We start from the raw sequence: 72,089 nt of genomic DNA, 5'->3' as shown, positions 1-72,089 counted from the left end.
CCGCACCCCCACCGCTCCCCTGTCAGCTCTGCGTTTCTCATCCAGCCTCACTCACGCTGCTCCCGTCGTGGGGTTGACCTCTTTGCTGTGTGTTAATGCACCAAACACGTTCATTCCCACCTCGGAAACTTAGCACTCTTTGTTCCCTCTGTTCTGGCATCTCGTCCCCTGTTAATCCATGTGATTCAGTCCCTCATCTCTGATCTATAATCAAATGCTGCCTGGCAAGTAGAAAACGCTCACTGAAATGTTTGTTGACTGTATGAATGGGAGAACTGAGTTTTGACACTGGGGAGTGATATTGTCTAGTTAGAGTTCAGTAACATTGCTGCTTGCATTGTAGGTATTTTTACCTGCACTTTCTGTTTAGGGCAAGTGATACCAGCATCTGGGCCCACAATTCCTGGCCCAGAATTCCTTTAAAATTACACCTTCTGATGCCTCAATCATCCATCAAGGCTCTGAGTTTGTGGCAATATTCAACACACTCCTGGGATCACTTACAGTGCAAATGAAATATGTATCTCATTGGGCTCTGAAATGAATATTTTGAGTCCCTGTATCAACTTATGTCTTTGTTTTTTTTCCTGAGTTTCTCATATACAGGCCACATTTTTCAAGATCCTAGAGAATGAAATTTATTGACAAGAAGTCTGTGTGCTTTTTAAAGGGGGGCGGATCTTTCCTCAAATGTAACTGAAGAATTTACCAGTGGCATTTAGATTTGAACTGCACCCCAAGTACCATGTTGGAAGTAGCGCAAGGGGCTTGTCTGAGACCAAGCATGTGAGACACGTCCAGAAACACAGGGGATTTTGTCTAATGAAACATTCTCATCAGAGAAATGACAAATGGTGGAAAAAAATCTTTAGGGAGGCAAAAACTTTAGGGTCTGAGCTAGACAGTGATTTGGGGGCAGAAATTTGTGACTCTGAACCAATTCAGGTGGATCTGAACACTCCATCCTCAACTGGGTGCAGTGACCCAATTAATTCATTATGCAACAAACTTATCAAGTTTCTGCTATATTCCAAGCACTGTCTAAGAACTGGCTGCCCAGTGATGAGTAGATGGATAAGACCCTTTGATCCTGGTGCCTAACCTCTAGCAGACGAGATGACGCACAAGCCAACGCTCCCAGATGTTGGTCTGGTTACAGCAGCGGGATGGAGGCCCTGGCTTAGGCTGGGGGTGAGGGCACTGAGGACGCAAGCCGTAGGTCTGATGAGGCCCCCCGTGAGGCCCAACCTCTGCCCTCTCCTTTCTTCACCTGGAAGTCCTTCCTGCCTTTCTCTTCCTCACTTTTTTTTAAATCTGAGGCCACTGGTCATTAAGCTGGTGATTGCCATCTTTTAAAGGAGATGACAAACGACCCTGGGGCCCTTCACAAACAAAGGGACTCTGGGTCTCCAGGGATGGGTCCAGGGAATCTGCGTTTTGAAAGATTCTGTGGCTGGCTCAGGTTTGGGAGCTCTGTTTAATCATCCAGGGGAGCTTCTGAGGTCCCCCTACTTCTCCCACCAGATTACTCCCTGAAACAGTTTGGTTTAAATGCCAGCCTCTGCCTTCTCTCCTTCATTTTTACCATCATTGTTCTGGAGCCCAACCATAGTGGACGATGTGATTGACTCACCTGTCCAGAGGCTGTATAGACTTTTCCTGAAACTCTAAAGTGACCAGAACCCTCTTCTCTTGCATCTTGTCACAGGTACATAAGATACAGTTGTCAATCACGTAACACTCCTGCATGCCAGACCCTGCACAGGTACTATACCTGCCCAGGTACTATACCTGCCCAGGTATTATACCACTTAGCTCTTAGGGGCACCTCTGTTGAATGCTCAACCCACCTACACTGATAGGCACGCTTTGGTCATGTCAAAGTCACTTGAAGATCCTCGCAAACGTACAGACCCAGCTGCTGCCATGCTTCAAGGACCCTGGACCCTGGCCGTTGTTGTTCAGTGGCTTTCCCGGCGACTCTGATGCACATGTTTGAGTTCCTCTGCACCACGGCAGTGGTCCTCACGCTTTAGAAAGAACACCTCAGAATTGCCTGGGCGAGCTTTCCAGTGCCAAGACAGCTGGTGCTCATGTGATCATAGGATTCAGGATCGCATCTTGGGCTTCATTCTCATCTGCAGCTGCCTGCAGTCTGGGAAGGCAGAAAGTTGATTGCTTCTCCTGAGTCTTAAACATTCCAGCTCTCTCTTTGGTGCCATGCTCTTCAGTCTTCTGTGGGAAGTCTGGGTGCCTGACATCCTGTGAGCAAAACCCTGGGAAGGAGGCCTCTGCCTTTTATTTTGAACACAGTGCTTTTTCTCGAGGTAACTTTTGGGTTGGGTTGTTTTTTGAATCCCAGGTTAACGTGATTTACTAAAATTTGTAAAGCCCAACACTCAGGTTTTATCCACGTGGGTTAAGTTTAAGGTAGATTCTGTCTCTGGTGAAGCCTGTTACTCTGTTGCATTCTCCTAAACCTGTTCAGACCCAGCCTCTCTTTCAATAAGTTCAACAAGATTTGAGGGGTTGATTTTACAAGAGGGGAGACTGAAGCACAGGAGAGATGATGTGACCGGCTTAGTGGCTCCCGGTAAATGGATCACGTGGCTGGGGCAATAACCGAGGACCTGTGGCTCCCAAGCAGTGCTTGAATAGGCGGTCCTGGTCCCTTCACGCTGGCTCCCACCACATCAGTGATCCCTGATGCCTGGAGCTGAAGGTGTGGGTTGGGGTAAATCTCCAAAAACGACTCTTAACAAGGCATTCATAAAGCTTCAGCTTTTACCACAAGCCACAGCGACACTAGCTAGACTTAGGGCTCTAGTGATAAATTGGTAGTAATGAAATCTCAATATCTATCCACGAAGAGAAAAACCAAAAATCCATAATGGGCCCTGATGGACCATTAGGTGTTAATGGGAATAATACGAATACCCAACAGAGTACATTACTGAACTGAGTGAGCCTCGCCTAGCCCGTCACAATCTGTAATGTCTCAATATTTTAACTATACACATATATATGTTGGATTGAGAATAACAATAGCTGAGATTAGGGAGTCTGGGCAGTAAGAGTTAAGATAGCGCATCGTCACTGTAACTGAAGGACCTGTTTTTGCAGCTCTCTAAGCTTCTGCTTCTATCTGTAAAATGGGTACAATCACGCTGTCTTACAGGGTTGTTGGGAGGACGAAAAGAGGTCACAAGATCTCATTGTTTTAGCTTGCCTCTCCCTGATTTCTGGATGAATTGAGCACCTTTTCCTGTGCGGCTTTCAGAAGTTGTTTTGTGAATTGCCTGTTTATCTGCTTAGTTCAGTCTTCTTTTGAGATGTTGACCTGTATGTCTCGATATTAATCTTTCTGTCAGATGTGTTGCAAGTTGTCTTCCCATCTCTTTTTTTAAACAGCTGTGTTGAGATGTAATTTATATACTACAAATTGAGTCATTACAAGGGTGCAATTCAAGGATTTTTTGTAAATGTATAGAGCTGTGCAGCCATTACTGCAGTCCATTTTAAGACCTTTTCTACCAACCCAGAAGCTCCCCTGTGCCCATTTCAGTTTACCCTTGCTCCCACTCTGCAGCCCGAGGTAGCCACCAATCTGCTTTCTGTGTCAATAAGTTTCCCTTCTCTGGATGTTTCATCGCAATGGACTGATGCAGAGTGAGGCTTTTCACATCAGGTTTCTTTCACTTGGCACCGTGGTTTTTAGGTTTGTCTATTCTGTAGCCTGTGACCCCACGGACTGCAGCCTACCAGGCTCCTCTGTCCATGGGATTTTCCAGGCAAGAGTACTGGAGTGGGGTGCCATTGCCTTCTCCATTCTGTAGCATGTGTCAGGACTTCATTCCTTTTTGTTGTTGAGCAGTATTCCACTGGAGGAATATATCAAGTTTGTGTCCTCTCCAGTCCCTGCTCTGTGTGTGTGTGTGTACACAAACCCAGGAATATAGTGTCTTACACCATGACCACAGCTCAGACAACTAGAGCCGTTGGCCCTCCCTGCCTCCAGGATCATCGTCTCTGCTGATAATACCCTTGGGCTTGTACGTTCCCCTGGCAGGTGTGTGAAGCTGCCGCTCCTCACTGTTACCTATCCTGGTAGAGCCTCTCCTGACCTAGCTGGTGATGATGGTGGTGGCGATGGTGGGAGGGTGATGGTCATAGCGATGGTGATGGTGGTGGTGGTGGGAGGGTGATGGTCATAGCGATGGTGATGGTGGTGGTGGTGGGAGGGTGATGGTCATAGCGATGGTGGTGGTGATGGTGGGAGGGTGATGGTCATAGCGATGGTGATGGTGGTGGTGGTGGGAGGGTGATGGTCATAGTGATGGTGGTGGTGGTGGTGGTGGGAGGGTGATGGTCATAGCGACGGTGGTGGTGGCGATGGCGATGGTGGGAGGGTGATGGTCATAGTGATGGTGATGGTGGTGGTGGTGGGAGGGTGATGGTCATAGCGATGATGGTGGTGGTGATGGTGGGAGGGTGATGGTCATAGCGATGGTGGTGGTGGCGATGGCGATGGTGGGAGGGTGATGGTCATAGCGATGGTGGCGATGGCGATGGTGGGAGGGTGATGGTCATAGCGATGGTGGTGGTGGCGATGGCGATGGTGGGAGGGTGATGGTCATAGCGATGGTGGCGATGGCGATGGTGGGAGGGTGATGGTCATAGCGATGGTGGTGATGGTGATGGCGATGGTGGGAGGGTGATGGTCATAGCGATGGTGGTGGTGGCGATGGTGGGAGGGTGATGGTCATAGCGATGGTGGTGGTGGCGATGGCGATGGTGGGAGGGTGATGGTCATAGCGATGGTGATGGTGGTGATGGTGGGAGGGTGATGGTCATAGCGATGGTGGTGGTGGTGATGGCGATGGTGGGAGGGTGATGGTCATAGCGATGGTGGTGGTGGCGGTGGTGGTAATCATGATGGTAATGCTGGTGGTGACTGAGCTGGTGGGGACTGGGGGGTGCCATCCCGAGACAGAATGCCAGAGTCCCACTGCTCTTACCTTAAAGTCCAGCAGTTTTATAAGCATAAACACTTTTCAGATTGTTGTTTAACTTTGGTGATTTCCAGGGTATTAAAATGGTAATTTCTGTCAATTTTTTCCGGCTTTAGAGTTACTTTTGGGGAACTGATTGGCCAGTCTCCTTAGCTGGCCATAGCTGGAAGGCTCCTCTTGCTTCTCAGTCTCTCCATTGTCTTTTAACTGAGCTGTGAGTTCTATTGTCATATAATGATTTCAGATTTTTTTTTTAATACTATAGCTGTCCTCCATGTATCCTCCCCTCTATTTCAACATTTATCATTACACTGTCATTTTTGTTTCTATTAGCCCCTTCTCTTTTTTTCTTTCTTAATTCATTTGTTTTTAATTGAAGGATAATCACAATATCGTGTTGGTTTCTGCCATACATCAACACAGATCGACCACAGGACGACATATGGCACCCCCCCCTCTGGAGCCTCCCTCCCACCTCCCACCCCACCACACCCCCGAGGTTGTCACCGAGCCCTGGTTCAGCTCCTGAGTCACACGCACATTCCCACTGACTATTCCACATGGTAGTGTGCATGCTTCCATGCTACCCTCTCCATCCACCCCACCCTCGCCTTCCTGCTCCGCCTGAACGTCCATGAGTGTGTTCTCTATGTCTGTGCCTCCATCGCTGCCCTGCAGATAGGTACATCAGTACCATGGTTCTAAATTCCATACGTATGTGTTAAAATACGATACTTGTTTTTCTCTTTCTAATTCACCCTGTATAATAGGCTATAGGTTCACTCATCTCATTAGCACTGGCTCAAATGCGTTCCTTTTTATGGCTGAGCAATATTCCATTGTGTGTATGTAGCATAGCTTCTTTACCCATTCATATGTCAATAGACATCTAGGTTATTTCCATGTCCCAGCTATTGTAATTAGTGCTGCAATGAACATTGGGAGACATGTCTTTTTCAATTATGGTTTTCTCAGAGTATGTGCCTAGTAGTGGGATTGTTGGGTCATATGGTTGTTTTATTCCTAGTTTTTTCAGGAATCTCCATACTGTCTTCCATACGACTGTATCAATTTACATTCCTGCGAACAGTGCAAGAGAGTTCCCTTTTCCCAGCACCTTCTCCAGCATTTCCTGTTTGTAGACTTTTGATAATGGCCCTTTTGACCAGTGTGAGGTGATATTGCATTCAATTTTTGTGTAGACATGCGTGTCAGTATTTCTATTTTGGCGTCTGTGTTTTTTGGTTTATTTAGGGAGCCTTTCTCCATCCTGAGATCATTAACAAATCCTCTTATCCTTTCCTGTAATATTTTTTGCAGCTCTGTGACTCACATTTAAAGACTCTTGATTCATGTGAATTTGCTCTCTATAAGAATTGTACCCATGTATATTTATGCCAGAAAAATATCAGAATTTTTAAAAACTATATCTTAGCTAGCATTAAAATTTGTGTATATTCTCTCACCATTAAAGTTTATTGTTTAATTAGTTGTTTATCTTGTTTTATGAGTTTATCTTATTTTCCAAATATTTCTTATGAAGTCTTTATATACAGAAGATATTGAGCCCTTGTCTATCATACTGCTGTGAACATTCACCAATATGCTATTTGACTATTAATTAGTTAATTTTTTATAATATCAATGCAAAATCATTTTAGAAAAGTGAGAAAATAAGCATGGCTTCATTAAGACCTTATTGTATTTACTCTTCCTGGTTGGTGTATGTTTAACTACATGTTTACCCAAAAAGGCCACGTGGCATGTAGTACTTTCTCAATTGTTGTATCATAAACCTTTCTCACGGGCACTTTATCCTCAGCATAATTTTAATGTTGAGTTTTTTTTTAATTTATTTTTTATTGAGGGATAACTGCTTTACAGAATTTTATTGTTTTCTGTCAAACCTCAACATGAATCAGCCATAGGTATACATATATCCTCTCCCTTTTGTATCCTCAGCATAATTTTAATGATTGAAAAGTATTCTATTATATGGGTATATGGAAATTTAATTCATTTCCTTCAGTTAGTCATTCAGATTCTTTGCATTTTTTGTCTCTTACATATAACACTCTGAAGAACAAAAGTAGCTAAATTGTTGTGAGTATTCTAGGCAGCTTTGTCAGAGAACATACCAATTTCTGAAGTTTCTGATACCTATTAACAAATTGGCTTCTAGAAAAGTTATTTCAGTTTACATTCTCACTGGTGATATATGGGTAGCTTTATTCCTAGGACAGCAGGAATTAACATTTTAAGAAAATCTCTGCAAATTTGGTAACTAAAATTTTATCCTTCCAATGTATTTAGAATACAGTCATAAATTTATATATTTTGTAATAAGTAAATGTGTAAATATGTATTTTTATATATGTATTTATATGCATATATATGTTTTGATTGCAGTTATTTAGTTACAAAAAGGTTAGACATTTTTCAGTTTAACAATCACATTTCTTTTGTGAGTGGCCTCATCATGTCACTTATCCAGTTTTTTAAATGAGTATCGATCTTTTTCTTAATTACTTACGATCTTTACATGTAATTTCATTTTACAATATAAGACTACAGTATTTTGTAGGGTGCCATTCTTAGACTATGTAGTTACTATAATTCCATATCAATAGTATAATTTAAGCAGATTGGTACCATTTTACCTTCTCTCATTATTCTCTCCCCAGCTATGGTAGATTGATTACACAAATCAATCAGAAAGTCCCCAGTTCTCTAGCCTTTCTGCTGTCTGTGCCCTTTGCAATGTGACTTTGCAACTCCTCCAGAGATGGAGCTTTGAGTCCATGATACCTGGAAGACCTGCTTTGGCCAACAGCATGGGGTGAAGGTGACGAAGCCCCACCGTGCGAGGTTTCGCTTGCTCGTGCTGTCTCTCCTGGAACTCTGTCGCCGTCACGTGAGCAAGCTAGCCTGCTGGGTTATGGGAGACATGTAGCTGTATCATCCTATGTCCTTGGCAGACAGCAGCCCAACTGCCAGACTGGTAAATGAGGCTCTCCCTGACCACCGGACCCCGCTGTGCTGTGCTATGTGTAGTCGCTCAGTCGTGTCCGCCTCTTTGCGACCCCCTGGACTGTAGCCCACCAGGCTCTTCTGTCCATGGGGAGTCTCCAGGCAAGAATACTGGAGTGGGTTGCCATGCCTTCCTCTAGGGCATCTTTCTGACCCCAGGGATCAAACCAAGGTCTCCTGCAGTGCAGGTGGATACTTTACCAGCTGAGCTACCAGGGAAGGCCCCAGACCCTGCTAGCTAATCACAGATGCATGAGAAAGTCAGGCTGAGATCACTTAGGCAGTCCAGATCAACAGAACCATCCAACCATCCCCGAATGTGTGAGTAGAAATACACAGTGGTGGTTTTGAACCACTAAGTATTGGAGTCATTTGTTGTATAGGAACTGATATATTTCTTTTTAAGAAAGTGAGATGGTACAAAATATGGAATTTCTTTTATTCTGCAGATGATTGTTATTTCTATGTATTATATCTTTCAATGGTTCAGTTCAGTTCAGTCACTCAGTCGTGTCCAACTCTTTGCGACCCCATGAATTGCAGCACCCCAGGCCTCCCTGTCCATCACCAACTCCCGGAGTTCACTCAGACTCATGTCCATTGAGTCAGTGATGCCATCTAGCCATCTCATCCTCTGTCGTCCCCTTCTCCTCCTGCCCCCAATCCCTCCCAGCATCAGACTCTTTTCCAATGAGTCAGCTCTTCGCATGAGGTGGTCAAAGTACTGGACTTTCAGCTTTAGCATCATTCCTTCCAAAGAAATCCCAGGGCTGATCTCCTTTAGAATGGACTGGTTGGATCTCCTTGCAGTCCAAGGGACTCTCAAGAGTCTTCTCCAGCACCACAGTTCAAAAGCATCAATTCTTTGGCGCTCAGCCTTCTTCACAGTCCAACTCTCACATCCATACATAGTTAATTTTATTTCATTTGTACTTTATAAGGATATGGAGGTTTTCAATGTTAACTGCCAATCATTTTATACAAAATGCTAACATTTCAGTTCTTCATTTTGATTTATCTTTTGTTCTATTGTTCTGCACACTGATGAGTCAAGATGCAGTACTTGACTTAAAATGTTTTTGTTATAGTCACCATTTATTCTTGAAAGAAAAAGTAACTTTTCATGAAATATAGTCTTGAAAAAGTCACCATTTATTCTTACTTATTCATAATTTGTACCAGGTAGAAGAAAGATATTTTCTGTTGGTTTGTTTCATAGCTCCACGATGATATGAACTGTTTTTATGTTGGTTAAAATACTTACAACAACTTCAGTACAGTCATGATTGTTCTGTTTGTGAGTAAACTAAACCAAAAAACACAAAGAGCAAATAAAAATTCACCATTGTGAAAAATTAACTGTTTAGAATTTTAACATTATATAACAACAAACGACCAAAGTTTAAGAAGAATTGTACATCAGTGCTTCAAATGAAAAATATCACTCAGTTTTTTAATGATAAAAACATACTTCTAACAAAAAGGGACTTTTACCGTGCAGAGGCTGATATTCATATTCTCGCTATTTTAAGGCATCTGACTTTTCTCCAGCTTTTACCTTCATCTATATTTTAGGGTGTAATTGTTTGTACAGTACATCATATTCTCACAGATTTGTATCAATAATAAAAATTTATAATCTCTCAAGGTTCTCTGTCATCTGTCTTAAATTTGATTTTAATTAAGGCTGAATGAAAAATATGAAGTTTATAGTTTCACCTTTTCCTAATATTTTAGGAATTTCCCCCCCCCCAAAATCGTAAGTAAATGTTAAAATGTATGTATTATTATTTATCTAATGATATCATTTAATTATCTTCATATGCCCCTGTTTGGCTGGGTATAATATTCTTGAAACACTGTTAGGATGGACATTTTTCGGGTTTCTTCCCTCATGGAGTATTGGAAGGCCATGTGATTTCTCTCCCTGAGACTTCTTAATACTCTTCTGTCCTTTTCCTCTAAAGTCAGGAACAAGACAAGGGTGCCCACTTTCACCATTACTATTCAACATAGTTTTGGAAGTTTTGGCCACAGCAATCAGAGCAGAAAAAAAAATAAAAGGAATCCAAATTGGAAAAGAAGAAGTAAAACTCTCACTGTTTGCAGATGACATGATCCTCTACATAGAAAACCCTAAAGACTCCACCAGAAAATTACTAGAACTAATCAGTGACTATAGTAAAGTTGCAGGATATAAAATCAACACACAGAAATCCCTTGCATTCCTATACACTAATAATGAGAAAACAGAAAGAGAAATTAAGGAAACAATTCCATTCACCATTGCAACAGAAAGAATAAAATACCTATAATGTAAAATATATTAGGAATATATCTACCTAAAGAAACTAAAGCCCTATATATAGAAAACTATAAAACACTGGTGAAAGAAATCAAAGAGGACACTAATAGATGGAGAAATATACCATGTTCATGGATTGGAAGAATAAATATAGTGAAAATGAGTATACTACCCAAAGCAATTTATAGATTCAATGCAATCCCTATCAAGCTACCAACAGTATTCTTCACAGAGCTAGAACAAATAATTTCACAATTCGTATGGAAATACAAAAAACCTCGAATAGCCAAAGCGATCTTGAGAAGGAAGAATGGAACTGGAGGAATCAACCTACCTGACTTCAGGCTCTACTACAAAGCCACAGTTATCAAGACAGTATGGTACTGGCACAAAGACAGAAATATAGATCAATGGAACAAAATAGAAAGCCCAGAGATAAATCCACGCACATATGGACACCTTATCTTTGACAAAGGAGGCAAGAATATACAATGGATTAAAGACAATCTCTTTAACAAGTGGTGCTGGGAAATCTGGTCAACCACTTGTAAAAGAATGAAACTAGAGCACTTTCTAACACCATACACAAAAATAAACTCAAAATGGATTAAAGATCTCAACGTAAGACCAGAAACTATAAAACTCCTAGAGGAGAACATAGGCAAAACACTCTCCGACATACATCACAGCAGGATCCTCTATGACCCACCTCCCAGAATATTGGAAATAAAAGCAAAAATAAACAAATGGGACCTAATTAACCTTAAAAGCTTCTGCACATCAAAGGAAACTATTAGCAAGGTGATAAGACAGCCTTCAGAATGGGAGAAAATAATAGCAAATGAAGCAACTGACAAACAACTAATCTCAAAAATATACAAACAACTCCCACAGCTCAACTCCAGAAAAATAAATGACCCAATCAAAAAATGGGCCAAAGAACTAAATAGACATTTCTCCAAAGAAGACATACAGATGGCTAACAAACACATGAAAAGATGCTCAACATCACTCCTTATCAGAGAAATGCAAATCAAAACCACTATGAGGTACCATTTCACACCAGTCAGAATGGCTGCAATCCAAAAGTCTACAAGTAATAAATGCTGGAGAGGGTGTGGAGAAAAGGGAACCCTCTTACACTGTTGGTGGGAATGCAAACTAGTACAGCTACTATGGAGAACAGTGTGGAGATTCCTTAAAAAACTGGAAATAGAACTGCCTTACGATCCAGCAATCCCACCGCTGGGCATACACACTGAGGAAACCAGAAGGGAAAGAGACACGAGTACCCCAATGTTCATCGCAGCACTGTTTATAATAGCCAGGACATGGAAGCAACCTAGATGTCCATCAGCAGATGAATGGATAAGAAAGCAGTAGTACATATACACAATGGAGTATTACTCAGCCATTAAAAAGAATACATTTGAATCAGTTCTAAGGAGGTGGATGAAACTGGAGCCTATTATACAGAGTGAAGTAAGCCAGAAAGAAAAACACCAATACAGTATACTAACACATATATATGGAATTTAGAAAGATGGTAACAATAACCCTGTGTACGAGACAGCAAAAGAGACACTGATGTATAGAACAGTCTTATGGACTCGGTGGGAGAGGGAGAGTGTGGGAAGATTTGGGAGAATGGCATTGAAACATGTAAAATATCATGTATGAAACGAGTTGCCAGTCCAGGTTCGATGCACGATACTGGATGCTTGGGGCTGGTGCACTGAGACGACCCAGAGGGATGGTATGGGGAGGGAGGAGGGAGGAGGGTTCAGGGTGGGGAACACATGTATACCTGTGGCGGATTCATTTTGATATTTGGCAAAACTAATACAATTATGTAAAGTTATAAAATAAAATTTAAAAAAAAAAGACAAAACAAACAAATGACAAGAAAACAGGCTTTGTCAGGTGTTGGTTCCTCCACGTTGATTTTACCTGCCTTTTCACTTACAGAGTAAGTTATGCAGCTTTACTGTGGCTTTGTGTTTGACTTTGGTTTCCTTTGTTTTGGTTTCCTGCAACCTGGATTATCCATCTGTTGGAACTGGAGCTTTGTCGTTTGTTTTTCTTACCTATTACCTTCCCTCTCAACTTCTATTCAGTCTTTCACTTGCTCTTCCGTGAAAAGTACACCAAGCATGTTCTCCACATTTTTTTTTTCCAATGTAAATTTAGTCTTCATGATTATTAATGCTATTTCCTTTTAAATTCAGTTGTGGGGTTGTTTTGTTTTTCTTTACACATGTCAGGAACCATTGTATCTCTCTCTGTTGTCTTATCTACATGTCTTATTTCAGTTCCCCACCCCAGAAGCAGATCCAGTGACTGTTTAGAGAAGCCAGTAAGCAATGAGATGTGAATGGCTGACAAGTGGCTAACTGCAACTAAATCCCAGGTAGAAACACTTGGAAATATTCCAAGTGATCCCATCCGAAGTGTGAGGAATCTGGAGTGTTTATACTGCATACCTGTCAGGGCCATCTCCAGGGACTGGTCAATTTCCTGGGAACTACCATCTCACCACGTCCTTGGCATGTAGGGTTTCTGCAACCTGAAGAGATTACTCCAAAAAACATTCAGGTGTTGGCCCTTCTAAAAGAAGCTAGTATGCAGAGAAATTGTAGGATGGTTTGAGGGACTAGGGAAAGAGTGTAATTTTTGGCTACATCCGGTGAAAAGTCCACAAAACTAGGTGCTGCCCTGAAAAAGCTTTGATGATCAGAATGTGTTCTCCCCTTGTGGCTCAGCTGGTAAAGAATCTGCCTGCAATGCTGAAGACCTGGGTTCGATCCCTGGGTTGGGAAGATCCCCTGGAGAAGAGAACGGCTACCTGCTCCAGTGTTATGGCCTGGAGAATCCCACGGACTGTATAGTTCTGGGGTCGCAAGGAGTCAGACACGACTGCACAACTTTCCCTCACTCACTTGCACTTTGAAGCCTGGATTTAAATTTAGTTCACTTCGGCTGCTTCTTGGCTGTGTCGAACACCGCTAAGACTTCCATTTCCCTGTGTGTAAAGTACGTATTGTCCCAGCGTAGCTTTGAGGATCAAACACTTTAGTGCCAGGTCTCTAACTAAGCACTTACCGTATATATTTTAATTTTAAAAATTCAGCCTGGACTTTACCTTTGAGTGCAGTTTTGATCTCTCTCTTCGTTTTGTGATGTAATTAGTATTCTTCTGTGTGTGATGTTCTAAATGTGTGTTGTGTGTGTGCAAGCTCCTTATCCTACTTAAGGCCATTTTAAAGAGCTGCCCAGTTGCCAGATTCAAAACATACAAACAAAAAACGGAAACAACCAGTTGTTGGCGTTTAGTCGCTCAGTCGTGACCCCATGGACTGTAGCCCACCAGGCTCCTCTGTCCGTGGAATTTCCCAGGCAAAGATACTGGAGTGGGTTGCCATTTCCTCTGCCAAGGGATCTTCCTGACTCAGGAACTGAACCCACATCTCCTACATTGGCAGGCAGATTCTTTACCATTGAGCCACCAAGGAAGCCTGAGACAACCAGGCTTTGCACCTATTTTGTGTTTTGATATTTGAAGTGCTTTCTTCTGAAATGTAAATCTTTTTCTGTCCCAGAGTAGTCCTGTGAGTTTCTATGCATGAAGATTTGTGCTCAAAGAGATTAAGCAATTTATCCAAGGTCACACAGGAGTAAGTGACCAGAATCAGAACGGGCACCCAGCTTCCTCTGACTTCTGTTCCAATGATTTTCCAATAGCCTCACACTCCTTTTGTGTGGTGGACTGATAACGGCCTCTGAAGATGTCCACGTCCTAATCCCCTGAATATCTGATGGTTATTTTGTATGGCAAAAGGGACTTCGCAGATTGAAAAAGGCTCTTGGATGCAGGGATTCTCCTGGATTATGTATGTGTGGAATCCTAAGAGTTGTCATGAGGGGCTGCGGAGTCAGAGGAGGAAGGGTGATGAGGGAGGCAGGTGAGGGGCACTGGGTGAGAGGTTGGGGCGGGGCTGGGTGGATGGATGGAGAGCGAGAAGGGGACTGAGAAACAGAAGGAAGCCGGGCCTCTGGCTTTGAAATGGTCAGGAGGGTCCTGAGCCAAGGGTGGCAGGCAGCCTCTAGAACCTGGAAGGGAAGGAAAACGCTTCTCCTTGGAATCTCCGAGGGACCACAGCTCTGCCACCACTTGGCTTCAGCCCCATCAGAGCCCTTCTGGACTTTCGACCTCAGAATTGTAAGATAATACATTTATGCTGTTTTACGTCATTAAGTTTGTAGTAATTTGTTACAACAGCCACAGGAAACTGATACTTTGTAATGGTAACAGGTTTGCACACCTCTATGTGTGCTGCAATGGCACCCCACTCCAGTATTCTTGCCTGGAAAATCCCATGGACGGAGGAGCCTGGTGGGCTGCAGACCATGGGGTCTCAGAAGAGTCAGACATGACTGAGCGACTTCACTTTCACTTTTCACTTTCATGTATTGGAGAAGGAAATGGCAACCCACTCCAGTGTTCTTGCCTGGAGAATCCCAGGGATGGGGGAGCCCGGTGGGCCGCTGTCTATGGGGTCGCACAGAGTCGGATACGACTGAAGCGACTTAGCAGCAGCAGCATGTGTGCTGCAGGCATTTAGAAATTGTTTATTCATTTTTCATGCAAGGAATTGTACTAGAAAGGCCAGGCAGAGACGAAGGGCCGTCTCCTGCTGGCAAAGACCTCAGACCCAAAGCAGCAACATGGACAGTTGGAAGCCCTTGCTGGTGGGTTACACTAGAGGCAGACTTAGGGCACCACCGGGTGGAGAGCGCAAAGTCAAGGGCCTCTTGATGAAAATGAAAGAGGAGAGTGAAAGAGTTGGCTTAAAGCTCAACCTGCAGAAAACTAAGATCACGGCAGCCAGCCCCATCACTCCATGGCAAATAGATGGGGAAGCAATGGAAACAGTGACAGACTTTATTTTCTTGGGCTCCAAAATCACTGCAGATGGTGACTGCAGCCATGAAATTAAAAGACGCTTGCTCCTTGGAAGGAAAGCTGTGACCAACCTAGACAGCATATTAAAAAGCAGAGACATTACTTTACCAACAAAGGTCCATCTAGTCAAAGCAATGGTTTTTCCAGTGGTCATGTATGGATGTGAGAGTTGGACCATAAAGAAAGCTAAGCACCAAAGAATTGATGCTTTTGAACTGTGGTGTTGGAGAAGACTCTTGAGAGTCCCTTGGACTGCAAGGTAATCCAACCAGTCCATCCTAAAGGAAATCAGTCCTGAATATTCATTGGAAGGACTGATGCTGAAGCTCCAATAGTTTGTCCACCTGATACGAAGAACTGCCTCATTGGAAAAGACTCTGATGCTAGGAGGGATTGGGGGCAGGAGGAAAAGGGGACGACAGAGGATGAGATGGCTGGATGGCATTACTGACTCGATGGACATGAGTTTGAGTGAACTCAGGGAGTTGGTGATGGACAGGGAGGCCTGGCGTGCTTCAGTCCATGGGGTCGCAAAGAGTCAGACACGACTGAGAGACTGAACTGAACTGAGAGTGGAGAATGCGGGCTCAGGAGAGGCAGGGTGCAGTTGGAACAGAGTCTGAGGAATGTTCCTGTTCTATTTACCCTGGGAAGTAGGGACAGCATGGCAGAGCCACAGAAGTTAGTGGGTGCACGTGGGTCAGACGGAGCACAGGCAGCAGCCGGAGCCCTGTTCTGTCCATGCAGGGGAGGGTAGCACATGCCTGGCTGCCTCCCCTGCCTCCTAAGCTCCCTTGTGCTTCCTGAGATGGGCTGGGATCTGTGCCTTCCAGCAAGGTCCCTGTGGGCTTGCCTCGGGCTCTGGGCTGGGATCTGGGTCCTCCTCGCTGGAATAGCAGGTCAGCATCCACCAGCAGTCCTTTGGCCACAGAGGCGCGCTCAGACTGCTGATTCATAAATGGAGAGTGTCAATAGAAACAATCAAAGGAAACCAGCAACTCATAAATAATATCGACTCCAAAACAAGTAAGATGCAAGGGGCTGGAGAATATTGGAGCAACACGCGCTTGAGTACTTGGATGAAGTTCCACGGTATAATGTGTTTTCTGTATCAGTAACCCATGCCGATCAAAAGATCGAAACAGCAATGGGTTGGTTTTCTGTGTGGAGGGGAAGACCACATTCTTGCCCCTTTTCTGTGCGTCTTCTCTTGGAGACTCACCTTCCCAGCAGAGTTGGGCCCTGCACGTTTGCGGGTTTCCCAGGTGAGGCCTCCCGCCCTCCCAGTACCAGGTCTCAGGCTTGGTTGAGCTCACAGACTCCATCCTGTGACTGTTTTATGCCAGAATTCAGATTCCTTTCTATCCTGCCCATGGCCATAAGATTCACGTAGCAAACACGTGGATATCCAGCTCACGTAAAAAATCTGGACTAGTATGTTTTGAAGTGTATCGTGGAGCAGACTGCTTTCAATATTGGGAAGAGGTGGCAAAGATTAGATACTAACTCGGCCTGCTTGGCCTTTCTTTTAGCCCCTCTTGCCTGGTTTAAGTAACCGAGTTAACTAGCAGTGGCTTCCAACTTTCCCCTTGACCTCGTGCTGTGTGGACAGAGCCTGACACCCCAGGGCTGGATGAACCAGGTGATCTATGGTTAATCTCCCCTCCATGTTATTTCACTTCATTATTTATACTTTGTTTATACAGCATGTCCTATGTGCCAGACATTCTGTCAAGCACTTAACAGATAGTAATTCATTTGATCTTTGTAATCATCCTATTCGGCAAGGACTGATGTTATCTTGAGTTTGATGAAAAAACTGAGGCACGGAGAGGGTAGTGAATTTCCTTCCCAGGGTCCCGGGGCTCGTAAGTGGCAGGGTAGGGTTCAGCGCAGACCGTTTGGTTGAGTTGTCATGCTGTCCCATGGGAATGAGAGATTTGGTCCCTCTGGTGTCTTCCTGCTTGCCCACCTCTGCCCTGGGTCAAAACCCACATTCTCATCACTTAGGTCTTCTGGCCTCTGCTATAGCAGCCGCATGCACTTCTGAAGCGGTGGACTCTCTCTGAGGGCCTGGTCTTGGCCTTGGCAGCATCCTGAGGCCAGGAGTGAGGAGTGGGACATGCCCCCCTCTCCCCTCCTTTGCCAGGAGCCACCAGGCCCTGAGCCAGCCACCCCAAGGCAGGAGCTTGAACACCCTGGGCCTGCTGCCGCCCACAAACCTGTCCTTTCCCAGAAACATAACCAGGTCCTTTCTTGGAAACTGACAAGGGGATGACAACAGACAAAAAGCTTAAAGGTCCTGCTATATCCACCCTGATTGCCACCTATACCCACTACAGTCCCAGAGTTTGGGACAGAAATACCCATGTTCTTTTATCAGCTCCTTTGAAGTCCCGTACTTTTTCTGTAGGGCTTAAGGGATGTAGTAATCCCTTGGAGTCATTCTCCTAACACTGTAGACGAGGTAGCTGGAACAAAGGTCTGCAGGATAGGCCTTTGTTGTTAAAGGCATAGCCCTTGCATTGACTGTGTGCCCTGTACACAGAGTGATTTTATTTTCTGAGTTCAGGATGGTGCTTGAGCAATTCCCTTCTGCTGCTTGTTCACTCAGTCAACAGATGTAGACAAGCCAGGCCCCGTGCAAAGCACACAGAAACCAGAAAGAAAGCAGCCCCAGCTCTTGCCTCATTGAGCTCACAGTCTCCTGGGGGGAAAACAAATAAACGAGCAATTGCACCTGAATAGAGAGATGCTTTGATAGTAGCAAACAAAGAGGGAGAGACAGGTAGCCTACTCGAGGGGGGCCTGTCAGGAGCTGATGCCTGCCCGGGGTCCTGGGGTGGGTTACCTGCACAGAGGAGAAACGGAGAAGCTGTCCAAGCATAAGGAATAGCGTATGCAAAGGCACGAACGGGGAGAAAACACTTCTGAGTGATGCACAATGTGACAGTCGATCATAGGATTAAAACTTCTCAACCAGGGAGGTGCTCTTAATGTGAGCAGGTGATGTCTGGCACTGCAGCAGCCACCTTGTGATCACGAGGCCTGAGGCTCAGAGCCAACTCCTTTGGGATGATTGGGAAGTATTAAATACCCTTCGGATCTAAGCAACTTTTTGTGTTGTTGTTACTTTCACCATAAAGGATATTAACTGATATGGTAAGGAATTTGGCCTTTACCTTATGACAATGTGAAGACATATAATGTTAAGCAGTCTGCCTTTATAGATATGTTACATCTGTGGTGGATGTGTGTGTGTGTTTCCCAGCATCACACACTCCAGTTGTATCCCTGCTTTATCAGTCTAAACAAATGGCAGTTTAAATATAGTGATAGAGGCAGACACATTTCTGTCCCATCCCACTTCCCAGAACAGAAGGTTGTGTACAGTCACTCCTCTAACAAGCCACTCTCCTGCAGATGTTCACAAGGAGGACACCAGCTCTTTTCACACCCGCCCCTTGCTTCTGAAAAACTTTTCAAATTCATCATTATTTATAAAGTTAATACTCATAATGCAAAGGTTTCTCTTTGATGTGGGAGTGTTTTCGAAGCCTCGGTAACCTATATTGCCGACATGCTCTGTGCGAGGTGAGGCAGGGACCGGCTGGGGAATTACCCTTGTTTAATGAACACTAAAATTAGAATTTGACTGAAATCCACAGAAATGGCTCGACAGCAAGTTCGAGATGCCCCTGGGGAGCTGTGGGCAGCTCAAATTTACCCACAGGCGTTTTTGAAAAAAATTTTTTTTTTTTTTTGAATCAGCATAGTTGGCTGTTTTGAGCCGAGAATGGTGCTTGCTCTCAAAGCCTCTCCCAGCCCCTCCCCCAGCCCCTGACACGATGCTTCGGGGTAGCTGAGCGCCTCCGCGGGCGTTTGTCATGGTGGTCAGGCCCCAGCGAGCACGGTGCACAGAGCAGGGCGGTGGTCTGTCTGTCCTGTCGCCAGTGGTCACACCCCTCGTGGAAACTTCGCAGCGAAAACTTTCGCTTGCGAAAAATCGCAGCATCAAAAGCGAGTGTAAAAGAACCCTGGATATCCTCCTGTTCCGTGGACCCTACGAAGGGGGACTTGGGGTCGATTCTGGCGTGCTGCGATTCATGGGGTCGCAAAGAGTCGGACACGACTGAGAGACTGATCTGATCTGATATCCTAAAAGAGTTAATAGAAATTCTCCTTTTAGTGAGAACAAAAGCCCTAAGTGAATACATGAGCTTAGTTTGGTGACCATCACTTCAAACCCAGGAGTAATAAAGACGACAAACCACTGAAAAATGAAGTCCTGGTTGGCGATTGGGCGAGAGTTTGAGGTGCAGTTTCAGCGCAGCAGCCTCATTTCCCAGGAGAGGGAGCGTCTAGGAGGTTGGGGCAGAACCAGCGTTTCGAACTCAGACATCTCTGTTCGGAAGCCAGCGTGCTCCGTCTGGGGTTCCTCAGCCCACGGCGCACTCCGATGTTGTACAAAGTGCATGAGAATTCTGGGGGAGTGCTTTTATATACTTGTGTAATTCTAAAACTTTATTTTCTAAGTTATAAGAGCATTTATAAAAATGCTTGTTTGGACACTTTTTAAAATAGAAAAAGTAAATAATGACTTCCAATTCTCCTCCAGTCTCTCCTCACTAGGAAACTGATGGTAACATTCAGTCTTTGATAGTTGATAGTTTTTGATAGGTCTTTGATAGTTTTTTATATTCTTAGATAAACGTACAAATATATAAACTATAGGCATATATGTCTGCATGTTTTTAATAGGATATTATATTCAGCATTTTGCTTTTTTACTTATAAAGTATCAAAAGAAAGATGACAATTAAAAAAACAACACATCAGAAGTATCTTTCCTCATATATCATCTAATTCTCCTGACTACTATAAAATGAATTTATCAAAATTTATTCACCAGCCCTTACTGATCCTTTCATTCACTTTTCCAGAATATAAATTCACGTACCTTCCTCTCTCTTCTGTCATGAGCACCCTGGGTACTCAACTTGAGAGCAAATAAGAACCACCTGGTGATTTCTGGAGTCCCACTTCAACAATTTTGAGTCACCAGGTGTAGGTGGGCCCGGGAATTTGCATTTCTAAAGCAGCCAGGTGTGGTTTGATGCTGATAACTGAAGACTAGGTTTCAAGTGTCTCTGCCCTTCTTCAAAATCCTCAATCAGCTCAGGGGTGTTCGGGAATTTGTCTCTTTACCAAAACAGCTACTGAAATTTCATCTTCCTTTCAGCCTCAAAAACACCTCCCTGTTAGCAGAGGTCCTAGGGCCAATGTCACACGCTCTGTGGTACCCTCTTCCTGTACCAAGGGTGGCTCCTGATGGCTGCAGGCCTCACAGTGGAATTGAATTATCATCATATCCCACATTACATCAGTCATCCACACTCGAACCTCAGACAGTCTGCTCAAATAATGCTAACCTGGGGCCTGTATCCTGTTATTTTAAAAGAGAAAAAATTTATGGCATTACACATCAACCCTAAAGTTTCCAGTTTCTTGCATCGTAAAGCTCACCTGTATATGTAACAAGCTATCAGTCAGAGGGTAAAATGTTTCAACCTTCGGTTCTGAACCCCAACCACCAAATGACCTGGATTGTTATCACTCAGCTGCCTGTCTGCACAGAGGCTGTGGTACTTCTCATCACCAGCTTCTTCTGACACATGTGTCCCTTTTACTGCCCTTCAGGAAAATATATTTAAAAAAAGATAGCTCTTGAAAATATCTACATAGCATTCTGACATTCTTCTGATTTTATTTGCAAGGTCACTCAATTCTTTGTTTTTACATTGTTTTAAAATATGTGTTGCACGGTCTATAGGGGATCTAAATATGTCTCCCTGGATATTTGCAGAAGAGTGTGATGTTGAGAAATAGTTGCTTTCTATGAAGTTCAAATATTAAAAACACAGACATTCTGCTGCTAGAAAAATGTTAACAGAGGAGATGTTATCTTTGGTGGGGCGGTGCAGGAAAAATGCGTTTTCCACTAATCCCAGCCAATCAATAGCACCACCTGGAGAACTTTCTTCTTCAGATGATTCACAGGCTCCTCCCCCAGAGATGGGATCTAGGGATCCGGTCCTGAAATAACTGAAATGAGCAGGTTTAAGGATTGCTGGTTTCCGTTTCAGTCTTTGTCAACTAGATCATGAGTCTTTCGACGGCAGGTACTGCTGTGTGTCTTCTGCCTGGGTGCCTGGAGTGGGGTGGTGTAATAACTGAATAAGCGCTGACGCTGCGCCGCGGGCCTGCCTCACTGCTTTCCTAGACGCGCTTGTGTGCAGCCAGGCAGGCGTTTTGAAGACTGTCCTTCGCTGCTGCTGTAGGACCACGCGTGTAAGCAATCATCTGAGAGTCTTTGTTGTGATAGATCTGGGAGAATATTTTGTGCAAAACATTCCCTCCCCCTCCCCTACAGACTCAAGCAGGTTTTGTTGTTCTGCAAAAGTCAGACTTTCCTGAAGCATCTGTGAGCATGGAGTGAAGCCTGATGTCATCTGGTTCTCGTATCCTTCTGTCTACCCTGGGGCCAGGTCAAACTGCCCCCCTTCCTAGCACTCACCTCCAACCAAACTTCCTGCCCTTGACCGTGGGGTCCATCAGCTTGCCCTTCGCTTTGCCTCTCCAGCAGATTCAGGGTTGCCTCTGGGGTTCTCACCTTTCATTTTATTTCCACTAACTCCTTCTGGGGCTGCTATTTTTATCCTTATGTTTGAGGTGTCGAGACTGTTTAAGATGAGGCCTGTGCCGTGGGCACAGCTCTCTTCCGCAGGCTGGGGGCTGCTGTCCCACTCGGCCAGCTTGCAGCATTTACCTGGACACCCTGGGTGACTCCCATCCTCGTTCCTCCTCCCCTTCACTCCACACAGCTGGAACGCAGGCACACACTGCCGTTTATTTGTTAAGCCGATAAGAGGGGAAAATGTTGGTTTGCAAATTTCTGAAGTCACCTGCTTTTCCTGCACCGGTCACTTCTCTTATCCATAACTCCTCTGCTTCTGACTAGTGTCGGTGACTTGCTTTTTCTCCTGTAATATCCTGCCCCTGCAGTAAGACTCTTAAACTCTTTGAGATTGGGAGTTCATCTCACCGCTCTCCCTGTAACACCCAGGGGGGCCAGGAGAACTAAAAGATGGCTTGTTGAGTGAAATGTTAGGGCCCAGATTTCTGAAGACACAGCCATTGATGCACAGCAAATTAAAATGATCATAAATGAAATTCTAATGGTTTAGTTTTGAAAATGTGCAAAATGTAAGTTTAGTTTATGAAAGCATTTACGAAAATGTTTTAATAAGTAAGAAAGAAAACATAATTAATTTCTCCCCACCTTTCTCCAGTCTCTACAGGTTAGGGTGCTGATGTGAATGTTTTGATGTGTGGCATTCTATATAGCTTTTCCTACTCTTATGTAAACAGTCAAGTATGTAACTATATAGGCATGTGTTATGTTTTTAATGGGATTTTTCACGTGTTACTTGTTTACAATTAGACATAAACACCCCAAAGCTGCACCCTGTGACAGCTGGCTAATTGTCTACCTCAGTGATTGCCAAGGAGATTCTCAGTCACTGTTGACTCCTACTGATATTACATAGCAGTGAGCAAATATGTGTTGGTGTATTTATTGGATGGACAGGTGAATGAATGAGTGAGTGAATTTGGATGACTCCAAAGGAGGCTCAGACCCTAGTTTCCCCTGACTCCGCCAGATGCCCCTCTCTGCCCATCATGCTGGAAGCCGAACCCGACAGGCCCGTCTCCCGGTGGAGAACCGTGCGGTCATTGTGTCTCTTCCCCTTTGTTCTCCACCCTTGTCTGTCCCTGGGAAGGCTGGGCAGGGGCGCTGAGCAGCCAACACCAGACAACCCCTTTTATTCCTTTTGACGGCCCCAGGGAAGTTTGATGGGGATATTTCCATAATCGATGAGGGAGCCCTGTCACCCCAAACATGGAGTCTTTAAAGAGAATAGGTTTATGCAAATTAGATATTGATGGAGTAATGATTAATTGGCTCTGAGCCTTTGTTAATATGCAATTGTAGTAACAGAGATACATTTATAATTATTTTGGTTAATTGTTCAAACAAGCACTCAGGACTTAATTGCACAGAGTAATTGAAGAGCCTTGGTATCAGAATTATTTCTTTCCAGAGAAAAATCAGAGTTCTTTAACTAGTTGGATTCCTGTGCCGAGGAGCTTAGGTGAGTCTTTGAGGTCCTGGTATCGGCAGAGGAGAAGGGATAGCCACATATTCGTAGGTCTTCCTGTGTCTGCAGATGGTTGGGGATGTGGGCTTTGAATTTGGTCAGATAAAGGTTCAGAGTTCCAACTCCACCTGTTCAGTAGCTCTGTGGCTTTCGGCAAGTTATTTAGTTGCTCTGAGCTACAGTTGCCAAATCTGTGAAGTGAGAGGGATAACCCTTCTCTTACGCAATGGTGGGAAAAATACATGAGGCGGTCCGTGTGAAACCCTCTGCTCCTTGGTGCCTCGTCCCCGGTAAGCAGCCCCGATGGGAACCAGCGCAGCCGTATTTACCGGCAGAGCTGCCGGCAGAGGCGAGAGAACGGCAGTGAGTACAGGCTGCCCAACACCTGTGAGCCCACGAAGGCATTCAAGCGCCAGGGGCAGGAGGGGCACCAAAGGCCTGACTTGGATCATTTTTAAAAGCACAGAGGTGGGAACAGATGGGAGGAACATGTGTCCACTCCGGACTGGTCTGTGAAAATGATGACTGTGCTTTGCCAAGGAGCTGGCTTGGCTGCCCACCTCCTGAACACTGCTGTTGGCATATTCCAACTTTTCTCGCAGTTACCTCTGTTCAAAGTCTCTCTCTCTCTCTCTCTGTCTCTCTCTCTCTCTCTCTCTCTCACACACACACACACACACACACACACACACTACAAATCTTGTGGTGGGGAGAAAGAACTTGATGCTGCTTGAAAAGGGGCAGGCCTTCCCACAGCCCTTGTGTTTCTCTCTCCCTCCTCTTGAAAGTGGCCACTCCCAGCCATGCAGGACCAGAGGCTGCAGGATGAGCCAGCTGGAATGGAGGGAGTATGCAGTGGTGTTCGGAGCACGGGCTCTAGAGCTCAACCAGTGTCTGTGCCAGCCCAGGCCTTGCACTTCAAGGCTGCGACAGGCTTTGGAAGCTCTCTCTGGCTCATTTTCCCATCCACAGTTTGGACCTCATCGGACTGAAGGGAGGCATAAATGGGATGGTACATGTAGGGTATTTATTTAGCACAGAGCCTGGCCACTGTAAGCGTCTGACAGCTGTGTGGTGATGAGGATGGAGATCAAGATCCTGGGGAGCTCAGGCAGCACTTCAGGTGCCACCTGAAGGGGGTCACACTCGCCCACATCACCCCATCAACTGCAGCCCCCATAGAGGCACCCAGAAAGGCTGTCCCCTGGTCTTCCTCATCTCTGGGAATTTAGGAGCCTTTTTAGTCTATGGCTCAAGTCATCCCTGTTTATTTAACTCTTTTCCCACCTGAGGTTGAAACCAGGAAGCAAAGAGCTTCTTTCTGTGGTGGGCACCATCCAAGAGTTTCAATCACAGCAGCAGCTCTTCTCCCACCCAGATGTGCTCTTCTCACTGTCTCTGGAAAGATTCTTTGTTTCCAGGTTGACTTTGCACACTGTATCCGCGAGACCTCTCTGTCATGCTTTTTGCATCTGTTTACTTTCAGCCTTTGTCTGTCTTCATGTTTGAGACACATCTCTGGTAGGCAGTAAGAGTTGGGTTTTGATTTTTTTTTTTTACCCATTCTGACAATTTCTCTCTTTTAAATTGAGTGTTTATTCTATTAGTATTGAATGTCATTATTGATGTGACTGGATTTAGGCCTGGTTTACTATTTGCTTTCTATTTGTCCCTCCTTCTATTTTATTTTTGTTCTGTTCCTGTTTTTCCTACTTTCTTTTTGGTGTTTGAAAATATATATATATATATATATATAATTATAAAACATATTAGAGTTCCATATTAATCTATCTATTGGCTTTTTATACTTGAATATTATCCTGAGCCAGGCGCAGTTTCCTGCCGGCTAGTGTTGCCTCACTTCTAGTAGCGTGCGGAAAACCTCCAGCCATATGGGTCCATTCACTCCCCCTGACCCTCTGTGTTACAGTTATATGGAAGTATTATATCTGTAGGTTATAAGCCTCACCTCACAATACAACTTTATAATATTTGTCTTAAACGAAAAATTATAGAGATTGGCAAACTCTGACTTGCAGGTCAAAAATTGACCCATCACCTGCTTTTGCAACTAAAGTTTTATTAGAACACAGCTGTGCTTACAGGTTTATATTGTGTTTGTGGTTATGAGTAGTTGTGACAGAGACCGTATACCTGCAAAACCTAAAATATTTACTATCTTCTGGCTTTTTTCAGAAAATATCTGCGGACCCCTGCTTTAACCATTCATGTGTATTATAAAGAAACTAAAGGGGGGGGGGGTGGTTTAATGCCTTTTACAGTTTCCCAGGTATTTACCACATAGGAAGCCCTTCTTTATCTTAGTTGAAATATAGCCCCCCTGTGCTTCCCTGGGAGCTCAGTGGTCAAGAATCTATGTGCCAATACAGAAGACGTGGGTTTGATCCCTGAGCTGGGAAGCTCCCTTGGAGAAGGAAGTGGCAATCCACTCCAGTATTCTTGTCTGGAGAATCCCATGGACAGAGAGGCCTGGCAGGATACAGTCCATGGAGTTGTTAAGAGTCAGACACAACTTAGCAACTAAACAACAACAACAATCTCCAGCTGTAACAAGGAGTGATACCAGGGAATTTTGAATATCAGATTGCAGAGCTGACTGTAGAAGGGGAGAGCTGCACTCAGTACTATGGGTTTTCTGATATTGTATGAATATTTGAATGTGGCTTAGGCAAGGAATTTCATAAATGTAGCTAGCGTTGTTTTTATGGGATGACTGGGTGCCAGTCACTGGGGTAGATGCTTGCAGTGGACTGTCTCATTGCATCTTTACGAAACCCTCTGACATGGTTGTGGTTAATTCACCTGAAGGTCCAAGGGATGAGCATTACAGTCAAGGTCAGGCACCCTCGTGGAGCCAACAATCAAATCCACGGCGTGTGATGGCCTTATGCCCTTGCCCAGCGCTCTGCTCGGCCTTGTTGCCCTTTGTGGTGTGTCTCTGTCTGGGCAGACTGTCAGCTCCCAGCGTGCATAAGCTAGGGCTTTCTTGCCTGGAGCAATATCCACAGGCCCACAGCATTGCCCAGCCCCTGGTGTGTGCTCATGGGTGTTGAAAGGCAGGGCTAATGTGAACTGTCTGGTGTAGGGCAGATACCAGAAATGGAAAATCAGTGGAGTGTTAGAGAATCAGCAGACTTTGAGGGGGTGGGGGTGGGTGGGGCTAATGCCAAACCTTAAAGCAGGAACTGGGGAGGAGGTGTGGGCAGGGTTCCCGGCAGGGCAATACCAGAGACTTAATAAGGAAAAACAAATTCATCTGAAAGAGGCACAACTGATGGAAGACACACATCCATGCCCCAAAGAGGGAAGGGATACATTTCAGGACCAGGTGGAGAATCAGGCTACCTAGAGAAATCCCTGGATGATGTTCACTTGCTTTTGGAGGGTTCAGAATCTGCCAGCCCTTCCCCAGCCGAATGTAAGAGAATATACCTCTCTGTCTTTCTTTCTAGTTTCAGCTCCTGGAGTCTGGCTCCTAATATCAGGTGCATAATAAATCCTTGCTGAATTAAATTAAAATGTTTAAGGAGCCATTTTCTGAGCCAGGCCTTTCTCTGCTGTCAAGGAAGAATTTATTTAACAAGTCCTACACTTTGGCACACGGATTCTACTTCTCTTGGCTGGTCTGTGGCCATGATTTAAGATGCTGAGGTTGCTGCCCATTGTTGGGAAATAGATTCTTGGTTGGGGAAGGGGTGTGGCTTAAAGGTTTGGGAAGAAGATAATTTAAAGGAGTTTTGAAAAAGACTGTTAGTTTATACGCTGGTCCCCCTAGAGGTCTCTGGATCCTTGAACTGTATACTTGGTCTTCAGAAGTCATAATTCTCTGAGGGCAGTTGGGTTTTGCATCAGCATGAACAACTCCAGGTCATCTGTCTGCAAGATGCAGGGAATATGGTCTGGTGTAAGTTTTCCCCGACCCCCTCCTCCTGCCATGGATGTTGTCCATTGCGAGCATCATCGTAAATACGATGAGTATCTGCAGTACCTGGGAGCAGTGATCAGCACTTAGAAGACATGGCCCCTGGTTATAACTCCATGGTGTGTCTTTCCTCTTATTTCATGACCAGCAGCAAAATCTTTCCTCCCCTGAACTTCCCTGAGCTTGAAAAGGCTATATCCTTTTCGAGACACCCAGAGCTAAGATGGAGTGTCCGTGCCAGGACTTAATGATCACCTGTTTCTCAAGAAGACAGCTCCAGCAGCTCGGATGAGCCTCGTGATTCAGTGAGTTAAGAAGGAAAGGAGACGTTTTAATTTTAGTGGACGAGTGCCGTGTGGCTTCTGGGAATCCAAGCACTCAATCTCCACTCCTGCAAATGCCAGCTCTTGTCCCCACTTCCAAGGGATATGAGAGCCAGACCCTCCTTGCCAGGGAGGCATGGGCAAACCAGCTCTTGCTTCTTCAGCAAGCACCAGGGAGGCAGAGGAACAGAGAAACCCCTTAGGTACTGGTCTGGGCCCATGTATCTCTGGGCAGAATGCTCAGGATGCCATTAAATTCTTCCAGATCTAGTACTTGGGCTCAACACACAAGTTGTAACCTTCTTTATTGGTCTCTTGAGCTGGACCTTCAGATCCTTCCAGGTATAATTATCTGAGAAGTAGACTCTGTCTGCTTAATTATGTAGGATTCTCTACTAAGCCTAAACAGTTCCTTTTGCAGAGGTGACATTAAAGATGGAACAGTATTTCACAGACACCAAACGCTTAGGCAAAAGGGAGAGTTGGTTTTACCTTCTATTAGTGAGTGCTGAAGTTATCCATGAAGTTAGATGCTTCCGTTTAGTTTATCTTGACTGGTTCAGCGTGTAGTGAAGACAGTCTTATTCTGAGCAGAGTTGTCTGTCTGCTTCTGTTTAGTTTTTCTTTGAAGCCCCTTTCAGCAGGTGTTTTTCTTCTTTGGATGCTTCTCCCAAATACTACTCCTGAATATTTTACACTAATGAGCAACACAAAAATATTAGTGACTTTAAAGATGGGAAATCTGTGACCCCACCCTAACTCCTCATGACTTCATTTTTATCTCCATATTCCTATATAATTTACACAAATAAGGTAATACTTAGCCTACTCTTTTGTGTTTTATTTGTACCTCATCACTTTCCTCTGTGGTGCTGCAAAGTCAATTTAATGATTCCTTAGTATTCCATCCTATTGTTTAACAAATACTAAAATTGTCCCCAAGTATTGAGCATATATGTTGTTTTAAGGACTAGCTTTTAGAGAAAATCTGCATTAGATATCTGTGTGCATATTATTTTATTTTCTTATGTTTCTCTTGAATCGTATCATTGGGTAAAATTCACAGAAGCAGGACAGTTACGTTCAGGACTGTTTTCATGAATCTCGTTCCTTCTTATAACAGTTTCCAACATGGCTGTGCCAGTTTACATGGAATGAGTGAATGAATGTAGGGCTCGCTGAAAACTCACCAGGATTGGATGTTATGATTTGTAAAATTTAGGTTTGAGAGATTATGTCACTTTTGCTTAATTTTCATGTATTTGATTTCTCTCCAAGCTTTTGATCTTCTTTCTAGCAAGAGAGACCTGGCTGTTCCCAAACTAATCAAAGGCAGTGTTTACTTGGCTTTAAAGCATACTCAGTCATTTTTCTAAGTGCTGAGAACTCCTCTAGCTTCTTCTAAGAGCCAAACACAAAAGAGAGGGGAATGAGTTATTTAGCAACATGATAACCTGGAGTTACCTTTCCCCAAACAGAAAAAAAAAAAAAAATTCTGCTTAATTATTTGTTTCTTACATTGAAGACCTCAGTTCTGTTATTTGTCATTAATCCAGCGGAAAATTTTCAGCCTTCATCCTGCTTGAACCTCCATGGTGCTTGTCCTGGGCCATTCTCTCCCTGAAATGATTTCCTCGTTTGACCTTGTTTCCCATTTCCTTTCACTTCATCTGCTCTTTGGGATCCTGTTTGGCCTGTCTCCTCCCACCTGGCCTTTGAGTGTGGGATGTTCTGGGACTTAGTCTTAGACTTCTCCTCTTCTGTGCTCCCTGGACAATCTCATCCCCACAGAGTCTTCCATTACCACTTCTCTGCCATCTTTACCTCCCACTGGAGTTCCAGATTTGGAGATGTGAGCATCACCTTAGTACCCCAGTGGCTGCTTGGAGTACAGTGTGGCCTGCTCTAGCTCCTTTGGAGTCCTCCACCCTGGTCTAGGCACGTCTACTCATTGGCAGACCAGAAAACAGAGCAGCGTCCCTGATGCCTTTTACCCCTCGCACCCCTCATCTCTGCCTGCGTCAGACCTCATTAACTTCACCTCTAAAACCTCTCTTGACTCCATTCAATTCTCACTGTCTCCCGGGCCGCCTGCCACCTGCATACACGTGGACTGGTCTTCCCACCTCGGCTCAACCTTGCCTCTCTGCACTTTACTCAATTCTCTTCTTTTCGCTGAAGCAAATTGCTTCTTTTGCTTGAAAAATCTCTGTGGCTTCACATTAGTCTTAGAATGAGGACCAAAACCTTACCATGGTCCACCTGGCCCCATGTGACCTCATCCTGCCTGCTCTCCAGCTTTGTCTCATTGCACACTCATGCCTGCTCTCCACACCCCAGCCCTCCGTGGGCCTTCTCTCCATTGCCCACATGCTCCAGGCTCTCTGCTGCCACAGGGCCTTTGCACATACTGTCCCCACTGTTGGGTGTATCTCCTTCCTCCTTTGTCTCTGGTTCCTTTTAGGGACGCTGGGGTGAGTGTGGGGGGCACTGCTCACTATTCCCACTCAGCTCACAGGACTATTGTCAGCTGATACTCAAGTCTTTCCCCAGGGTTTGTCCTCAACTGAAAGGAGCTGCCTTGCCCAGAGAGTTATGACTGGTTGACGGGGGTACAAAGTCTAAGACTCTGATAAGACTTCAGGCTCTTGGCCAGATCCTCTGTTGCTGCTTTTCCCTCTGCCCCAGGCAGCCTCCCCAACTCCCTTGCAGGCGATGTTTCTGAGAGCACCCCACCATAGACCCTTTGTACTCAGATCTGCATGTCAGAGTCTCTTTTTCTGGGGAGTTGAACTATGGCCCTTCTCTTCATCCTTTAGATCCTGGTTCACACATCACATCCTCAGGACATCTTCCCCAACTCACCTCGGTCTCTGTATTCATTAGTGTTATTCATTAATGCATGACTAGATTTTAAGCTTCCAGAAAGCAGGGAGTTCACCAAATCCCCCACTCCAGGCTATCCCCGCACTATCTCCCCAGGTGACGTTGAGTTAGCTGTCAGACATGGAAATGAGACCACCGTATCCAGCCCAGATGAGTTGGCTCAGATCAGAAGACCTGCTGGTCAACCCACAGAACCATGAGAAATTAAAAAAAGAAAACGTGTGGGAACAAATTGCTGTAACCTATTGAGTTTGGGATGCTTGTTCTTTGTGTCTTCTTGCCAATTAAAAATGTGAACACCTGAGACAACTATAAGAGTTAAAGTGTCTTGAGTGAGTAGATTGGGTTTTGTCAATAGTTGAATGTTCTAAGCTCATCCAACTTTACGGCTCAGCTGGTAAGGAATCTGCCTGCTGTGCGGGAGACCCGGATTCGATCCCTGGGTTGGGAAGATCCCCTGGAGAAAGGAAAGGCTACCCACTCCAGTATTCTGGCCTGGAGAGTTCCATGGACTGTAGAGTCCATGGGGTCGCAAAGAGTTGGACACGACTGAGCTACTTTCATTCATTCATATCCAACCAAGGATTTTTAACTTGGAAATTGCTGTCCTGACCAACTCTACTTCTGACTAAAGATAAGAGAGTAAAACCAGGTGGATGTGGAGGGAGGGGATGTGCTATCCTGGGGGAGCATAAAGGTACCCAGCTACAGAGTTGTTGTTATTTTTTTTTTTTTTTTTTTTTTGCTGAAAGGTCTTAAACCAACTCAACAGTCTCTGTGGAGTACTGAGCCCAGCTTGGCAGTGAGCCATAGAATGACGCTTCTTCCGTGTTTCACATCATTTAGCTCATCTGTAGACGGACAGGTGTCTTCCCAAGGCAGGCTCCTGCAGACACGTTCACCTTTAATGTGTACAGCCTTCATGTTTAGATTCCCTAATACAGTGTTTCAACATACTTTCAAAATCCCCCCAAATCACTTATCTCAGACAGCGGTACATCTTCAGGAAAAAGAAATATTTGCATCAAAAACCAGAATACCAGTATTTCGCAATAAAACTGGGGGAAAAAACCAGAGTAGCAATTAAAAGGCATAGAGGTCTCTGCAGGTGAGTGTAAATTGAATTGGCAATAGGATGTACAACAAACTTTTCAAAAAAAAAACACACCAAGAACTAATCATTCAGTAAGCCAACAAAGTTATTTTTTAAAGCTTATCCTTTCAACGGCTTCCACTTTATTTTTTTTTTTAATGCTTCAGTGACTAAAAATGGCAAAAACATTTTATTTATGTAAAAAGAAATCACTTGTATGCAAAGTTGCAGCTGCTTCTTATAGGTATACAAATGGATAAAAGCCTGGGAACATGCAGTTTTTCTTTTTTTAATGGAAATCTTGATTTGCTCTTTAGTGTTGAGTTGAGAATCCTTCATTCAGTGGTATCTTGGAGTTTGAACTGGATTGACAGCAAAGAATGAAATACTAGAAAGACATTTGTATCCTGGTTATATCTCATTAGATCCACTTGTGCTTTTGAGAACTGTAACTTTCTGGGTTAGAACAGAAAATAAAAATAGTGATGATGCTGATGACTGTAATAATTTGTAAAATGTCTGAAGTTTCTAATTGTTTAATATTACTTGGTCTGCTTTCCCCATCCTCCACTCCCCTGTTTTAAAAATAAAGAATGTTTAAAATAGAATAATAACATGAAAATCATTCAGAGAAAGAACCCCCAAAATGTTGTGTACTCAATTAGCTTGTTTTTGGTGACTTGGAAGAAAAAAGACATTCACTGTATATACTGCAGATAGGAATGATGCTTTTGTAAAGAAAAGCAAATAATCCTTTATCTTTTGGTGCACAATTCGGGCTTGTTTATTTATCTTTTTTTTTTTTTTTAAGCCAGTTAGGTCAACTTCTGAAGGCAAAGGGGGTGGGGTGGGGTTTAAAGGACGTGACCTGGGCAGGACTGAGATGGAGTCATGGTCAGACCTTATGTCTGGGCTCCTGTCCTGCGGAGGAATGGCTGGGCAGAGTGGGTTCAGGAGAAGCTGACCTTGAACTTCCTTGAAAAACCTGTTGATCCTCTGCTCTGACCCATGATCTAGCGGCAACTCTTAACCAGGGGCGACTCCGTCCCCCAGGTAACAATGACAAAGTCTGGAGATGTTGTTGGTCGTCACATTTAGAGAGAAGGTTGCTCCTGGCATCTAGTGCGTGGAGGCCAGGGTGCTGTTGACCACCCTGTGATGCACAGGACAGCTTCCGCCACAGAGAATTGGGGCCCAGATGTTATTGTGCCCAGATGGGAAACCCTAGTGCAGTGGGACTATTTGGAATTGCTTCAGAGGCTCTCACTTTTTTGTGAAGAGGAGTGTGGGTGACTGGTACCCTCCCAGGGTGTGTTGTCAATGAGAAAGCAGAGTCACAGAGATAGTTAGCAGAACCCAAGCAAGAACTCAGGTCCTCAAGTATGAGCAGGTCTAAATTTTCATTTCCTGCATGTGGCTCCCACCGTAACGGACCCTGCTGCACACCTGGCAACAGCAAGGTCTTTGCTTCCACTTCTGACTTTTCTCATCACCAGCCATCCCCAGCCCCCAGGCCTTCAGCCATCAGTAAATGCCCTCTTGTTCCAGCATTTTAAACCTCTCTCACCAAATCTGCACCTCCGTACTCAGCCGTGTGTGAATCAGTTCCATCCCCCAAAGAAAGAAATGAGAAACAAGCCATCAGGAGAGCTTCTCTTGCTCTGCCTCACTGTCTCCCACGTCCCCGTCTAAGTACGACTTCCTCTGTCCCCACTGACTTCCCCCCTTCACTCCGCAGCCACTTCAGGGATGTTCTTCTGTACTTTCCCCTTATTTCCTTACTTAGCGCTGGTCTCCTTATACTAGAACATGAGCTCCTGTGTTAGGGTGCTTTTCCCCTGCTGCCCTGTCTGCCCAGCATAGAACAGGGCAGGCAGCGTAGATTCTTACCAACTGTGTTTGGAACGAACACATGATGAGTGATGTTCAGTTAAATCTCTGACATCATGGTCTTCCCTGGGATGAGGAAAGTGGTATTTCTAGAACCATGGGAAGTTGTGTTTTTCAGCTCCCAGAACAGCCCCACGTTCTGTCTTTCCTTTTTTAAAAACCACCTACACGTAATTGGTGACATACACTGATGGCATGGGATACCTGCACACGTATGTCATGCTTGGTGTTGTCCACGCTCTTAGGCCAATCAGTGCTACTCGAAAACTGTCAGGAAACAGTATCCTTTTCTTCTTCTGGCCTCAGCTTTGCTTCCACTTAGTCTCACTCTGGTGGAGGTCAGTTGTGAATGATGAACTCACAGTGCTGAGGGTTGGATCCTGTCCCTCCCAAAGATACGTGCAAGTCCTAAGCCGCAGCTCCTGTGGATGCGGCCATATTTTATTTGGAAATAGGGTCTTTGTAGATGTAATCAGGTTGAGGCCCTAAGTCCAGTGATTGGTATCCTTATGAGAAGAGGCCTTTGGGACATACAAACATGAAGACATCCAGGGGAAGACCATGTGATAACAGAGGTGAAGAGTGGAGTGATGTGTCTGCAGGCCAAGGGGTGTCAGGGATGGCTGGCAGCCCCCAGAAGCTGGGAGAATGGCCTGGGGCAGATTCTCCCCAAGAGGCTTTGCCGGGAACACGGCCCTGCTGACAGCTTGATCTCAGACTTCCAGCACCTGGGCTCAGGAAACACACTTTTATAGTTTTAAGCCCTCAGTTTGTGGGAATTTGTTGTAGCAGCCCCCGGAAACCCACATGCAAGGCTGCTGCTGCTGCTAAGTCGCTTCATTCGTGTCTGACTCTGTGCGACCCCATAGACGGCAGCCCACCAGGCTCCCCTGTCCGTGGGATTCTCCAGGCAAGAACACTGGAGTGGGTTGCCATTTCCTTCTCCAATGCATGAGAGTGAAAAGTGAAAGTGAAGTCGCTCAGTCGTGTCTGACTCTTTGAGACCCCATGGACTGCAGCCCACCAGGCTCCTCTGTCCATGGGATTTTCCAGGCAAGAGACATGCAAGGCTAACAGTCGCCAAATGTGCAGGTCCCTTCAGCCAGCCCTTGCAGCTGAGAAAAGTTGTGTTGGAAATAAGCCCCGGGCTCTAACTGGCCGGCTCAGCACTGTCAGACAAAGGGCGTCCGTGTGGTGAGGCAGCGAATTCCTCTCTCTACAGATGAGGGAGGCGACAGGAGGTGGCTCTGGGAGCCCTGGGCCTGAGCCCTGTGGGTCTTGCACAGGGTCTCATGATCTGGGGCTGCTGGGGATCCCTGGGTCCCAGAAAAGTAAAATGGGGACCCGAGCGAGGCTCCAGTTTAGAGGAAGTCATCTGAGATCATGGACCAACTCGGGACATGACTCGAGGGAACCAGAACATGGAGGCTCTTTGCTTCGGGGACATGTGTAACGTCAGAGCCGTCATTCTGACCCCTTGGGTAGATTCTTGCAGCTTCTGTGTGTGCCCTTTGGAAGGGGCACTTACTCGTGTTTACTTACCAGATACTCATCTCGAATGGGAAGCCCTCAAGCTTTACGAGGGAAAGGACCATTTCTGTCTACTTCTCTTTCCCCAGCACACCGCCCGGTACCTGATACACTGTAAGCCTCACAGTGTATATGTGATGGGATTGAATTGATCGTACATCCTTAGGTAATTAAAAAATGAGTTCAGTTATTGTTTGTAAACGTGGTTGCTTTAGTACTTTAAAGAAACTTTTAAGGAATCCTTAGGTGCTAAAAGGTGTAGGAAAAAAACAATCTAAATCGAAGCATCTCACAACCCACAGACCTGCACAACACAAAACGTGAACCCTAATATAGACTGTGGACTTGAGTTACTGATGTGTGTCGTATTCGCTTATCAGTTGCGACAAATAACCACACTAATGATGACACTAGTTATCGGGCAAACTGGGTGGAGGAGAGAGAACAGAAGGTAGACGGGGACTCGCATGTTCTGCTCAGTCTTTCTACAGACCTGAAAGTGCCTAAAAAACAAAGTCTATTAATTAAAACCTCTAAACACACACAAAAAATCTAACCTCCTTAGATTTTGAAGACTTGCACGTACTTTGCAGGATTACTATCAAGACTGCACACACACACACACACACACGAGTTAAATAGTTGATATGAAGTTGGCTGTCGAGAGGAGACATGAGGAACGGCTTTGCTCTCTTCACTCCATACACTATTATTGGGAGCCCCTGTGGCAAGAGTTTGTATACAGATTAACTCCATAGATTAATTTTTATGTGCAGAAGCTCAGGAAAGGATCAAATGAAATTGATAACAAATTACGGAGTTAATGCTCCGAATCTTGTATCATCATTTCTGCCACATATACTCTCTGATGCTGGGAACTCCACCTCTTATATGATTCCAAGATCTCCTTGACGCAGCCTCTCATGCAATTTTTATCCAGCTACTCTAAACTTTATTTCAGCTGGAAGGCAGTGTTCTGGCCAGCACCGTGATCTGTATTTTGATCTTTATTTCCTTCTGACTTTTGGAGAAAATCCAGAAACTTCATCTGACAAGCACAATGTGACAGGTATGATATTAGTGACGTGAGAGTGTTCAGAGGCCCCCTCCTCCTCCAAAGTCCATCAAACAGGAATTGGTCAGAAGTGGTCAGTAAGTTGGTCTCAGCTAGAGCCTCTGCCAGGGCCGTTTCTAGAATTTCAAGAAGCAGAACCGCCGCGTTAGGCATTACTGACAGAACGCAGAAGGCCAGAGAGTCTAGTTGTGATGAACCTAGTGAGAAAATCAAACAGCTACTCAAAAGCATAATGAATGGGTTGGAGGAAAGAAAGTAAGGACTGAGCAGGGTAGGGAGGTGAAGGCGGGTTGAGGGCAAGTTTATTACGTGAAAAGTGCTAAAGAACATGGGAAGTGAGCTCTAGGAGGAGAGAGAAGGGACTCAGGACAAGTTTCTGGTCTGACCAAGAAGTTCTCTGGGGGTAACCAGTAAAGGGGAGGATTCATCCAAGTCACTTATTGGCTCTTTAATTGTCGGCATTGTTTGTTTTTTAACATGATACTTCTCTCTGTGTTATGGAAATGCATATCGTGTCTTCAGGACCCCTTGTGAACAATTCTTTGTGGGGCCCTTGTCTATAAGTAATTTCATTATAAAATTTATTATGAGCTATGGTGATTTACTGATGAAACTGTCGGACAGAGGGCAGAGAACATGAGTTTTTTATTGTCCAGTCTCCACATACAAGGGCACCATTACTTCAGGTCCAGAGACCACTTCTTTGTGCTTTTTATGGTCAGTAAGTCATTCCTGGCTGATTTAACATCTTCCATCATAAGCAAAAAGTAGCAACCCCATTATTATTCATAATGCCATGGCTTTTCATAACCAGTTTATACTGAAAACAACACAGATATTCTTGCCTCACAGCTCCCAATACCATTGATTAAGCTCTGGTTCCAATATTACTCATGACGCAGCGTCATCCTTCACTCTACCTGTGAATGCCAGCTCCCACTGATTCAGAGGCTGTGCTTTGTTGATGTTGACCAGAATACAACCTTACCAAGCGCGTGCAGGAAAACAGGCGTGATGATTCACTTTCCGGGCATGTTAAACCTACCATTTGGAATTTTCTCTGTATTGACACGAAATGCAGAACACCCCGTCCTCCGGTGGTGTCTCCTTTGGAGCTGTCGAGGGCCTCATCACTGGGTGCCTCGCATGTGGTCTCTTTCACTGCTGTTGACACCCTGCCACCCACAGAGCGGGACGCGCAGGAGAGGCCAGGCAAGAGGCCTGTGGGCGGAGAAGGGAGAACAGTCCACTTGGCAGGAAGCGTCTCTTTCTCACCCAGCCTGACCTGCCAGGCCATGTTCCTGGAGCCAGGGTCTGGCCATGGGGCCTCAGGATGACCTCACAGTATGAATCCTGGAGCTTTGGGGGCATTGACTCCACGTCCGGGCTAAAGGACCCACGAGTGCTCCAAAAGGGAGGATGAAGACTGTGGTCTGTTTCAAGGGAGGGACTCTCAAGTATGGGGTCAGTGAAGTTTGGGCCTGGAGGGCACACTGCCTGTGTACAGTGAGATTACAAATTGCATGTCTTCACATGGTATCACTGCTCCCTGATTTCCTGATGCACTTCCCTTTGACCCCCATTCAGGTCCTGTGTTCCACCAGCTCTTTGTTCCTTCAATGCAGTTTCCTGTGCCAGGCCTCTGATAAGCAGGTATTACAAGTGAATTTCTGTCTCCAAGAACATCTTTTTCCTTCTTCTTCTTCTTCTGAGTACTTTTTATTCTTCAGATCCAGCTTACTTATTCCCTCTTTCATCAAACCTTCCAGAAGCTTCCCAACTGCCTCATCAGAACATCCATTCTTTCCTTCATCCAGCCAATGAGAACTTTTTGGTGAGCAGCTACTACTCTCTGCCAAGCCCTGTTTCAGGCGCCGTAGCAACAACCGTGACTAAATAGGCCAAGCATCATACAGGCTCCCTCTGGACTCTGTATCTGTTTCCACTTAACTTGTGTTGAAATTGTCTCTGGTGGTGGTTTAGTCACTAAGTCTAGAGCAACTCTCTTGACCTCATGGACTGTAGCCCACCAGGCTCCTCTGTCCATGGAAGTTCCCAGGCAAGAATGCTGGGGTGGGTTGCCATTCCCTTCTCCAGGGAAATTATCTGTATTTGTCAGCAAATGTTTTCTGTAAAGGGTCAGATAGTAAGTGGGCCTTGTGGGATGTATGGGCTCTGGTAAAATTGCTCAGTCCCACCACTGTTGTGGCACAGAAGCAGCCAGAGATAGGAGGCAAATAAGTGGGTGTGGCTGAGTGCCAGTTAAACTTGATTTACAAAACAGGTCACGGGCCTTGTTCTGCCTACCATGCATAGTTTGCTGCAATAGAAGATAAGCTCCATTAGAATAGATCCTGTTTTCTTTACTCTTTCTATTTTATTGTTTTTTACTGTTATCTTAGTGCTGAGAACTTGGTGCTGAGCACTTTGCACACACAAGGTATTTGACATAAATTAAGCAAGAGAAGTAAAGGAATGTCATCCATTAAATTGGGAAGTTTTTGAAAGACGGGGTCCATCTACACAGTGATCAACATGAATAGGTGTTGAATAGATGAGTGAGCTACAGGAACACCTTCCTCCTGAGACTTCCTCCTGGTTGGTGCCTCTGGTGGGTGGGCAGGAACCAGGCAGGTCCAGGCCAGCCTTGTTATCCTGTCCTATTGCAGCTGCCTCCTCGGCAGGCTGAGTCGAGCATGAGGAACCAATAAGAGAATTACAGGCAGGCCCCACGGCCAGCTCGGTGACAGCCTGCTGCAATCTTGCAGAGCAGCAGTCCAGTCCAGGGAACTCGGCAGCGGAAATGGCCATTAAAGTGAAACACGCCTGCCTGTCAGAGAGAAGCAGTGACCACAGAAGCCCGATTGCCACCGTCAAAGCGCCTGTCAGCGCCAGCCCGCTTGTTAAGTTTCTGGGGCCCACCTTCCTGAGCAAGGGTCAGCCAATTGGCTCTGACAAGCAGGGCCCTGGTGTTTGGCGGGGCCTGTCAGCTGAGATCCAGAGGTGAAGCGGGTGCTGCTTTGGAAACGGGGGCCTGACAAGTGCCGCCAGATCAAGATGAGACGGAGAAAGGGTGGGGGTGCTGAGCTGGGGGGCTCCGGGCAGCGGGGCCTCCCCCAGGAAGGAAGCGGCTTTGCTTCTGTGTCGTGTCAACTTTGCTGTCGCTGGACAGTTGGCGAGATTTCAGACAGATCACCGCCCCTTTGGGAAGCCCGAATGCCTTGGCAGACAATTTCAGGCCTTGATTTGATTGATAAATCCTTTGTGACGGGAGGGGATGAAACAGGCCCCCAGTTTGGTACATACAAATAGGAAATTAGCTGGCAAAGTTGTCAAAGATAATTAACTTTCCGATTCTGCGGGTCTATTCAGGTTGACATCCTGAAATTATTTAGAAATGCACATGTCAACGCTCTGACAGAATCTGCGGCTGATCAGATAAACAGATTTGGAGATGTTTGATTGTAAAATGATGTAAGCGCTTAGCCGGTGTTTTATCACTGCGAGTTTCCGATTGCCGCTGTGGCTGATGTTCAGGGAGAGGGTTTGGTGGCTAGGGGTGGGTGGGGGCCAGGGGTGTAGGGGTGGAGAGATTGAACAGGACGCACCAAGTACAACAGACTTGCCTTCTCAGTTTACTCTCGATGAGTCGAGAAACTCCTAACCTTCAATTCAAACACAGTTAACCTTGGACTCAACCCAAGGACTCCTCTCCAGCCCTCAACCCCCAGTACGAAGGAGAGTTTTCCAAAGGATTTGGCAGCAGGCACGTGGTTCCTCTGTCAAACCCAGTCTTGGCCCCACAAGTACAGGGTGCAAAATCACCTAGAATCGCTGCTGTTTCTTATTCATCCCGAGTCTGGGTAGATGACTGGCTTGTCATTGTTGCTGTTAGTTGCTCGGTTGTGTCCAGCTCTTTGTGACCCCGTGCACTGCAGCCCGCCAGGCTCCTCTGTCCATGAGATTCTCCAGACAAGAATACTGGAGCGGGTTGCCATTTCCTTCTCCAGGAGATCTTCCCAACCCCAGGATTGAACTCACACCTGCTGCATTGCAGGCAGATTCTTTAGCGCTGAGTCACCAGGGAAGCCCAGATCACTGGGTCACAGGCTATTAAGAGCAGAGAACACCTTTTCAGCATTTCCATCTTGTTACTGCAAATTGCTTCTTTAAAAGACCAGTTCGGAGCCAAATTCTTTCAATGAAGAAATTCCTTCCTCCAAGTGAGTGAAGATGAATGAGAACTAACATTGACTGAGCACCTACTCTGTGACAGAGGTCAAGGTGGACACTGTATTGTGTCATTTGCTTATTGTAACATTTTTAATTTCCATAGTAGATAAGTCTTTATCGTTTGCCTGGTGAGAAAATAGATACTCAGAGAGGTTAGCTCAGCTACTGAGGTAGGCCAGCTATCTAAGAAGTGAAATTTGGACTTGAGCATGGTTTGGCTACTTCTGCTCTTCCCCCACCATGCTTTTCTGGTTAGTAGAATTGTAGGCTCTCAGATGGATGCCTGCCAGTGCAGGAGATGCAGGAAATGTGTGCTCTATCCCTGGGTTGGGAGGATCCCCTAGAGTAGGAAATGGCAACCCACTCCAGCATTCTTGTCTGGAAAATTGCCTGGACAGAGGAGTCTGGCAGGCTATAGTCTGTGGGGTCGCAAAGAGTAGGACATGACTGAGCAACTGAGAACGCACACATGCAGACTCTCAAATAGAAAGGATTCTGAAGGTCATAGAGATCAGGGTTCAGCAACCCAGAATCCATGGGCCAAATCCAGCACTTGTTTTTGAAAGGCCTACAAGCTAAGAATGTTGTTGTTTTTTGTTTTTGTTTTTTTTTTTTTTGCATTTTTAAATGGTTGGGGAAGAAAGAAAAATAATGTTTCATGACAGGAAAACTACATGAAGTTAAAATTTGAATGTCCATAAATAAATTTTTTTGAACATAGCCTCACTCATTCATTTATGTATGTCTATGACGGCTTTTGTGCTATATTTGCAGAACTCCATAGTTGTAACAGAGACCATATAGCCTTCAAAGCTGAGAATATTTACTGCTTGACCCTTGACAGAATACATTTGCTGACCCCTGGTTCACTGGTGTCTCAGTGAGAGCTTATTGAGCTGGCAAAATTATTTGCACTGGCAAAATTCTCAGCAGGTATTATCTATCTTAACTACTCAAGGGGGGTGCTCATAGGTGAAGAGATGATAGGTTCAGAGAGGTTCAAAAGCTGGTCAGGCTAACTCAGTAGAGCCAGGATTCATGGCCTGAGTTCACACTCAAAGCAATGCACTCAGTTCCCTTATTTTATTGCCATTTCGCTGTAATTCACATTACCTGGATGTAGCTTGAGACACAATGGTGATTACCACTGAGGTGGGCAGAGTAATGGCCCCCAAAGATGTCCTCATCCTAATTCCCAATACTGTGAATACCCTCCATGGCACAAGCGACCTTGCAGGTATTATTAGGGATCTTGAAATGAGAAGGTGGTTCTGGATTATCCAGATGGGTTTAAGGACAAGAAGGAGGCAAGGAGGTCGAAGAAAAGGAAGGAGACAGGGTGATGGAAGCAGAGGCTGGAGTACTGTGGGGCCACGAGCCAAGGGATACAGGTGATCCTAGAAGCCGAAGAACAGAGGAGGTGTATTCCCCTCTGACCTGAACGGCACGAGGATATGTTTGTGTTGCTCTAAGATGCTAAGGCTGTGGTCATTTGTTACAGCAGCCACAGGAAGCTAATATACGCTTCCAGCATCCTTGGCTTCAAGCTGCTCAATGTGGTAAAGGACCCCACCCATCAACAGAAGCAGATTTCAAAGAAAAATCTGTACTGCAAGTGTTAAAAATAAATAACTTCTTGGGGGTGGGATCAGTCTAGAGGCCTTCCTAAGAAGGGGGTTAGAGGGCTTGCAGTGCTGCAGAGCTGTGTCTTCAAGGAGGTCCTTTCTTCATTCCAGTTTCTGCGGCTGGATGCTGGCGTCTCCCAGGATCAGCTGCATGATGTAAAGAAACAGAAGAGAAGAATCAGAGGCAGAAGGACAGATGTCTGTCGTGCGTTCGTCTCAGCAACTCACACAGCACTTCTGAGGCTAAACTCGGGCTTTCTGGCACGTGACCTAACCTGATACCATGCTCCTTGGTGAGTTTTCTCCTCCTGTTTACGGAGGAGCTGAGCTTCTGCAGAAGGGAAACCAGAATCTCGCCTGCATTTTATTAGTATTGTGACCATTTGCAAATTAATTTGGAAGGCAATATAATTTACCTCTTGCATAGAATTCAGTTTTGATTACCACCATGTCACTGAATTTCCTGCTTTCATGAAAGCTCTTATTATGAGAAATTAAGATACCTTCCTCCTTCATCCAAATAAAATAAACATATGGCTGTGGGATGCTGTTGAATTAAAAAATATCATTTAATCCAGGGAAGATAATTATTTGAAAGAAACTGGAGAGGAGAGACTCAATCTAGGGTTTGAATGTTGACATGAAATTGTGAAGGCTATTTTCACTCATCACTGACTTTTAATAGCACTTTGTACAGAGTAATTTCCAGCATAAAGCTTGTTAATGTGATATTGGTTATTTCAGAATCATGTCAGGGAGTCGGAGCCATTCCCCAGACCACTGTTGGGGTGTCCCGGTATGTGGGCCTAGGTATTTAAGAAGTGGTACTTAATGACACATTGCCTTGCCTCTCAGTTGACTTTATTTTCTGTAGTCATGCTTTGTTCAAAATGGCATTTGGGAAGAGAGCAGAAAAATTAGCTTCTGTAGACATATTGAGTATATGCCAGTCTGTATTATATGAAGGGTGTGTATGTATGGGGCACGGATAGATTTGAGAGAGTGGTCTTGGCTTTCCATGCTGGCCCATGTGCCCTGAGTTTTGTTACGGTCCCTGTCACACATGTCTGTGGAACTTAGCACTTGGAGGCATACCCTGCCTGATTTCCAGCCTCCAGTTGAGTGCTCTGTCTGGCCCCAGGAGCCCCCTCTGTCAATTTTGAAGCAAGCTGGAAATGTTTAGGAGCACGAGTCCTCAGTCAACAGCTCACCTGAACTGGTGGGGAGAGAGAGAGAATGCCTCTCCTGGGACGAGGGTGGGAAGCTTGGACATCTCATGGCTCTTCTGCTGCCCTCCCAGTGTTACCCAGAGAGAGCCCGGTTGCCCTCAGTGGTAATGTGTGTGAGCTTCCATGCTTTGCAGCTTCTGTCCCTTTCTCATCCCTGTCTCTTACTTCTTGGCTGGTTTTTTCCTGTAATTGCCTCCAAAACAAACCACTTGCACCCAAATCCTTGTCTTGTTGTCCTTTGGTGGGGAAACCAGTTCAAAACAATCATTATTCCAATGAGTTCATTCGCTTATTTATTAAACCCTGGTTGGGAGCCTGTTCAGAGCAGGCAGCTGAGAACCACGTAAGACCCCTGCCTGGAGGAACACAAACCCTATCGAGCAGACAGATGTTAAACAAGCAAACAGACACAGAAAGGCTAGTTTTTTCAGGTTGTACCTCCGTGTCCTGCTGGAAATAAACAGGGCTGAGGGAGAGTGATTGATGGGAGAAGATTTTCATAGAGTGGTCAGGACAGTGACTAAGGCCTGGAGGACGGGAGGGAGCCAGACGTGCCTCAATGAGGGCTGTGTTGGAGATCAAGGAGCGCAAAGGAGGAGGGTGGGCCTGGAGTGCTGAGGACAGGGAGAGATGGGGTCTGACCAGAGGGATGACCCTGATAGGCTCTCTAGGCCCCTGTGGGCTGTGTTAAGATCTTACACTTCAAGGAAAACAACGACTCAAGTTGCTGAAAAAATCGTTAGGCCAGATGATCACTGTTGCTGATAAAGGGTAACAGGGCTTAACAGTAATGATGAGGGTGAGCGGCAAGCCTGTAATACTTGCTGTGAACTTAAGGCCACCCATTGGACACAGAGCTCCATACCTTGTAAGACCTCACTTTAATACTTCGAGCAAAGCATTAAGTTGGGGGTGTTTGTCATCCCTGTTTACTTGATGAGAAAATGTCAGACAAGGGAGTTTGGCTAGCTTACCTACAGCTGAGTAGGTTACGTGGGCTTGAGATTTGAACCTAGATCTCTCTGGCTCCTGAACTAATGCTGTTCCCATTGTTAAACCACACTGACATCTTTGCTTTATTAAAAACACTGCTTAAAAATCATTAATAAGCAGTAAGTTACCAATAAGACTCTTTGTGACCCCTTGGACTGTAGCCCATCAGGCTCTTCTGTCCATGGGAGTCTCTAGGCAAGAATACTGGAGTGCATTGCCATTTCCTTCTTCAGGAGATCTTAAAGAGTTGGATATAACTGAAGGGACTTTGCACACATGCGCACACCAATAAAAAAATTAGCCTGAGATCTTTTGATTCAGTGAAGAGAATCAGGTTATGAACTTAACTGCTCTATAATTTACATGTTTCCTGTTCAATGAAAGTATTAACATATTTTGATCATTCTACATCAAGCTTTGTGTCAAGCTTCTTCTCTGCTCTTGTTCTATTTGTTGTGCTTAAAAGCCTCGATCCCTGGGGGGAAGGGGGGGCGGTGTGGGTAGAGTACCCTGCAGATACAGTGGCTGACTGCCATTGGCACGTTCATACACAGAAATTAAAAAAAAAAAAAAGAAAAAAAAAAAGGAGGAAAATGCTTATCTCTGTTCTGGGTGCCTATCATTAGAAATGAACCTCTCCCCTCCTCTGGCTTGTATCTGTAGGATTTGCTTAATTAGAGAAAAGCTTTGCCCATCAACTGTAGGTGGTTAAAGTGGTTCAATAATTTCCTAACAACCCTTATCATTTGCCAATAGAAAGAGAAGGAAGAGGTGTGAATATAAACAGAGGAATATGTTTATTACTCTCTAAACTCCTCCACCTACAATTGATAAGCAATTTAGTTCCTTCTTAGCTTGTTTAGCTAGAGAAATGGTCACTGGCTCCCAGGGAAAGCCTTCGACTGGGACGATGGGATGTAGTGTGGAATCCTGGGGATGTCAGGGAGTCTATTAAAGTCTGGAATACTTGCTGGATTAATATTAGCAATTCTGTTTGGATACGCTTTGAATTTTATCTTAACAATATTGACTTCAGTAGCTAAGTCAACTCAATCAAGTTGATTTTATTATTTCAATCGACAGGACCTCTTAACTCATTTAAAAAATAATTGTTGAGGACCTACTATATGCTGAACACAGATGATATAACCATGAACACAACACAGAAGGTACCTACTGCTGTGGAGCTTTGGTGCAACAGGGGTTTCACACAAATAAATAAATCCCCAAACATCAGGTATACACATGAGTTATGATGCTAAAACATAGTGGAGTAAAGAGACTGGGGGCGGGGAGGGGGGCGTCCTCAGAGAGTGGCCAGGAAAGGTATCCTGAAGAACTCACAATCAGCTGAAATCTGAGTGTCCGGCATGTCACCATGTAAAGATGTGGGAGAAGAGCTTTTCAGAGACGGGAATGTGTAGATAGTACCAAGATGGGAATGAACTTAGTGTTTTTAAAGGTCAGAAATAAAGCCACGTGACATGAGCTGAGGAACCAAGGGGGAGGGAGGCAGAAGGAGATGTTGCCAGTAGACAGGGTGAGGATTGTATACCAAACTGTATACGGTTTTGGAAATCATTAGATGGTTTTTGTCAGACTCATAACATGACCGGATATTCTTCTTTAAAAAGATCATTCCAGTTACTTTAAGACAGCAAGACCAGAACCAAGAGGACCAGCCAAGGAACTATGGTGGCTGTTGGAGAAGAAACACTGGTGTCTGGCATCAGACAGCAGACGATATGGAGGGACCAGTGAGTGGGTTTGGAAAAGGTTTTTGTGTCATACAATAGAAAATCTCTCTATAGTGGTTTAAACACAAAAGGCTTATTCTCACAAGTAAAAGAATTGGAGCTCGACAATCCAAGGCTGGTATGGCAGCATTATGAAATCACCAAGGGACACCGGCTCCTTCTGCCTTGAAGCTCTACTCTTTTTAGCCTGCTGCCCCATGGTCCAAAATAGCTATAGAAGCTCCAGCCATTATACATATATTCTAGGCCACAAAAAAGTAGAAGGCCAGACCCCTTCTTCTTAAAGGTCATTTTTGGAAGTAGGCACCCACACATCTGGTTATAATTCATTGTCATATGTCTATACCTTGCTTCAGGGGAGGCTGGGAAAGTAGTCTATTTGTAGAATGACATTTGCGGAGAAATAGACAGTGGATATTAGCAATGATCTAGCATGCATGCGTGCTAAGTCACTTCAGTCATGTCCAACTCTTTGTGACCCCATGGACTATAGCCCACCAGGCTCCTCTGTCCATGGGATTCTCTAGGCAAGAATACTGGAGTGGGTTGCCATGCCCTTCTCCAGGGGACCTTCCTGACCCAGGGATCGAACCTGTGTCTCCTGTAGCTCCTGCATTGCAGGCAGATTCTTTACCGCTGAGCCACAGGGGAAGCCCTAAGGATCTAGCACTAACCTAGTTTACTTGCCCAAGACCACGTAACTTAAAACAGGTGCGAGGGGCTGAGACCTAAATTTTACTATTATTTGTTCTCTTATTTTCTGCCTTTCCTATACTCAGCTTTTCTATTATCTTCACAGTTGAGAAAATGACTAGTTTTTTTCTCAAACACCCTGTCAGAGCTATTTATTTTCCCATTTTTAGCACCAGGACCATTCTCTGAGTTCTGCAAAGTGTTATGGGGAACAGAAGAAAGGGAGAGTACTGATTTCAACCTTGCAATGCAATCACTCCCTGCTTCCATAAATCAGCAGGTTTTTAGGAGGCGGCAAGGAGAGTGCCATCTGATTTTTACACACTGATTCACAATAAAATCTGCACAGGGGCTTCTGGGGGTGCCTATTTCCCAAAAGGCTGAGGTAGCAGAAATCCATCTATTATATTAGGGGAGAAGGATTCACCCATTTAGAAGTAACTGCTAAATGCTGGTATAGAGCATTTTAACTTCCAATATCCATTTTTAATACAATTCGGTGGAGTGTATCTCTGCACGTGTCCTAAAACCCCCAGAGAGGATCCTTAATGACTTTTCTGCTATAAACCAAAGCTTCGTTTAAAAAATAACAGTGAACACTGGATCTCAGATCTCTTTCACTGACATGAATGTGTGGCTTCATGAAGTCCAGTAGCGGTAACTCCTCTTGCTCTTAGAAGAACCATCCCTTCTCCTCCCTGGGTAAATTCACACCCGCTGGATGGCATGACATGGCATTAGTGTGTGCGTGACTCTAGGGCCATACATGAGCATAAAGGCAAAGCATGGCTCACCGGGAACAGAGGCTGCGGTTGGCCCCGCCAAGTTTTGGGTCTCAGGTTTCCTCACCCCTCAAAGGAGGTTGGTTTAGACCATTTGGGATTTCCATGCTCCTGGGCAGGGCGAGGAGGTGGTGAGAACAGGGATCAGTAATCCTAAGCATGCAGTTCCATGACTGGGGTTCTCAGCGGGCATCTGTTAAGTGCGCTGCTTTAATGAAACATCCCTGCATGTGCCCTGCAGAGCAGGGGCTGCCTGGCCTGCGTGTTCTCATGAAGTGCTCTTGGTGGTCTGATGACATGGTGCCATCATGCATACTTTACAGTAGAGGAAACTGAGACTGAAGAGAGGCCAGTAGCTCATCCTCACTCTATTCTCTAGTGGGACCCAGATCGGAACTCAGGCATATGACGCCAATATATGGGCTTTCTTTCAGGAAAGCCAATTCATTACATGTATATTCAAAATAAATTAAGTTTTAAAACTTAGCAGCACTGAACATAAATAGATTGAACCATTTGGAATTGCCAATACTTGATAGTACTTGTGCTAAAAAGCAAAGTCAATCCCATGTGGTTCAATGGGTAGATCAAGTAACCCACTGCAAAGTCATTGTACTCAATTTGGAGTTTGGCAAATACAATTACTGAAGGACTTCTGGTGTATGTAATTCTAATCCAGATGGGTATAGTACCCTCATCTAAAACCAGCAAGTAATGGCATTATCAAAAGACTTGGTCATTACTCCTTGCTAAATATCTATCATCTGCTTTCCTCTGTAAGGAAAGGGCTTAGAGAAGAAAGCCCTGTACCAGCTCCTACTCCGGGATCCAGTAATGCTATCTCATCAGAGATCAGAGTAGTACTTCCTAAGTGATGGGTCTCTTTATGTAATTTCTGTGGTTGCATTTCAGGAAAAAAATTTTTTTGTTGCTACAATGATTAAATTACAAAAGATAAAAAGATTTACGCCAAAGAAGTTTATTGCAAGAAGAGTCACAACATGTCTGTGATATTTCAACCTATATGGAAAAATAGGACTGGAGAACATACGAGGGTTGATTAGTGTCTGTGGAATGGAGCTGAGTTTTGTTATATTTCCTCCCTGCTTCTTTGCATTTTCACATACTTTCTAATTTTCCTGTCTTATATTACTCCATATGAGAGGAAAATCAAGTCAAATCCTCAAAAATGAAAGAAAACTCTTCAAAAATAGAATTTAAATATGGCAGGACAAAAAGATTAATGTGAAAAGAAAGTCTAATTCTGCCTTTTGAAGGAGAAAAATGTTGATTTGCTGAGAGAGGAGCTGAGCATGTCTACACAGGGAATGTGGAGAGTCAGGTAAAAGAAAGAAAACAGAAAGGATGGAACAGTGTGACGGTGAGCTGGGAGGATATGAGAAGAAAAGGAAAGCCAGGGTGGCCCAATGCAGATCTTCCCTGCAATGCCGCAGCCTCTAGGAGGGCTCCCTGAGCCCCCTGCCTCCCCACCCCCCACATATAGGGTGACCCTATAAACTGATCCTGTTTAACCAGGGCCTCCTGGTTTTAAGGCTGAAAAGTCCCAGTTCCTGGGAACCCGCTGGGGGAGGTCGGTCAGCACCTCTCCTCTCCCCTACTCTGCACAGTTGTAGCACAAGGTTACAGTTGTAACAAGTTAGCACAGTTGTTACAAGATGTGCCATTGCCTTATCTCTTCAGTTTCCTGGTATCTATCTTCTCCCATCTGGCAGTAAATTTCAGGAAGACAAAAACCATCCCAGTGACTTGTATTTGTGGGTGTTGGTGGATTTATTGAATGAGGAGATGCGCTGGCCAGGCACGATTGGTCCAGGCTGAGCATGTGTAAAGATGGAGCGGGGGCAGAAAGCCTGGTGTGTCAGGAGCTGAGAGTCTTCCCGCTCGGCCAGTGAGAGGTGTGCAGGCTGGAGCGAGGCCATGCTAGAGCGTTAGCATTCGGGGACCGTCACACCCTTTCACTGTCTGCTGAAAGCGCTGGACCTGCTGCCCACGGAAATGCTCAACAGTTGCACATTATTTCGCATATAGATTCAGAATTTTGGGCGAGAGTGGCATGACTACAGCCAGTGGTATGTATCTTGTAAACGAAGTTTTGTTGGCACATAGCCACAGCCATTCATCTACATATTGCCTATGGCTGCTTTCTTATTCAAGCACAGGATTGAGTGGTTGTAACCCACAATGTGATGAACTTATGAAGTCTCAAATACACCTTTCAGCCCCTTACAGAAAAAGTTTGCCAGCTCCTAATCTGGGGAGCAGTTGAGAGCCTGGGGGTGGGTGGTGCCTAGACCCAGGTTAAACCCTTGCTGTAGACGTGAGAGAGCTACTGAAGGAAGTTAAAGATGACAGCAAAGTGGTTAGTCCCACTTTGGTTGGTATGGATGGTGTGGAAGGCAGGAGGCTGGGAGCAGGGACACCTTTGTGGTGATAGCCCAGAGGAGAGGCGGTAAAGTCTGAATGAGGCCGGGGTTGGGGGTGGGGGGGGAGTGGCCAGCAGAGATTTCCACATGCCTACCTCACCAGCTCTGCTTGGTTCCCTACACCCTCAACTCGGCCCTGGCCGCCCACACCCCGGGCAGTTCTAGTCTGCTCTTGACAATGAACTGCTGCTGGGTTCCATACAGATACTGTCAGATCAGCCCTCTAAGGCTCATTACTGGCAACGCGCAGAGCTCTAAGCAGGGAATGCACTCATCCACTTCTGCTTTGTGCAGTGTTGGCTTTAAAAAGATCTAAACCCAAGACTTGGTGAAAAAAGGATCTAAAACTCCCTGGGGTTCACCCAGCAAGTCAAAGAGCAAGCGCTTACTGTTGGCATTCAAAACAGCCGCTGCCTCTGAAGTGAGAGGTCTTGAAGGGTCTGCGTTGGCACAAAATGAGGGTGTGATGAGCTCTCCCTGGTCACCACCTCATCCACAATGCTGGGAGGTGTACCCTCAAAACTGCCCCCCCCACCAGGGACCACCCGCTCTTCCTGCTCACAATGTCAGGGTTCAGGGGCCACATTTGGAGGTGGGATCCTGGGTGTGAGAGCTCATTGCTCCACTGGCCCTCACTTTTCTCCGCCTCCACCTGGAAGAACTTGTGCTGTTACTGCCATAAGCAGTGTGCTCAAGGAACCTCTCGGCTAGTGCCAGGCAGCTGTGGGAACCAGGAGTGTTCTCAAGGATGACAAGGTGAGCAAAGAGCTGCGAGGGGGAACTGCACTGAGCCATGCCTCAGTGTGGATGCACCTCCAAGACATTCTGCCAAGTGAAAAAAAAACCAGTCACCAAAGACCACAGATTGTGTGATCGCATTTATGTGAAATGTCAGAATAGGCAAATCTGTAGAGACAGAAAGCAGATGAATGCTTGCCAGCAGCTGGAAGGAGTGAGCGGTGAGCGGGGAGTGAGCGCTTAATTGGTCTGGGGTTTTCCTTTGGAGTTGATGGAGACATTTTGAAACTGGACGGAGGAGATGAACAGCATTGTGACTATACCCGATGCCACAAAACTGTTCCCTTTAAAGTGGCTGATGTTATGTTGTGTGAATTTCCCTTCAGTAAGTCATTTCAGGAAGGAAGAGGAGCAGGGGAAGGAGGAGGAGGCGGCAGGACGTGGCACCTGGGGGACTCCATCCTGCAGCCCAGCAGCTGTCTCCGTGTTGATGGCCATGCTACCTGTCCTCCCATCGCTGGTTTCTCTCTGTGCCCTGCTACCACGTGCCACTGGCTGGCCTCCAGAGTTCTCACATTTCCCTGCTCTTTTCCTGTCTCACCGTCACCCCCTTCCTCTAGGACCTTCATCCCCCAGCCCAGGAAATGCCCTCTCCCCCTGCCTCCAGGCTCCTTGCCTCCACCCTGCACCCCTCCACCCACCCCTGGCCATAGCGTTCCTCCTATAGCACGTCTCGCTGCTGGGCCCCGTGTCTTCTCTGGCTCCCTTCCTTTGGTAGGAAGGAGCCTGGTGTGGCAAACTGAAAAAGACCCTGGACTTGGCTTCGGATGCTCCAGAGCACCCTGGTTCCGACCTTGACTAGTGACCCATGAGGGTGTCTAAACACAGGTTCTATCTCGTTTCTCCCTTTGGTTGCACAGTGGCAATGACAGTCCATCGTGGGATTTGGTGATAAAAATGAGATTGCATGTGGCCCAGAGTTACTGAGCATTGGCCCAGGCCAACCCTGGACTAAGGACATCATTTGAGTCTTCTCAAATAATAGAAGACTGCATTCAACCTGTGACTGTGTGTATATTTGATCCATCTGAGGAGCCTGGTAGGCTGCAGTCCATGGGGTCTCTAAGAGTCAGACACGACTGAGCAACTTCACTTTCAGTTTTCACTTTCATGCATTGGAGAAGGAAATGGCAACCCACCCCAGTGTTCTTGCCTGGAGAATCCAGGGACGGGCTGCCGTCTGTGGGGCCACACAGAGTCGGACACGACTGAAGCAACTCAGCAGCAGCAGCAGCTCTGTCATCATCACTCTAAAGTCACCTGCAGTGTGCTCCAGTGCTCTGCCTTTTTGCTTTTATTCTGTGCACGATAGATCAGTTTACCACCCGTACCTGTGTGTGCGTGATGGCTTCACACCATTGTCTGGACGGTCCCCTCTACGGGGAGCTCCCACTCTTCCCTCAGAGTCAGGCCACTTGTACTATCTCTAAATAGCATAGTTTTCCTCCAGGAAGGTCTGAGAGGATTGAGGCTGTTTTCCCAAAGATTCCTCAGACTCAAGCTGGATCTTCAAAAGTTGAGTAGCCACAGAGAGCTGAGAAAGACAGAGATGCCCAGATCTTTTAGTCCTCGATGCTGAGCCTCCAGCAGAAATTTACCCCACACTTGCAGCCACGTGGTCCAGAGTGGTCCCATGAGAAGGCTCGTCCTGATTGGCCAAATTTTAATCATGCAAACCTTTTGCATTCACATATTTTACAAAGGCCTTAATCTTTGGTTAAAGTGCCAGTCGTGGGTGGGGCGTTTCTTGTAAACGCCCATGACTCTTCTGAGGGTGTCCGTATGCGCATCTTTAGTGTGGCTGATCCTGGCTCTTGACTCCCTGCCCTGGAACAGACCTGCTTCTTTCATTGGTCCAGAAACTTGGCTGCTGCTGGACAGCGTCTCCTTTTCCTCTGATAACTCAGGTTGTGTCCAGGAGGCCTCATGGCGTAGGAGGTCTGTAAGGAGGCAGGAAACTGACGATTGTTTTCTGATCGCTTGACAAAGAATATGACTTTCCAAATACCCAAAGAAGAACAGATTTCTTTCCTCCCTTCATCCATCTCTTTATTCTAATCCCAGTCGTGGAACTGGCTGACAGGGAGCATAGAGGCCCCAAGTCTTGGCTGAGATGTTATGAACAGTGCTCGGTTTACTGATTCCTTGAATAAATGTTTATTCAGCACATACTCTGTGTCAGGGATTTTGCTAGGTGTTGGAATGTGAGGTGAAACACATGGACATGGTCACAGCCCTCTCAAGGTTTATCACGTAACAGGAATGACAAATACGGGATTACCAGCAGACATGTTGATCCCAGTGGCAGAAACAGGAGTGTGAAACGAAGGCACCTCCCTGGTGAGGAGCGGTCTGGAAGGCCCCCTCTGGTAGTCCTGGTGGAAGCTGAGACCTGAAAAATGGAGAAGCATGAATATGGGGGAGTGTTACCAGCCACCAGACAAGACACAGAGAGGCTCAGAGAAAGAGGCCACTCGGCACATCCCAGGAAGCGACAAGGCATCATCACGGTTGGAGTGGATGGAGAGCTCTACTGGGTTTCTGAGGATGGCGGGGAGGAGAATAATGAGAAATGAGGCTAGAGAATGTTGCTGGGCCTGACATCCAAGTGCCTCCCGGGCCCCAGGGTGCCCAGAGAGTCTCTTCTGCACAGGGTTATGGTAGGGCTGGAATGACAGGGCCCCCCTGAATTCTATCTCCCCGGCATTTAAGAGCAAGTTATTGCTACTCAGAACCCTAGTGTCTGCATCTACAAGGGGGCACAGTTGACCTGGTCATACATGGAGATAGGATTGGAGGTGGACACGTTTAGTTACCATGAGTTCAAGGCTTTCCTGGAGATGCTGATGCTGTGGCTGCTGCTCAGACCTGGCCCCCACGCCCCATCTGGCTTCAACCAGCAGGCACAGAGCCTGAAAGGCTGACCAGCAGGCAGGCAGCTCATCCACAGGCAGAATGCCTGTCATTTTTTTCTGACTTGGAGGAGAGGACTTGGGCACCAAACAGATGCAGACTAGGCTCTTGATGGTGTCATCTGTTCATTTTGTTCATCCAGTCACTCTCTCCAACATAACTTCTCAGCACCAGGGAAGCACTTGTCATGGTGAGCCAGACAGGCATTGACCCTTGCAACCCTCAGAGTTTACCATCTGATCAGGAAGAGAGAAATTAAACATTAAAGAGGTTCCTAGGTGACCGCAATGTGCAGCCAAGTTTGGGAACCAGCACTCTAGCCCAGCCCTTCTCACATGTCCACGTGCCTATGAATCAACTAGAGTCTTGGAAAAGACTTCTGATTTATTAGCTCTCGGATGGGACTGGAGTGTTTACATTTCCAGCAGGGCCTGGCGTGTCCTGTGCTGGGGTGATTTTACCTCCAGAGGACCTCAGTCAATGCCTGGAGATGCTTTCAGTTGCCAGAACTTGTGGTGAAGGAAGGTGGTGTTAGCAGCCAGTGAGTGCAGGTCAAGGATACTGCTACACATCCCGCAGTGCACAGGACAGCTTCCACAACAGAAAGATTTCTGGCCCCAAACGTCACCTGCCAAGGGCTGAGAATCCCTTTGCCAGGGTGAAGCTGATGCTGCTGTTCCCACTGACCACACTCCGAGGAGCAGCAGAGTCCCCTCCTCCAGCTCAGCCACCACTCTGGGCTAAGCTGTCCAAGAGTGACCAAGAATTCCTCACAAAGCAAGCCGACGCGGTGAGCAAAGATGAATTTTGTCTTTGGTTGGGGTTTTGGTGAAAGGCAGAGAGGATGTCACCAGCTCCAAATAATTGGTGTTAAGAGAAGCGGCCGTTTGAACGTGTGTAAGGATGTGGCACTGAGAAATCAAAAGGAAGCTCCCACATTTCCACCGGGTTTAAGCAGCAAAGACAAAAGAACTAAAGAAGGCAAGCGCATGAATTATTAACAGGCCTGGGTGTGAAAGTGTGGTGCAAGCCTTTTTAACACTGTTTGAGATCAGGATGAGGAAAAATGGGCAGAGGCTTAATTGTTTCATTGACTTTTGCAGAGGAAACCCAGAGTCATCAAATACACACAGGGAGGGCAGAGGAAGAATTCATGCACAACACTCTCCTCCCTCACTTTTCTGTTGAGATTAATTTGTAATTTATGGCTCTAATGACCTGCCTGGTGATGGGGTTCAGATCTGGATGCAGGATTCATGGCACGGCCGCCCTCGCTCAGCTCTCCGAAGCCTTCCCTCCACCCCACTCCCCCCGCCCTCTTCAAGACCCCCGACATTTCTCATCCAGATGAGCGCCGTGGGCTCCCACATGGCTTTCCTGCATTTGCTCTGTCAGCCTTCCCTTCGAAGTGTCTCCACATGGTGGCCGACGGGAGGTGTCTCAAAAGAACAGCTGACCACTGCTGCCCAGGGGAAGCTGTTTAATGGCACCTCAGGCTGTGGTCAGTTAAGTTTCCTAGGGTTCCCCTATTCTCTAGATCTGTGTTCTTCTAAGCATGATCCGTGGACCCTGCTGGGTCCCCAAGAGTCTTTCAGGGGGTCTGCAAGGTCTAAACTGTTTTCATAATATTAAGACATTACTTGCCTTTATCGCCATGTTGACAGTTTCCCTGATGGCACAAAAGCCACGGTGGATGGCAGCGCTGGTGCCTTAGCAGGAGTCGAAGCAACAGCGTCCAGCTGTCGTTGTGCCCTGCATGACCGTGCTCTCTGGATGACAAAGACAAGCAAATAAGTACACAAAGCATTTTCCCTTAAGAATGTCATAGATAAAGCAATACTAATGATTAATGGAATTAAATCTCAACTCTTGAATACACATCTTTTCATATTTTGTGTGATGCATGAGGAAGCATGCAGAAAGCACTTCCACTTCTGCTGCCTGGCAAAGCACAATGGTGGCCTCCGGGCAAAGCACTTGTGTGTTTGAGTTGTGAGCTCAACTAGCCACTTTCTTCATGCAACACCATTTCACTTGGAAGAGCAACTGACAGACAAATTATAATTATTCAGACTGAGGTATTTGGCAGACATTTTCTCAAAAACAAAAAAGATAGACCTGTCACTTCAAGGAAAACAAATGAGAGTATTTTTTGCCACTGTTAAAATGCAACCTTTCAAGTGAAAATTAGAATTTTGTACAACTTGTATCTGCAACTGCAAGCTTGACAGCATCCCAACACTTGAATAGTTCTGTGATGAGATTGATGGTATTAATATTGTGTGTGTGCTCAGTCATGTCCAACTCTGTGTGACCCCACCAGGTTCCTCTGTCTGTGGGTTTTTCCAGGAAAGAATACTAGAGAGGGTTGCCATTTTCTTCTCCAGGGGATCTTCCAGAGCCAGGAATCAAACCTGCATCTCTTTTGTCTCCTGCATTGGCAGGTGGATTCTTTTATCATGAGTGCCAGTAAATGTGAGTTTTTTAAAAAATGTGGTACAAGCAAAATATTAAAATATTTTAAAATCTGCATAACTCAGAGAATCTATATTTTCCAAATGAATTATTATGAATGGGTTCAAGAACCATTCAAAGTATGAGATGGAACCCTGGGTTTTAACTGGGTATAGTACAAAATAAATTATTGATAAGGTTTCAGATTCTACTATGCAACTAACCTTTAAGAAATACCTCTTGTTGAGTTTTGGTGTAGTATCAAACAAGACTACCCACAGTTACTTGGAAAAAACTATTATAATATTCTTCTCTATTTTCGTTACATGGCTATGTGAGTCTGGCTTTGCTTCATATTCTTTAACCAAAAATTAAATTATAACAGATTGAATGCAGAAGTCTATGTGAGAACCTAGCTGCCTTCTAAGCCAGACATTAAAGGGATTTGCAAAAACTGTTCAACAATGCCACTCTTCTCAGTAAATTGTTTTCTTAAATTGAAAACTATAATATTATTAAACAAAGCTGTGTTCCTTACATTGACATGTAATGGATTTAGTATTATTATTGCAAATAAGTAGATGAATATTAAAATTTCATCAGTTTGAATTTGTAAAGGGTAAATACTGATAGACATAACTCGCATAAACAAAAGCTGTTTGGGAACCTCAATAGATTGTAAGTGTGTAAATGGGTCCCCAAGACCAAAAGTTTGAGATCTGCCATCCTGGAGCTTCACCCATGTCACCTCCGATCTTCTCTGTGCTCAGAACAATGTGCGACTCTTGTTTTTAACCTGTAATTTGGACCACCCTAGGGAGCCTTGCATTTCAGAGAGTGATCACATTACATTATCAGCTGAAGTTTCGCAGGGCTAAGGAATTTGGGAGTTTGGGAGACTTAATGAATTGCAGCATGGAAAGCCATGCTGTGAAAAATAATACCAAACAGCTGGTGGGAACTGAATGCCCACCGAGAGCTGCCCTTGGGTGCGTCTGTCTTTCACCCTGAACTCACAGAACCTGTAACTATCAACCTTCCCGTGCAGCAGGAGCTGGGCTGGGCCACGTGTGGATTGCTTCTCAGTCAAGGGCCCTACAAAGGGCCCTTGCAAAGGATGGGTTGGATTCACTGTGTTGCCTCCTCAGAGTGACATCTTTTTTCTCCTTTCTCAGAGCTGACCTGAAAGTCACCATCAAGAGCCGAATAGGCTGGTTTCCCATGAGAATGCTGCCCCTTCCACAAGCCCACCTCCTCAGAGCTGCAGGCATTTTCAGGCCTCATTAAGCCTCCTCATGGAGTAAGTTGTCTTGGCCTGGACCAGATGGACTCCCTGAGGAGATTTGGCTAAAACATCTTCTCCTGAACGTCTGAAGCTCCCATGCTCACAGGCACCCATCTGTTCCTCTTGTAAATGCATCTCAGCCATTGCGTTTGGAATGATCTGGAATATTCACTGCAAATGAAATATCCCTGTCCCATTTCCTCTGACACCCAATTCCCACTTTCACGAGTGTTTGGTTTGCTGGGCAGACAGACTTCAGAGTGACAGTACTTTGGATTTTCATGTCAGATTGTAGCACCTGAATCCTGCCATTCACCCTCCCGTTCTCCAGCCTCCTGAGTCAAGCTTGCTGTATGAATAAGGACAAAGACTAAATGGAAAATGCAGAAAGGCTTAGATGGAAATCCATTTCTCTTGGAATGCTATATAGTCCCCCTCTAGGGTTTTTTCTCTTTTGGATAATTTTGAACCAGTGGATTCGTTATATATGACTTTTTTTGACTGGCTTATTTCACTTAGTATAAAGTTTTCAAGACTGATCGTGTTGTAGCATATGTCAGTTCCTCAGTTGTTTTCATTGTCAAATAATATTCCTTGGTGATATAACACATTTTATTTATTCATCCATGAGTCGATAGACATTTGGCTGTTTGCCAGTTTGTGGCTCTAATGATACTATGTTCATTCATGTAAAGGTTTTTGTGTGAACCTCAATTCTCAGCCCTCTTGGATGTATGTCTAGGAGTAGAACTGGTAGGTCTTATGGTGACGGTCACTTCATGGGAAATAGGTGGGGAAACAGTAGAAACAGTGTCAGACTTTATTTTTGGGGGCTCCAAAATCACTGCAGATGGTGACTGCAGCCATGAAACTAAAAGACGCTTACTCCTTGGAAGGAAAGTTATGACGAACCTAGATAGCGTATTCAAAAGCAGAGACATTACTTTGCCAACAAAGGTCTGTCTAGTCAAGGCTATGGTTTTTCCTGTGGTCATGTATGGATGTGAGAGTTGGACTGTGAAGAAGGCTGAGCGCTGAAGAATTGATGCTTTTGAACTGTGGTGTTGGAGAAGACTCTTGAGAGTCCCTTGGACTGCAAGGAGATCCAACTAGTCCAGTTTGAAGGAGATCAGCCCTGGGATTTCTTTGGAAGGAATGATGCTGAAGCTGAAACTCCAGTACTTTGGCCACCTCATGCGAAGAGTTGACTCACTGGAAAAGAGTCTGATGCTGGGAGGGATTGGGGGCAGGAGGAGAAGGGGACAACAGAGGATGAGATGGCTGGATGGCATCACTGACTCGGTGGACGTGAGTCTCAGTGAACTCTGGGAGTTGGTGATAGACAGGGAGCCCTGGCGTGCTGCAATTCATGGGGTCACAAAGAGTCGGACACGACTGAGCGACTGAACTGAACTGAACTGATGGTGACTGTATGTTTAGCATTTCAGAGAGCTGCCACGTTGTTTTTCACAGTAGCTGCGCCATTTTATAATTCCACCAACAATGCATGAGGGTTCTAGTTTTTTTATATCCTCACCAAGACTTATCATTGTTGGTCTTTTAGATTCATTCATTCATTCATTCATTTATTGAACAATTAGGGAATTTCCTGGTGGTCCAGTGGCTAAGACTCCACGCTTCCAATGCAGGGGGCCCAGGTTCCATTCCTGGTCAGGGAACTAAGCCCGACATGCCACATCTAAGAGTTTGCATGCTGCAAGCAGAGGATCTCGCATGTGGCAACGAAGATGGAAGATTCCACATGCTGCAACTAAGACCTGGTGCAGCCAAATACACAAATGTTAACATTAAAACCTAACTAGTCACTGAGTGCCTGTGTGTGCTGGAGCCTAGAGAATAAGAGTTGGGAATCACGTAAGGAGCTTATGATATTTTGGCAGAGACCGACAGACCAAATGAAAATGCAAATAAAAGTGAAAATGCAAATAAAAGTAAAAATGCAATTATGAGGGAAATTACAGAGGGGTGGTTGTACATGACGTTATGTGACTATATACCAGGGAGGTTTGACTTTGTCCAGGGGCTCGGGGAAGGTTTCCCTCAGGAGGCAATGATTGAGCTGAGATGTACAAGCTGAATAAGAGCTTAGTAGATATCTGATTATAAACAAGAGTGTTAATGGATCTCTGCCTCAGTTCTGCCTTTGTCATGGAGAGTTTGCCAGATCCACATAACAGAGTGGTTTGGGGAACTCAGTGGAAGTTATTGTTAGAGAAGGATTAGACCCCTCAATTAGTGATTCTCTGGTTTCCTTTTGTAATCTCCTGCCCGCCCTCACTCTCCAGAAGGAAGGGTCTCTAGACAGACGATAGTATTGATGGTGATGATGGCGGTGATGATGTTGGGGCAGGCTCTGATCTGATGGGTGCCTTCTGTGTCGAGCACTGTGCTAAGTAATTTAAAACATCTTTTTCATTTCTTGTAATGACATTGCAATAGAAGGAGGTCAGCATGAGATCAGAATAAAGAAGAAAAGGGAAAAGGCAATGCAGAAGATAGGCACTGAGTTTAGGTATGAAGGAATTGGACTTGTAGTTGAAGAAGTGACTCTTTGAGATAAATGTTTCTAAGTCCATATTCACAGAGCACCTGAAATAGACATTTGGTTTCAGAAAATATACTTTCATGCAATTTAATTCTGTTTATACTTAGAAGGGTATTTTAGTTCTTGAATATGGAATGCAGTTTCTTTTATTTTAAATTACTTCTCTGGTATTAAACTAAATGGTTTAGCTTAATCACATATAACAAACCTCCCAGTATAAGGGCCTGGATCCCAAATCTTGCTACAAATTAGTTTCCAGCCCAGGCAATAAATGCATACCTGGAGCAAATTCAAGAAGGGAAACCACTTTAATTAGGTTTGAAAGTGTCTCCAGTCAGTTCCAGAATAGCTGTCACTGGATTTATGATGTACCTTCCAAATTGTAACTCTTTTCATATTCAACTGAAGTGAGAAGGCCACAGAGAAATTGAACTTGATTTCTTGAAACCTAAACATTTATCTCCCCAAACAAGAGCCTCTGGAAAAGATGAGCAAGACTGATGGAAGGCAGGCTGGCTCACCTGTCGGTTAGCCTCTACGGTAGTTTCCACTTAATTGCAAGGGTTCTAGAAGGATTAATCCAATCAAACCTTCCTTGGAACATTTCCATAAGTATAGTCTGACCCCACTAATCTGTCATGCAACAATTGCATTCACTTTTACATTTGTGCCCAAATGACAGTAACGCACAGCTTTCCTGGAGGAGGAGCTGGCGCTGAGACTCAGAGGTTAGATGACTTGCAGAATATCACTGACTTCTAAGTGTCAGAACCAGGATTCAAGCCCAGATTACTCCAATTCCAGTATTTTGAGCCCGAAGAACATATTCAGAATAAAATATCAGCAACAAAAATAATGATCAGTCATCTCATCTATGTGATTTCCAGCTGTTTTGAAACTGAGTCGCCTGTTAATTTTTGTTGGATTCTTTTAGCCTTGTTTTCGCAGCCATAGTACATAAATGTGGCATAATTCAAGAAAGTGGACAGCAGGGCATGGCAGAAAGGCGTGATGCCAGAGTAGGAAAAGTGGGAGCAGAGCCTGGCTTTCCACTTCGCACCACTGCAACTTCGGGCTTAACCACTCTGACATGAGTCCGAGCAAGCTCTGGGAGTTGGTGATAGACAGGGAGGCCTGGAGTGCTGCAGTCCATGGGGTCGCAAAGAGTCAGACACGACTGAGCGACTGAACTGAACTGACCTGACTCTGACGCTTTGTCTCCTCCTCTGGGTAGAGGGAATTAACATAACACCTCTGGGTAGAGAGCTGTGATGAAGTTGAAGGGAGAAAATGCCTTGTGAACTCTAAATTGCCCTCACATTGCTTACTACTTTTATCTAAAAGAATACCATGAAGTCTGACAGGAGTGGTATGCAAGGTCTGCTCTGAAGGTAACTGGAGATGTCGTACTTTGTCAGAAAGTCCCCATGGCTCTGAGCCTTGATCACTCAGCAATCAGCTCTTTAATCCTTCTGTAAATGGCATAGTAATTGTGAAGAAGATAGGGTATCTGGGTTAGAATTCCTCGTGTCTCCACAGTGTGCTGGCCACTGTAGAAATACTTTATGAATATTATCTCATTAAATAAATGTATGTGATTGGCAGTAGCATTATAATCCTCACTTCACAGACGGAAACTGAGCATGCGTTAGCTCAATTCACTTTAGTCCAGCTACACGGTAATTCCCATTGATTCCCAGCCTTTTCTCCCTTCTATTTTACTTCTTATTATCAAAGTAGTTTGCCAATGGAGATTATATAACTCTTTCTCCTAGATGACTGTCATTTAACTTTGACTGTAAGATGATGTGGTAGGCAGGGGACTCCCCTGGTGGTCCAGTATCTAAGACTGCACTCCCAGTGCAGGGGGCCTGGGTTCAACTCCCGGGTCAGGGAACTAGATTCCCACATGCGGCAACTAAGACTTTGCGTGCCACAGCGAAGATCGAAGACCTTCTGCAACTAAGACCTGGTGCAGCCAAATTAAATCAATGAGGGGATAAATGAATAATATTTTTAAAAAAGATGATGTGGTGGGGAGAATAAGCCTCCCCCATTGGCCGCCCACCACCCCCCCCCAATAAAAAGGATGTCCACGTTGTAATTTCAGGACCTGTGAATGTGTTACCTTACATGGCAGAAGGGACTTTGCAGATACAATTAAAGTAAGGCTTTCAAGATTGGGAGATTACTTGAGATTATGTGGATAGGCCCAATATCATCAGAAGTTTCCAGGATAATTAATACAAATGCCAGAGACAGAGATATGAGGACAAAGCAAAGGCTGGAGTGATGAATTTTGAAGATGGAACAAGAGGTAGGAGTCAAGGAATGCATGCAGTCTATAGAAGCTGTTGGGGAAGGAAATGGCAACCCACTGCAGTATTCTTGCCTGGAGAATCCCATGGATAGAGGAGCCTGGCAGGCTACAATCCAGGGGGCTTGCAAGGGTTGGACACGACTTAGCCACTAAACCACCATAGAAGCTGTAAAGGATGAGGAAGTGGATTCTCCATTAGAGCCTCTGGGAGGAGCCCAGTCCTGCTGACACTGCGGTTTTAGTCCAGTAAGACAGACCTACTTTGGGCTTCAGACCTCGAGAATGCTGAGTTTTAAGCTACTAAGCTTGTGTTGAGTTTGTGGTAATTTGTTGTAGCAGCAATGGGAAACTAAGACAGAAGTCAGACCGAACGCGTGTTCTTGGCAAGCCTACCAGGCAAGCCACAATCGTACGCAGTCAAGCATGTGCAGCGGTGCTGCGGGCTGTAACATTCTCAGCAGCAGTGGATTGTGAAGCCAGCCAGTGAGGCCAAGCCCACTCAGCTGGGGAGCGCAGCTCCTGGAATCCAAGTTCAAGTCTTTCCAACCGCATCACCCTCCTTGTTCATAAATGTGGTTTGCGTGGTGACTCACTCCAGGGCCCACAGCCGGTTGCCAGCAGAGCTGGACTGAAATGTGGTCCTCACGCTCCAAATACATTTCTTCAAAAGCAGTGATGTGGACCACAGACTCCTCACAGAACGGGCGTGTCTGACCTGGTCCTTCTGCCTCTCCCTCTTGACTATCTCCGAAAGCGCCTGAGTGTGGTGCTCCCCCTTCACTTGTGACTAGCCTGTCCTCACTCACGGTTCCATGAGATAACCGACTGGCAGACGATACAGCCCATGGTGAAGTAATCACCACTGAAGTGGTTAATGTTTGCTGAATGTCCCAAGACTGCACTTTGATTCCTTGTCACCACCGCCCGTTATTGAGGGAGAGTCCTGATAGGGGAATGTCTTGGCATAAACGAGGGCTGGGGTTGCTCATGGTTCAGGGCGTACCCTATAGAATACTGTGTCCTCCCCAACGCTGAGCTTAGGATGCAGCTAGATGATAAAGGGTTAGTCACTCCGTTGTGTCAGAGACTCTTGTGACCCTAAGGACTGTAGCCCACCAGGCTCCTCTGTTCATGGGATTCTCCAGGCAAGAATACTGGAGTGGGTAGCCATTCCCTTCTCCAGGGGATCTTCCCAACTCAGGAATCAAACCTGGCCTTCTGCATTGCAGGCAGATTCTTTACCTTCTGAGCCACCAGGGAAGCCCACAGTTGTGTTTCTGGGGGAAGGAAGGAAAGTGAAAGTGGATGGGCACCCCTTTTGTACACAGAATCACACCCAGTGAATTCAGATGGCTTTGTCTCACAGTGGCATTATGAAGGATTATGGTTCCTCTTTCTAAATGTGGAAACTGAGGCACACATCCAGTGGGTAACAGGACTAGAAATGGTGCTGGAGAGTTTAGAAGTGTGGGATTAGTGAGGAAAATACCAGAGTTATAGTTCATACCTTTGGGTAACAAAAGGCGTTTAACGTCCTCTGCTTCCACCTGTGAACAGGAGTGTTCACATTGCATCACTGACTCACATATGTAGTTTATTCTGACCTACTAATGTCCTGAATAGAGCTGATCTAAATCCTCTTGTGTGGGGTGCTGGGTTGATGCAAACTACACCAGGGTAGGTTTCAAAGACTTGACTTGTACTTTGGATATTATTATTATTTTATCTTGGACAGATTAAAAATTTTGAAAGAGGCTTTCCCCTGGACTTTCTTACCTATTGAGGTAGCATAATATAGAGAATATCTTAGGTTTTGAAAACAGGAAAACTAGATTAAAATTCTGGTTCTGTTATATATGAACTGCGGCCTTATGCTCCTTAACCTCTCTTGCCCTCAAGTTCATCATTAGGAAAATAACGATAATTATATGGAGCTAGTTGGGTTGTTTCATCACTGCAAGTGATAAATGAAAAGCACCCAGAAGGCTCACTGGTGCCTGGTTTCCCGTAAGTGGTGGCTCTCCAGTGAGGGACGTTTGTCTAAGTCACCTCTGGATCTCCTGCACATCTCTCGTTTTCGTTTCTTAAAGCCTTTGACTACTGTTTATGGGAAACTTATTACACAGTAGGTTAAATGCCAAGGATTATACTTGCATTATCTCAATAAAGCTTCATCACAATTTTGGGAGGTATCAGAATCCTTGTAGATAAGGAGAAGATAAATAAGTTGTCCCTGTAACTAAAAATACTGATAGAATCAAGATCTGAATCTAAATATGACCATTTCCAGAACTCCCACTCTTAAAATTAAGCTCATATTCATTCATAACATGTATGTCTATACATATTATCACTTTTGTAGAAAAAAACTGGACACCAATTCTCCCCCCTCCCCCCAATGCAAGTTGACAACCCTGTGAATTACTGAGTCCTTGCGAGTCCCTAGGTGGCATTGCTGCTGCTAAGTCACTTCAGTCATGTCCAACTCTGTGCGACCCCAGAGATGACAGCCCACCAGGGTCCCCCGTCCCTGGGATTCCCCAGGCAAGAACACTGGAGTGGGTTGCCATTTCCTTCTCCAATGCATGAAAGTGAAAAGTGAAAGTGAAGTCGCTCAGTCGTGTCCGACTCTTAGCGACCCCATGGCATTGGGATGAGAAAAACCCAGTACGAACCACACCAATGCTTTCTACCAAAAGTTGTAACTGAGACTAATTGTCAAATGTGTGAGGAAAGTGAGATTCAGATATCTGACTTCCCATGTTCTCAATGAGTGGAAGAGTTGCTGCTCAAAGCTGATGGGAACTTGCCTCTCCGAGAACCAATCAGGAGAAGTTAGGGTTCTCACCCTAGTTTTTTCTCTCTTCCTTCATGCTGATTCTCAACCATTCTATAGGTTAAGACATAGGTTGGGAAAGCAGATAACTGAATTCTGTAACTTCATCCAGCCCACTTCCCCCAAAATTCACATTTAGTGAGCTTCTGTAATCTGCCAGGTAAGCTTGAGCAACAAGAATATGGGACTTCCCTGGTGGTCCAGTGGCTAAGACTCTATGTTCTGAAGGCAGGGGGCTGAGTCCAACCGCTGGTCAGGGAACTAGATCCCACATGCTGCAACTGAGGGACCCACATGCCACCCCAAAGACTGAAGACTCCATGTGCTGCAACTAAGACCCAGGACAGCCAAATAAATACTTTTTATAAAAAGAGTGCCAGAAAGATAAGGTCCTTATCCTCAAATAAAACTTTAAAAAGCCTTGATTTGCAGCATCGGCCAGCATCTGCCAGTGGTGTAAATACTCCCCCCAAGGCCCATTTTAAGCTTCGTATGTGATGTTACTGAATGTGGAGTTGGAAAGAGCTACCTACTGGCTCTGGTAAACCTGTACTATCTGGCTCCAGCCTTCCCCCTGTCTTCTTAAATTTCCTCTTTGCTGGAAAACATGCCCCTCCTTTGCCTAGTTAGCACCCTCTTATCCTTCAGATCCTCAGAGTTGTCACTTCTGCAGATGGAAAGCCTTCTGAGAGCTTGAGAGGTCTTTCTAGTCATGGCCCTCTTTCATGAAATACGAGCAAGCGCTTCCAGAGAGGTTTTGACTGTGACTGCACATGAGAAGGGCTTCCCCAGTGACTCAGCAGTAAAAGAATCTCTCCGTAATGCAGGAGATGCACAGGAGATCTGAGTTTGATCCCTGGGTTGGGAAGATCTCCTGGAGAAGGAAATGGCAGCCCACTCCAGCATGCTTGCCTGGGAAATCCCGTGGACAGAGGAGCCTGGTGGGTTACAGTCCATGGGGTCACAAAAGTGTTGGACACAACTTAGCGGCTAAACAACGACAAGAACACATGAGAACCTCTGATCAGGGCCTAGAGATGAGTGTGACGTGAACAGCCTTGAAGCAGTCTTGTGAGAGGAAACTTTTCTGTCAAAATGGCTCTTGGACTGAGTCCTGGGTCCCAAGGAAACTTGTACAAAGCAAACCCAATTTTCCCACAAAACAACTGAAAAGGGTTAGGCCAGCTGACATAGGTATCCCCCGATACTGAAATCCCCTACTCCGCGTGTTCATTACTGAGCCCCGGGTAGCGCTCTTGTTTTAAGCCGAGTGAGGCTCTGCTTCCAGTGGCATGTTAGGCGCCTCAGGGCAGCGTCAAGACGTTTAGTTGCGGGCTTTGGGAATACCGCAGCAGCGCCATGGCCTTCTCTCTAGAGGCTGCTGCGCTGATCTGGATAAAATAAGAAATGGCTTCGCCCCTTAGCCTCAGGCAAAATCAGGACAAAATCAAATGTTTGAACTTTCCCAGAGTTCAGCCCACTCCTGCCCTATCGGTCTCACTTGCCTCTGCCTTCCCTTCCCAGTGGCCACTCACAGCCAGCTGTGAGGATGTCCTGCCTGCAGTCAGCTCTGCCCGGGGTATTTCTGGCCTCACCCAAGATAGAAAGAACCCGAGGTCTCCAGAGGTCACCCATCTGAGTTTGCAGTCAGGCGAGAGAGGAGCATCTGCAAGACGGAGTCAATGGCTGAACTCGCACCTGCTGATCAAACTAAAGCCGCTGACTCTGCAGAGGGTCACCTTGACCACTCGTCACCATCGCCTGCGGAGTCGCTTCTTTTCCCTCATGACCTGCTCTGACACCAAAGAGCTTTCTGGTGCCTCCTCCTGGGTCCAGGCGGCCTTTATCCGAAAAGGCCGGACCAGGGACACTTCTATTGAACTCCTCCTGTGCAGGTAGAACGCGGCCATCCCTGTCTTCACTTTTACGGCTGCCACTGCCAACGTTCCAGAGCTCCAGTGGGTCCTCTGTCCGTGGGCCTTCCCAGGCAAGAGTACCGAGGTGGGTTGCCATTTCCTACTCCAGGGGATCCTCCCGAACCAGGGATTGAACCTGCATTGCTTACATCTCCTGCATGAGCGGGTGGGTTCCTTACCACTAGTGCCACGTGGGAAGCCCGCCTCTGATGGTAACTTTGGCTTAACAGCTCTCTGATGACTGTGCCGAGCTTTGCTCACATTGAGAAGTGGTCTAGGATCCTTGCTCTGCACATATTGTGCCTGTTGTTCCTCTAGTGTATTCCCACTAAACTCCTATGTATCTGTTTATGAGTTTCCTGTTGTTGCTCCAAGAAATTGTCACAGATTTAGTGGCTTAAAAATACACAAATGTATTCTCTTACACTTCTGGAGGTCAGGAGCCCAAAATGGGTCTCACTGGGCTAAAATCAAAGAATCGCTGGGCTGCATTCCTTATGGAGGCTCCGGTGAAGAATCTACTTCCTTGTCTTTTTGCAGTTGCTGGAAGCCACCTGCATTTCTTGGCCCATGGCCCTTCTTCCATCTTCAAAGCTGGCAGTGTAGCATCTTCAAATCTCTCTGCCTCCGACCTTTCTTCCTCCCTCTTATAAGGACCCATTTATTATGTTGGGCCCATCTGGATAATCTCACATACTCTTCCCATCTCAGAATCCTTAATCACATCTGCAAAGCACGGTAAACATATTCACAGGTTCTGGGCATTAGGAGGTGAGTGTCTTTGGGGACCATTATTCTGTCTACCATAATCTCCTGATGATTCAGGAATCGGCTCTTCTAGGAAGCCTTCTCTTACTCCTAAATCAAAAGCAACTACTCATCCCTATGAAACACATAATTTTAATTTTATCATATATTATAATATTGTATTATTTAATAAATCACCCAACACTGCCCTTATTTTCTTATTTATGTCCCTTAAACTAGATGGTGAGAACCACGGGGTGTAGGGTCATCTCTTACTCAACTCTGTAGCCCCTAAGCTGAGCAGTCTGCCTCAGTTTAGGTTTCAGTAAATGCTCACCTGAACTGAAGCATGCCCTTTGCCACATGTAGATTGCATTTTGACGGGGACAATCCAGAACATCATTTGTAGAGTGTCCAATATGTAAGACCAACTAGACAGAGGGTCCATAAAACAGGTAGAAATTTGGGGCACTATCACAGTCCAGCCTAATTTAGAAGGCTGAGTGGAAGCACCAAGGCTGGGAGTGTGATCCAACATAGTGTCTTGGGAAAGTAACGATCTCTTGGAGTTGCTGAAACGTAAAATTCAAGTAGGAGCAGAGCCTGAAGATGAGGCTAGAGGGAAGAAATAGAAATTCAGGCCAGACTCATACATTTTTCTAAGGAGTTGGGACTTTGTTCTGCAGACAATTGGGCTTCCCTGATAGCTCAATTAGTAAAGAATCTGCCTGGAATGCAGGAGACCCCACTTCTATTCTTGGGTCGGCAAGGTCCCCAGGAGAAGGGATAGATTATCCACTCCAGTATTCTGGCCTGGAGAATTGCATGGACTGCATAGGCCATGGGGTCACAAAGAGTCAGACACGACTGAGCGACTTTCACTTTCACTTTCTGTAGGTGATAGAGAGCCAGCATGTATCTCTTAGTTGAGTAATATGATGGAATTGATATCTCCTGAGTGTGGAGGGTGAGGGAGGAGATGGCAGACAAAAGGCGGGGAGATTGGGATGGTTCACAGGAGGAAGACGTATGCTCTGGGTCAAGTCTGTGAGAAACGGGACAGAGGAGCAGAGCTCCCGGTTAAACACTGAGTTCAGTGAGGCAGTGACTGCCCGTTTCGACTCATCATTTGTCCCAGGCCCCACAGAATTTCAGTGGACACTCAATGCACAGGTATTTGCCAAGTAAGTGACAAGAGTGATTTGAGTGATGTTTAAAAAAAAAAGGATTGATGCAACTGGGTGATTTGGGAACTACAAATAAATATGTTAGACTTAGTTGGCGGCATAGCGCAGGAGTGTGCTAGGAGGGTAGTTTTAACTGGCTCTCCTTTGGCTATCAGATGACTGACTCGGAGTGTGACTGCTGTCCTGTTGAACGTGTGTTGGAGGTGGGCTTGGGGAGGGTAGCGGCCCCTCCCCCTTGGTTTCCGTACACTGGATCTTCCAAGCCTCCTGCCCCTTGACCTTTGAGGCACCTCTCCCCCGCCCCTCCCTGCCTGGGCACACCCCTCTGGGCTAATTCTAAGCTACTCAGGTTTCTAGTCTAGCTTGCCCCAGAGGGCATCCTGCATAGCATTCCTTCTCCAGCCCACTCGGGGATTCTTAAATTTAGCCTCATTTACATACTCCCAGCATTTGCCAGCAAGCAAATTCATTTGGACTCATTTTGAATAAGCTCCTGGGTGCTTGGCTCAGACCTTAAGTATTTCACTTGATTTGTGTTTGAGAGGGGAGGGGAGCCCACAAACAAACAAAAAATGATGGCTCTATATAAAATGACAAATATTTATTGGACTTTTCAAAATGCATGCAATACTTTTAAAGGCCTCTGGGAAAATATTAAATTAAACACTGTGCATTAAACAACCTGTGAAATCAACTGTTCTTGGTACATAAAGGTCTGTTTCTCCCATTGGTGTGTATGGGCTTAGACCATTTGGCCAGCACTGTCTTTATAAACAGAAAATGGTGATGAAACATTGCATTTCAGTGATTCGTAGGCTAAATTAAAAAAAATACACCCTCACCAACAAAATTCTTTCTTCCCTCTTGCTTCAGTATGTGATTTCAGTTCAGTTCAGTCACTCAGTCGTGTCCTACTCTTTGCGACCCCATGAACTGCAGCACGCCAGGCACCCCTGTCCATCACCAACTCCAGGAGTTTACCCAAACCCATGTTCATCGAGTTGGTGATGCCATCCAACCATCTCATCCTCTGTCGTCCCCTTCTCCTCCCGCCCTCAATCTTTCCCAGCACCAGGGTCTTTTCAAATGAGTCAGCTCTTCGCATCAGGTGGCCAAAGTTTTGGAGTTTCAGCCTCAAAATCAGTCCTACCCATGAACACCCAGGACTGATCTCCTTTAGGATGGACTGGTTGGATCTCCTTGCAGTCCAAAGGACTCTCAAGAGTCTTCTCCAACAGCACAGTTCAAAAGCATCAATTCTTTGGCGCTCAGCTTTTTTTATAGTCCAACTCTCACATCCATACATGACCACTGGAAAAACCATAGCCTTAACCCGATGGACCTTTGTTGAAGGTAGTGTCTCTGCTTTTTAATATGCTATCTAGGTTGGTCATAACTTTCCTTCCAAGGAGTAAGTGTCTTTTAATTTCATGGCTGCAATGACTATCTGCAGTGATTTTGGAGCCCAGAAAAATAAAGTCTGACACTGTTTCCACGGTTTCGCCCTCTATTTTCCATGAAGTGATGGGACCGGATGCCATGATCTTCATTTTCTGAATGTTGAGCTTTCAGCCAACTTTATCACTCTCCTCTTTTACTTTCATCAAGAGGCTCTGTAGTTCTTCACTTTCTGCCATAAGGGTGGTGTCATCTGCATATCTGAGGTGATTGATATTTCTCCCAGCAATCTCTATTCCAGTTTGTGCTTCATCCAGCCCAGCGTTTCTCATGATGTACTCTGCATAGAAGTTACATAAGCAGGGTGACAATATATAGCCTTGACATATTCCTTTTCCTATTTGGAACCAGTCTGTTGTTCCATATCCAGTTCTAACTGTTGCTTCCTGACCTGCATACGGGTTTCTCAAGAGGCAGGTCAGGTGGTCTGGTATTCCCATCTCTTTGAGAATTTTCCACAGTTTATTGTGATCCACACAGTCAAAGGCTTTGGCATAGTCAATAAAGCAGAAATAGATGTTTTTCTGGAACTCTCTTGCTTTTTCAATGATCGTTTTTTTCAGGTCATAAAGATCTTTTTTGTACAGTTCTTCTGTGTATTCTTGCCACCTCTTCTTAATATCTTCTGCTTCTGTTAGGTCCCTACCATTTCTGTCCTTTATTGAGCCCATCTTTGCATGAAATGTTCCCTTGGTATCTCTAATTATCTTGAAGAGATCTCTAGTCTTTCTCATTCTATTGTTTTCCTCTATTTCTTTACATTGATCACTGAGGAAGGCTTTCTTATCTCTTCTTGTTATTCTTTGGAACTCTGCATTCAAATGGGTATATCTTTCCTTTTCTCCTTTGCTTTTCACTTCCCTTCTTTTCACAGCTATTTGTAAGGCCCCCACAGACAGCCATTTTGCTTTTTTGCATTTCTTTTTCTTAGGGATGGTCTTGATTCCTGTCTCCTGTACAATGTCACAAACCTCCATCCATAGTTCATCAGGCACTCTGTCTGTCAGATCTAGTCCCTTAAATCTTTTTCTCACTTCCACTGTATAGTCATAAGGGATTTGATTTATGTCATACCTGAATGGTCTAGTGGTTTTCTCCACTTTCTTCAATTTCAGTCTGAATTTGGCAATAAGAAGTTCATGGTCTGAGCCACAGTCAGCTCCCGGTCTTGTTTTTGCTAACTGTATAGAGCTTCTCCATCTGTGGCTGCAAAGAACATAATCAATCACCAAATCACTGATTTTGGTGTTGACCATCTGGTGATGTCCATGTGTAGAGTCTTCTTTTGTGTTGTTGGAAGAGGGTGTTTGCTATGACCAGTGTGTTCTCTTGGCAGAACTCTATTAGACTTTGCCCTGCTTCATTCTGTACTCCAAGGCCAAATTTGCCTGTTACCCCAGGTGTTTTTTGACTTCCTACCTTTGCATTCCAGTCCCCTATAATGAAAAGGACATCTTTTTTGGGTGTTAATTCTAGAAGGTCTTGTAGGTCTTCATAGAACTGTTCAACTTCAGCTTCTTCAGCATTACTGGTCAGGGCATAGACTTGGATTACCATGATATTGAATGGTTTGCCTTGGAA

At 45.4% G+C, this 72,089-nt stretch overlaps 1 long non-coding RNA gene across 3 annotated transcripts; it reads left to right on the top strand.

Moving 5' to 3' along the window:
• The first annotated feature begins 21,138 nt into the window (after positions 1-21,138).
• Positions 21,139-58,101, top strand: LOC129630845 (uncharacterized). 3 transcript variants are annotated; one of them, XR_008703780.1, is made up of 4 exons: positions 21,139-21,661; positions 37,860-37,925; positions 42,242-42,423; positions 57,369-58,101. It is a non-coding gene; the product is annotated as an uncharacterized LOC129630845 (long non-coding RNA). The 3 variants fall into 3 exon arrangements; XR_008703779.1 differs by lacking the exon at positions 37,860-37,925 and having other exon boundaries at positions 21,353-21,492; XR_008703778.1 differs by lacking the exon at positions 37,860-37,925 and having other exon boundaries at positions 21,408-21,661.
• The last annotated feature ends 13,988 nt before the right edge of the window (positions 58,102-72,089 follow it).

This window comes from Bubalus kerabau, chromosome 17 (assembly GCF_029407905.1).
Source record: "Bubalus kerabau isolate K-KA32 ecotype Philippines breed swamp buffalo chromosome 17, PCC_UOA_SB_1v2, whole genome shotgun sequence".
Lineage (NCBI taxonomy): Eukaryota > Metazoa > Chordata > Mammalia > Artiodactyla > Bovidae > Bubalus > Bubalus kerabau.
The sequence above is the reverse complement of the archived record's forward strand: the minus strand, read 5'-3'. Positions and strand labels throughout refer to the sequence as shown.